At 43.7% G+C, this 72,089-nt stretch overlaps 1 protein-coding gene, 2 long non-coding RNA genes and 1 pseudogene across 3 annotated transcripts; 3 read left to right on the top strand and 1 right to left on the bottom strand.

The window, feature by feature from the left end:
* Window positions 1–3,734: 3,734 nt before the first annotated feature.
* Window positions 3,735–9,624, top strand: LOC136545871 (U-box domain-containing protein 33-like; annotated as a pseudogene).
* A 3,049-nt stretch (window positions 9,625–12,673) lies between these two features.
* LOC136545872 (uncharacterized) lies at window positions 12,674–15,129 on the top strand. The gene is made up of 3 exons (XR_010781176.1): window positions 12,674–13,031; window positions 13,562–13,707; window positions 14,874–15,129. It is a non-coding gene; the product is annotated as an uncharacterized lncRNA (long non-coding RNA).
* A 2,440-nt stretch (window positions 15,130–17,569) lies between these two features.
* On the bottom strand, window positions 17,570–19,267 carry LOC136545873 (uncharacterized). The gene is made up of 3 exons (XR_010781177.1): window positions 19,101–19,267; window positions 18,903–19,016; window positions 17,570–17,837 (listed from the first exon to the last, which is right to left on the bottom strand). It is a non-coding gene; the product is annotated as an uncharacterized lncRNA (long non-coding RNA).
* Window positions 19,268–33,653: 14,386 nt separating this feature from the next.
* LOC136543820 (uncharacterized mitochondrial protein AtMg00810-like) lies at window positions 33,654–34,178 on the top strand. Its single transcript, XM_066536164.1, has one exon. The coding sequence runs from the start codon at window positions 33,654–33,656 to the stop codon at window positions 34,176–34,178; it is 525 nt and encodes a 174-aa protein (XP_066392261.1).
* The last annotated feature ends 37,911 nt before the right edge of the window (window positions 34,179–72,089 follow it).

A 72,089-nucleotide genomic window follows, 5' to 3' on the forward strand; every position in this document is an offset into this window, starting at 1 on the left:
GACGGAGGCATGGTGATCCATGGCTCCAGTCTAAGTCAGGTTAGCGTTTGGCGCAAAGCAATTGCAAGTAGCAGTATGTGTGACGACGAAAGGAAGCACATATATACACACACTGTGTATATGATATGACACAGTACGGGCACAGCTATATATTCAGCCAACTAAAATATGTTAGCGATACCCATGGACCGACCGATGGGTCCAAGAAATAACAGATGTCAAACAAATGACGTGCGTAAAAGAAATAAATCGTCCTCATTGGTCGTTCGGTTGACCTGATCGACCCTGCAGAGAGATAGATCACTTAATTAATATTTATACACTATACTACGTACATGCTAGTCCATATGGCATGCAACATTGCAACAACCACTAATTGTAGTTGCAAGTTAGTTCCATATATATAATAAATCAAATCATGGCCTTGGCTACGCCGTGAGTGATGGTGATGTCGATAGCCTGAGATAGACACGTTCCGGGCGGCTGCATAAATTAATGTATGTATGTGTAGGGGCACACGGTGCTTCGGTTAATTTCAACACACACTCATCAACGACACACGCGTTATCATTCCGTGGAAACAAAAACAAAACACGATGAAGCAGGGCGAGGCATATGCATCGTCGTCGTTGTGGAATATCCCATCCATTATTCCTCCATATACCTAGCTTCCATGGATAATATAATGGCCGCATTATATATATTGCATAATTAGTGACTGACGATCATATATATAAGCATCGTATATTGCCAGCTTGTTCGTCCACGTAGAAATTTAAAATGCATTGCATAAACTATAGTATATATTATAAATATACTTGTAATAACGCGTCGTTGCAATTAATTGGAGAACAAACGTTGCAGCTCCAAGTGTTGGCCTGACCAAGCAGTAAGGGCAGTCCCAATGCTAGAAACTACGTATAGTTTCTATACCTATTAATTTTCATAGACACTATGTATAGAAACCATGGTTCCAATGGATAGTTTCTACAGAACAACTTTTTATCCAATCACATACACTCTCTCTCCATTCGCTACCAATCACATCCCTTCGTGTCTTGGTTCTCGTGTAGACATGGTTTATAACTTAGACCCGGTTTCTATGATTTTTGTTCTCTCTCTTCAATAACTACCTTGCCACATCAGCAAAATGCTTAGGTGACAGTACAATTAATGCCCATAAAAACTATAGTGGTTTCTGCATTGGGAGTGCCCTAAGCACCCATCCAGATCAGCCTCGGAATACGTGCATCACTACCAAGCCTCCAACGCAAGCAAGCGGCTGAGGTCGAGAGCAGAATCAATGACTAGATGCAGGTATATTCTCCCAGGCCAGCTTGGTTCCTGCAGGCACAAGAGAAACCAACTTGTACTGTTGTTGACCGGCAAGAAAAGTACAAAGACAGGAAACTTCCGCGAAATCGACCGAAGTTAAGACTGTTATATATTGGTGTCTTAATTCAATTTCCCACGACCAATAACCATATTTCTTTCTTTCTTTCTTAATTTGCAAAATAAAGCACACCCCAATTCTAAAATAGTATAAGGTATCCAGGTAATCTTAAGACATATTAAAATTCTAAATTTTTAGGGCATATTATACGGTAAGACAACACGCATATAACTCTTTCTAATTACCATATTTGGGTTGGTGATAGATATTAGTGATAGGTGTGTATGTGAATGATGTTTTTTGGGGTGTTTGTTCCCTTAAAATACCTTATATATTTGGTACAAATTTGGAACTCTCAATACCTTATATTTAAGGACAAAGGGAGTAGCATCTTCATTAGGTTTAATTCTCTCCTGATAGAATCCCTTTGTTTAGCACTAGCTAGTAATTAATGATACAATGATGCCAGGAATGATGTATGATGCACAGCCAGGAATGATGTATGACGCACAGCCGAAGCGATCTTTGTGGCAGTACGATGAATCCAAACACCAGGGCTAAGAGAAGCATGGAAACAACGTAACCCTAGCAGACGCACACATAGGACAGGAGTGGCCTTTTCGTTTGTTTCTTCATGGGCGTCTCTATCTGCTGCTTTAATTAATTCTCATGCCTTAGAATATTATTTTATTTTCTTGCCATGTCGTCATTTTTTCCCTATGTGGCGCCTCATTTATAATGAGGCCGCGTTTAGTTCCGGCCAGATTCGGCGCCGGCTGAATCCGTAGGCACTGTAGCTACACTGTAGCGTTTTATTTTTATTTGGTGATAATTGTCCAATTGTTGACTAATTAGGTTCAAAACGTTCGTCTCGTAAAGTACAATCAAACTGTGCAATTAATTTTTTATTTCGTCAACATTTAGTACTCCATGCATGTACCGTAAGTTTGATGTGACGGGAAATCTTCTTTTTGCATAGTGCCAAAGTTAGGAGTTTTGGTGAACCAAATAAGGGCTGAGCTTGAAACCTCTATGAAACCCTCATTAAAAATGGTCTCATAAATCTCTATAGAAACTTTGACTAAGTTTGTCTAAATCGAACTTCCTTAAATTTAAGCGGCCATATCTATTAAAAAAATATGTTACTTAATTAAAAATGATAAATGGATATCATAAAAATAGTTTTCGGTCTCATTTGATACATCTCTGTTTCACCGGTGAAGCTTTTTTTTTCTTGTTTCAGCTCCATGAGCAGCTTTACCAATGAAGCTGAAGCTATTTTCGTAAACCGTTTGACAAAGAGCTCATATGTGGAGCTCCTTTAAACATTTTCTCACAAAATCACATGCAGAGTTTACCAGAACGAGTTGTAAGAGCATGTTTCAAAGCGCCCTTAGGTGGAGCTGTTTTATTTTATTTTGTTTGGTATAAAACAACTCCAAACATCTTGTGAAGTCGGTGGAGGAGCTACGCCAAACAAGACCTTCACAATGAATTATAATCATTAAGCTTATGTTTTTTCTTTAATTAAATTTTGATAAACAATTGAAGTTAACAAAATTTAACTTAGCACAAACCTTGATAGAATTATGTTTGCGACTGGAGGGAGTAAACGATTATATATAGGGGGAATTCTTTGTGTGCCATTAAAAAAGATCGCAATGCTCTGTGTGCCTTGAAAAAGTTCAGCGGTCTTCAGCGCCACTGCTTCAACTTTTTTGTGCCCTCCATGCCATTGCCGTCAGTTTGGGCTCTAACGCCGTCAACTGTAGGTGTGAAAAGTCGAAAAAACCCTTATGTCTAAATATGTCATTAATTTTTTGAGCATCTTAACGACTTCAAATGAAAAAACTCAAAACTAGAAAGTTGTAGATCTCGTCGAGATTTATAATTCTTATATAAAAGTTATTTTTTATTTAATTCCACAAAAAAAATAATTTGATATGATTAATATATCTTAGAAAAATCATATCTTTTTTTTTGCGGAATTAAATAAAAATAATTTTTATATGAAAATTATAGATCTCGACGAGATCTATAACTTTCTAGTTTTAAGTTTTTTTATTTGAAGTCGTTAAGATGCTCAAAAAAATTAATGACATATTTAGACATAAGGGTATTTTTGACTTTTCACACCTTCAGTTTGACGGCGTTAGAGTCTAAACTGATGGTAGTGGCATGGGGACAAAAAAAGTTAGAGCAATGACACTGAAGATCGCTGAACTTTGTAGGGGCACCTAAGGTATTACGATCTTTTTTTTTTATGGCACGCTAGAAATTCCACCTTATATATACGCGTATAGCGCTTGCTTGCTTCTTCTCTAGTGCTAGCTGGATAATACTGTAGAGTAATAACGGCAAGTACTTGCGGCACATGGCAGTGGTCAGCGCCCGCGGCTCTCCCCATTCCATCCCCTCCCCACCGTTGCCACCGTCGCCTCAGCCTCGGCCGGACGCCGAGAGGATGTTCATGCGCGGAGGCGGAGGGAGCGGCCGCTCGTCAACCGGTACTAGCGGTAGCCTCAGGAGCGCCAGCCTCAGAGACATTGACGAGGAGGCTGCGGTGGTGGTGGCCGACGACGATGGAGGCGGCGGGAAGCTCTATGTGGCCGTCGGGAAGGACCTCAAGGATGGCAAGTCCAACCTCGGCGCCGCTCAGAGCCTTGGGTTCGTCGGCGGCGATCTCAAGCTCGTCCTGCTCCATGTCCACCAACCTGCCGACAGGATCATGAACGGTAAATAACAAACCATCAACTTTATTTAATTTGTTTGTTTAATTTCTAGCCCTTGTATCTTTTCCATAGCTTAGCTAGCTCAGCTAACATAGCCTGCAAAATAAGGCCTTGTTTAGATTGCAAATTTTTGCAATCTGAACATGATAGCATGTTCGTTGTATTTGACAAACTTGTCCGATCAGGACTAACTAGACTCAAAAGATTCGTCTCGTGATTTCAACCAAACTGTGCAATTAGTTATTTTTTTATTTATATTTAATGCTCCATGCATACGTCCAAAAATTGATGTGATGGAGAGAAAGTGAAAAAACTTGGAACTTTGAGGTCATCTAAACAAGGCCTAAGTAATGTTTCCTATTGCCCTGTCGCTTCACGCAAAAAATTGTAATCATAAATGGAGTTAACACCGATCTATGTTTTCTACTATGTTAATTTCTGTGTGTGTAGGACTAGGTTGCAAGGTTCTTGCAAGCCAGCTGGAAGAAAAGGAACTCAAAGCATTCAGGCAAATTGAACAAGATGAGATGAACACCCTTCTGAACACCTACGTGAACCACTGCAGGTCGTATCTCAAGGTCAGTAAATTATTTAATTTCCTTGAGCCATCTGTAAAGTTCAACTACTTCTCAGCATTTCTTTATTTGTACTGTATCCCTGCGCTCTGGTCAACCTACCATGCATCTATGTGTCATCAGGTCTAGTTGAACTTCGTGGGGAAAAAAATCAGAGTACATCATGAAAAAACCCTCAACTAGTAATAAGGAAGTTGCTAAGGCAGGATCCCCCCCCCCCCCCCCCCCCCCCAAAAAAAAAAAAAAGAAAAAAAGATGCCGTTCCTCATAAACTACAAACTAGGCAGTGCTTTTTTTTTCTCTCCTTTATATGCCAGTGCCATCCCACTAAAACTTCAACTTTTACAGGTCCAAGCTGAAACATTGATCATTGAGAAGAACAATGTCGCAAATGGCATTGTAGAGCTAATTAATCAGCATCGCATCACAAAGCTTGTCATGGGAATGTCTTCCTTCTCAACGTATGCAGACATACAATTATTCCAATGCTATGATGAGCTTTATCATAAATCATACATGAGTTTATCCTAAACTGCATAGATTATTATAGAGATATTAATACATCATCTTTCGTTTAGTGGAATATCAGAGCATCATCTGAGTTGTGAAAGTTGGGCTATATACATTCATGCGTGAACATAGAGGCCAGATTATTTTCCTTTATCTAAAAAGTCTTAGTTGTGAAAGTATTATGTTCAATTTGTTCATCGCCACATCTGTTGCTTTCCATGTTAATAAGTACAAGAAAGGCAACAGGATTGATAGCCAACAGAAAAGAGACTTCTTGCCAAAACAGAGTATCAGTAACAAAATCCAGTGCTTTTGTTTCTTGCATACTTGTTACATGGTACATGGCAATCACAAGGTGTGATTGAACTTCTTATAAGCAAAATATGATTTATTAGTTACCATCACCCTGTCTAAATTAGAGGTCAGCTCTGTTCTTTATGTTGTTGAATGTTGATTTCCATGAACAGGAAGAGGAAATTACCCAAGTCAAAAGTTGCAGCCATTGTGCATCAACAAGCCAAACCATTTTGCCAGATCTTCTTCATTTGCAAAGGGTCTCTTGGTTGCACTAGGTATTCACCCTTCGACCTTCATGCATCCCTGCTGCTCAAAAATTGTATAGCAATCCTGACTTGTGCAATGACTCACCATCATTTTTTTGGGCAACCTGGTAAAACAATGTTGTTGTCGATTCATCCTCAATTTCAGGGATGCCTAATCTGGACTGTACAAAAGCCGATTCACCTAGAAGCAGTTCTGCAAGCACTCTCTCAGATGAAACTGAGTTACCTACGAGATCGGTGTCACTGCCACCAGGGACATCCTGGTTACAGGGGCTCCCCTGATGAACCATTCCTACCTCGACGGTCACACTCAGTTAGTTACCCCTCGTCAGGATCGGTAGGAAACAATGTGGAAAGGATGTCGCCTATAGCACAGCAGTCGATACATGCGAAAACAACATATTGCTCTCCGAACTACAGCCTCCCTGAGCAATGAAGGGTCCTCCTCATCAAGTCTGAAGGATTCAGACAGTTTAGATGGGTCGCCAGTACTGGCCTCAGTTATCAGCTATGAAGAGCAACAAATGTCTATGGTAAGTCCAGAACTGAGTAGTGTTCACTAATAATGAGCTTTGCCAAAATAACTACTGGTATAGTGTTAAGCTGAAACCGTTTGCTATGCATTAAAACAAGGTCAATTGAAACCAATTGCTATGTGTTAAAAAAAAAATCAGGTACCAGGTACCCCTGTGCTTAAATGGTTCTCAAATACATAATTACTATGAGTTCTAAACTATACCTGATGACCTATTCATACACAAATAATTATTCTTCAATGTAGGAATCGCATGCAAAATTTCCATGTAATCATTGATCCATAGAGATTTTTATGATCAAAGGCATTAAACAAGATGTAGTTTCAACTCTCCTTTTTTTCTCTCCACGGTTCTAGAACAAATTAAAGCCTTTTGAAGTTTTGGGAATGGAAACTTAAAATGCTACTGATCATGTGGCATTGATGTCTATATGGTTGTAACTAAATGTAAATATGTGGGATGTAGATCTTTTATGCCAAGATTTAAAGAAAATGTAAATATGCGGGAGAGCTCCCTTGTTATGATTGATGGTGTTATCTGGTGTCAAAAAGGCTCACCATTTGTTGAGAACTTAGAATATGTTGCTTTACTCTATCATATATTTGCAAATTTGCAACATTCATGGAACATTTGGCTGATATTCTTGATTCTGCAAAAGATACTTAGTAGTAGTTGGATAGTGCTCTGTTATTTGTTGAACTCAAAGCAGATCTTAACCTTTTGTAGGTGGAAAATGGCATGCATAATGAAGTGTTTGAGCATCTACAGCAAGCCCGCACTGAGCTAGAACGATCAAGAAAGGAAGCATGTGAGGGCCGCCAAAAAGCAGAAAGGGACCTGTTTGAAGCTTCCATGAAGGTGACTTATGTGCTTTCGTAAACTAATTTCTTCTTGCTTAATCATAATGTTACAAGTTTACCCTTACCCTTATCTCTGAATAGAAGGAATCCTTTTTTTTTCTTTGAGAAAACAAAAGATCCAAATGCCAGCAAGGTAAACATGAGCAATTTTTTTCTTAAATGGTCAACTAATCTTTCGTGTATTCAAATAATTTTCTTGCAGTCCAAAGCACGGGAGAATTCACTCCGCAAAGAAAAAAAGGAGGTAGAGGAAAAACTGACCAAAGAAAAGTCTATTCTTGAAAAGGAGAAGTTGCAGATATACAATGAGCTACAGAAGGCAAATGAGCAAAGGGCACAACTGGAGAATAAGCTTCTCCAGACCAACTCTCTTTTGGAAGAGCTCCAGCAGCTGCAAGGAGAGCTGCAGCGTGAAAAAGAAGACGCTCTACAAGAAGTCGAAGAGATGCACAAACTATATAGCAACAGAAATTTTGCCTCTGCCGGTGAAGTTTCCTTGACAGAGTTTAGCTACAGTGAGATTGAAGAAGCAACCAACAACTTTGATGGCTCTAGGGAGATTGGACAAGGTGGATGTGCAAGCGTCTACAGGGGTTTTCTCCGTCAGACCACTGTGGCCATAAAGAAATTCAACCGAGAAGGTGCAGTAGGAGAGAAAGAATTCAACGTTGAGGTAATTTAATTTTCATCCACTTCAAATGTAGGCTTTATTTGCATGGGAGGAAACATGAATCTAAATCTGCGACTTTTGCAAATATTGCTTGCAGGTGGAGATTCTATGTAGGATGAGACATCCGAACCTTGTCACTCTCATTGGAGTGTGCAGAGATCCCAAGGTGCTGGTTTATGAATTCATGCCAAACGGAAGCCTAGAGGACCGTCTCCAGTGCAAGCTACACACTGAGCCACTCCCATGGAGAATGCGCGTCAGAATTGCTGCCGACATCTGCACAGCGCTCATCTTCCTCCACTCCAACAAACCGAAAAGCATCGCCCATGGTGATCTGAAGCCTGACAACGTGCTCCTTGATACTAACTTTGTAGGCAAGCTGGGGGACTTTGGAATTTCTCGCTCCTTAGACCTGACAAACACCACTGTCACCCCTTACCACAGAACGGACCACATAAAAGGCACATTGGGTTACATGGATCCAGGGTACATGGCTTCGGGGGAGCTTACAGCGCAGTATGATGTCTACTCCTTTGGAGTTGTGCTGCTGCGTTTGCTAACAGGCAAGAGTCCACTTGGCCTTCAGAGTGAGGTGGAGGCATCCATGAGCAGCGGTGCCTTGCATGAGATACTTGATGCCTCTGCAGGGGAATGGCCTCTTGAGCACGCCGAGGAGTTGGCAAGACTAGCTCTGAAATGTTGTCGGTTAAACAGAAAGGATCGCCCTGATCTTGCAAAAGAGGCATGGGGTATCCTGCAAGCTATGATGAATGAACCGCCACCTTCTTCAATGCATCCTCCGGAGGCAGAGGCACCATCATATTTCATCTGCCCAATGACACAGGTCAGTTGCAACTGAAGCTGACTAGTACTCAGCAGGACTGCAGGAGTAGCTAGCGTAGATGAAAAATAAATCTTCACCTAGTATCACAATCACATACACACCTAGTATAACAATCTTTTTTTTTTGCGATCTCCTAGTATCACAATCTCCTACCTATGAGCCTGACAGTAAATTTACCACACAGTAATTACATACAACTCTTAACAGTCAGCCACCAGATCCAGTAAAGTTTTAATTCCTTTCAACTAATATAATGTTGCATATACATTATTGCATTGTTTCAGGAGATTATGCGAGATCCACATATTGCCGCTGATGGATTCACATATGAAGGTGAGGCCATTAAAGATTGGATCCAAAGGGGGCATACAATGTCGCCCATGACCTACCTTAATTTGACGCACCACGAGTTAATTCCCAACAATGCCCTTCGCTTCGCTATACAAGAATGGCAAATGGGACAGCAGCAATGATTTTGAGTTTCTGATTGCTTGACCACACATTTGGTTTGCGCTGTGTCGTGTTTCTGAAGTGAGCAAAGTGGTGCCAACTTCCAAGGTGTACATACACATTCTAGGCAGCCTTTTGTCTCTTAATTACATCAAAAATTTTACCAAACTTTAGAGCTCAGGAAATAAAGTTTGATGTACATGCCACTCTTAGGGCTCACATGTTTGGGGTGATGAACTGATATGTAATACTCTCTCCATTCCAAATTATAAGATGTTTTAGCTTTTCTAGATATGTAGCATTTGCTATGCACTTAGGGTCTGTTTGGATGTATCCCTGAGTTAGTTGCCTGGGCATTTTACAAGCCTGTGACATGCCTGGCAGCGGTTGCAAAAATGCCTGATCAGGCAAGTCAAGAACCAGCTGAATTGTTTGGTTTAAGCCCTCGGTATGTGCCTGAGCGGGTGAAAGAGAGACCGGCAGTGTTTGGTTTGTTACTTGCCTAGGCCTGCACTCAGCTTTATTTAGGGAGTGTTTAGATCCGATGACTAAAATTTATAAGGTATCACGTGAGGGTGTCGTATGGGGTGTTCGGATACTAATAAAAAAACAAATTACAGAATCCGTCAGTACTCCACGAGACGAATTTATTAAGCCTAATTAATCCGGCATTAGCACATGTTTACTGTAGTACTATATTGTCAAATCATAGACTAATTAGACTTAAAAGATTCGTCTCGTAAATTAGTCGCAAGCTTTGTAATTAGTTTCATAATTAGTCTATGTTTAATACTCTATGCATGTGTCCAAACATCCGATGAGACAATGGCTAAAGTTTAGGAGGAGAAACCAAACACCCCTTTAGAAGAGCAGTACTCTCTCCGTCTCCCAAAAAAAGTTACTAGGATGCGCGCTGGTCAAACTTTTATAGGTTTATAGAAAATATTAATAGCATTTATATCTTCAAATAAATTTATTATGACAATATATTCAATGATTCATCTAACGATACTATTATGCACCATAAATATTAATATTATCGTACATATATTTGGTTAAAGTTAAAAATGATTTTCTTAGAAAGTGAGAATAACACTTTTTTTCTGAGACCAAGGAGTACGTGATTTTAGCCAGGCAACCTTGTTAGAAACTTCCGCGCTGTTCGGCGGATAAGCTGACTGAAACTATTTTGTTATGAGAAAAAAATACTGTAAATTCTAGCTGATAAGTCGGCTAATAAGTTCAAGCAAACAGGCCTTGGGCACTCGAATTCCTATGCCTGGCGCCCAACAACCAGGGTAGGCAATTATCACCACTCACCAAGCAATGAAACCCAGGGCTCAAACCAAATGAACTCCAGGCAACATACAGGTAGTGATCTAGCCCAGATAATTTTGGTCAGAGTTCTATCAAACACACTTTTAAATATACACTATGTTTAGATATATAGTAAAAGTAATATATCTAAAAAAATTAAAATATCTTATAATTTGAAAACGGAGGAGGGTAAACCCGGAAAGGGGCCGGATCAGAGCGCCCCTAAACCAAACACTGAGCTCGTCAGGTGGACACCACTCCCACTTCTTTTCCTGTCGATGTTGATGATCCCCTAGAGTTTCGCACCTCATGATGTTAGCTACACACGTCACATCTACTCCCTCTGTCCCATATTATTTGTCGTTTCCGGTTTTCGTACCACAAGTTTGACTCGATTTGTAGAAAATACGTACAACATTTATATCTCCAAATAAATTTATTAAAAAACTAGATTCAAAGATCTTTCCAATGATACTAATTATGTACCGTAAATATTAATATTTTTGTAATATATATTTTATCAAAGTTGTTTCTCGGGAAACGAAAGCGACAGATATTCTAGGACGGAGGAAGTACACATCATGGGGAGCAAACACCAGCAACGAGACAAACAACTACTCCCTCTGTCCCATATTATTTGTCGTTTCCGATTTTCGTGCCACAAGTTTAACTCGATTTGTAGAAAATACGTACAACATTTGTATCTCCAAATAAATTTATTAAAAAACTAGATTCAAATATATTTTCAATGATACTAATTATGTACCATAAATATTAATATTTTGTAATATATATTTTATCAAAGTTGTTTCTCGGGAAGCGAAAGCGACAGATATTCTAGGACGGAGGGAGTACATGTCACGTGTCAAACATCTATCCATACTCTCTCCGTTCCAAAATATCTATCGATTTCGTTTTTCGAAAAATAAATTTGACAAAATATATATTAAAAATATTAATATTTATAGTACATAATTGATATTATTAAAAAGATCTTTGAATCTAGTTTTTTTAATAAATTTATTAGGAGATACAAATATCGCACGTATTTTCTACAAATCAAGTCAAACTTGCGGCACGGAAATAAAAAACGACAAATAATTTACTACAGAGGGAGTATTTACTTATATATGTCAGTACTAGTATATATCTTGCGCACACCCATGCGTACGTAGTATCTTACCTGCATAGAATCATTGTGATTTATCTTATAATTTTTAGTATACATTAAAGAAATATGACCTACTCGGTCTAATTGTAGATCTGCAAATAAATAGGCACATTAAGGGAGACATGAGCTATTTACATGGTCTGTCCATGAGGGGATCTCGACCAACCAAAACATATAATTGCTTCAAAATATTATTCTCGTTTAAAGTCACAAATAGAGTTTTAAAATCTTAGCTAGAGAAACACTTTGTTTTCATTTCTTGTAAAGAAAAAAAAAACATCACCTCTCTCTCTCTCTCACTCTCCATGCATGCAATGCTACATATATGTAGATCTTGATCTATAAAGATCCTCGTTCATGGACAACCTCTTATAATCCAGTAATAAGCCAGAAATCTGGACAATATGACTAGAGAACCTGTAACATCCTAAAAATTCAAATCCTTAAAATCACTCGCTCAAAAATATTTTTAAAATCTAATTTTGCAAACTATTAATCAGTTGAGCCTCTATTATCTCTTTCCGACTCTTATGCACTCCATATATCTCCCGAAACTTATATCCTGCACCTGGTAGCACCAACGTCATCTGCCCGTCCCCACCTCTCTCTCGCTCCGTTTGCCCTCGCCCAGCAACGGCGCATGCGCCTGACCCCACCACCTCCGCCGCGGCATCGTCCACGCTCGGACCTCCCTCGCCGCCTGTGGTGCTCCACGACACGTTGGTCCCACCACCTCGCCTCGCCTGTTTGTGCCGTGGGACCCATTCTCCTCCCCCATCTCCCTCTCCCTTCTGTTGAACCAGCACGCAGCGCAAATATACATGCATTCCAGCAGCAGACACGCATGCAACACTAGCAGCAGCAGACACCACGCAGCGTGCGAATTCATTGCACTCGTACAAGCAGCCCAGCAAGCGGCAAGCACGCATCCAGGCAGCTGAGCTCGCCACCACGTGTTCACGTCCAGTTTCACCTTCCCCGTTACACGCCGCACAGCCCCTGCTCGCGTCGTCCCATCGCCCTGAACCGCGGAAGAGCAAGTTGGCTACACCATCGCCACCCGCTGCAGCAAGACAGGCACGCCGCCCTGCTCCACTCACCTCTTCCACGCCATCACTCCGCCTGCACGCTCCGTCGCCTCAGCGCCACCGTCATCGCGAGCAAGCGACGCTCGCAAGCCGACACGGGCCTGCAGTGCCGCCATTGAAGGCGAGTTGCTGTGCTCGCCATCCAACCACCCTCCTCCGGCCTATAAAATGGCAGCCCGAGCCGCTTCTCGCCACCGCCCCAAGCTGCCAAAGCCACCAGCGCCGCAGCTTCCTCCCTCGGTCCCTCTTCTTCTCCGACTCTCTGTTTCCCGAGCTCAAGCTCGCCCGGCCGATCTCCTCCCTCGAGCTGCAATAGACCAAGGTGGGTAGCCTCCATGCATCCCCAATCTCTCCTCGCCCTCCCCGTGTTCTCGAATTTGAGAACGGTGGCCAAAAGCACCCGCTAGCCGAGCTCCAGCAGCCAGCCATGGCGGCGAGACGGGGAGCACGAACGCCCGAAACGTTGTTCGCTGCTCTGCCTCTCTGCCCTGTCTCCCGTGTCTCTCTCCCTCTGTTATTTCTGACCCAAAATGCTAGCGCCACACTCAAGCAAGCCGCAGCCCAGTGGGCATGACGTGAAGCCCAAAACAGCCAATTACTCCGTATGTTCATTCATTATTTTCCTTCGATTTAATTAACGACCACCTCGCACAGTTAATATCTCCATCATATTGTTCGCAAAAAAAAAAAATCTCCACCATACCACCTCCGATTCATCACTTTTTCTTTCTAAATTCATCTAAAATCAAACTCTATCCATCCATGAAGTTTCATAATTTTTAGAGCTAATTTGAATTTATGTGAATATTATATGTGTTTGTTTGCCTGTTTTGGTTGTTTGCTCGTCGTTAGCTGATGGAGTGACCGAGGCGCTGATGGAGTGACCGAGGAAACGAACAACGATCTCGGAGGTCAGGATGAGTTTGGAGGCCAGTACCACGAGTTCGACGCCGAGGATCCAAACTGCCAGCAGGAATTTGCCGAGGACGCCGACGGAGGCAAGTCCAACCTATTCCGATGCATGTTGCTCCTATTTTTAACAAGCCATTTTAAATATTGCATATATGATTATACATACAAAGTATTTTCACTGCTTTGCTAAGACCCGTTTGGATAGCCATCTTGAATTGATATTAGCTGATAAATGCCTTGTTCAAACTTAGGAATAAATGTTACGCTACGGCGAAATATTGTTATTTAGTATGCTTAGGATTTGGAATTCATCATGGATACTCAACACTATATTTTTCTCAAATACAATATTTTAAATGGAAAACCGTGTGAATTGTGAGGATAAAATGTGCGTATTTTGAAAGGGTTAATGAATAAGTTGTAGATGGTGATTACCCTAGAGATCGATGTTCCTTTTGTGGGATGTCGCGGTGTTCTGGTTTGTACCTTTTGTGGTTAAGCGTGAAGATATCCATCTTGTCTTAATTAAGGACTGAGTTGATGATTTATCTTGTCTAACTCATTTTATCGTATAGCCACTCGATCTTGTATGTAGCAAGGCTTAGTCTAAATCCTCCTAGTTGGTATGACAATCATCTGGAGGCAGGTGTGTAGCGGGACACTAAGATATATATATGTGGAATTTGATGAATTATAAATGAAATGAGCTCTATTATTATACTATGAGGACCTTGGCTTAGTGTTCCTGTGCTGAACCTCAGTACTTAGCTATGGAGGGTAATGGCTTTGATGGATCTGTGCTTGATGACGGTGTTAAGTTATGGTATCCTACTTATGGTAAAAGTATACAACCTCTGCATAGTGTAAAATTTATCCGGATAGTCGTGTCCGTGGTCTCGGACATGTTATGGTTTGGTTTTAACAACTAGATGGGTTGGGATGAGTGGAAACATGAGAGTGGGTGTGATTTTAGAAATGAATGGTTGTCTACCATGTGTTGTGGAACAAAGGGTTCAGCAACACTTAAAATTGTGATCAACCCCTTTTTCATAAATACTATTATATATGGAAAATATATATCTTTTGCAAAGATATTTATAAAGTGAAACCTTGCATGTGTCAAAAAGATAGCTTTATGCAAATGAACCAAGCCTTATCCTTCATATGTCCATATGTATATATTGTTATCCCTTCCGTAGGGTAAGGTTGGATTTGCTAAGTACTTTGTATTCACCCTTGCTTTGTTGAACAGAGGAAGATTCAGATTTCATCCCTGAAGTGGCGTATGAATAAGGTCGTGTTTGCACCCAACTAAGCCTGTGACATTGGGGTTCGCCCAGATGTGTATTAGCGAACTTTGTTTCTGGGTTGCTGGACCTATGTTATGTTGTGGTTACTTCTCTTTGTGGCATGTCTTCATTGCCCACGCTTGTCGAGAGTACTGCGCTGCGCTGAGACTTATCTGATGTAATAAATGTGTTACTAGCCTCCTGGAACTAGTATTTGTATCACATTTGAGTTCCTGGATAACCGGACCCTACTCCATAAGTTTGGCAAAAAAAATTCGGCCTAAATTGATATGAAAAATGAAACTTAGCAATCCTTCCCTCTCTAGATGGAAACCCTAATTAAGCAACAAATGTACATAAATTTTTGAAAAGACATTAAGGATGGCCTAATCTTACCTCTTAGAGCCAACTCTTTCAAAGATTTCAAGGGGAAAACCTCTCTCCACTCTTTTTTGCAAATTTTTGCCTCCAAATGGGCTAAAAAATGGCACATCTACAGTAGTTTGTATAGATCGTGCAAGGAAGAAAATCGTTTTTTGCAAGGAGTATTTTAGAGGCAGCTCACTAATTCAATAGTCCCTATAAAAGGTTTTTTAGGGGTGGTTCCTTTAGTAAACCGCCTCTAAAATACATGTTTTCAATGGAAGATCTTAAGAGAACCATCCCTGAAAAACCACATTTTTAGGGTGGTTTTTTTAAAACAACCATCCCTAAAAATAGATATATTTCTAGGGACGGTTGTCCTAATTAAGAGAACCGATCCTAAAATAGATTTCCATAGGCAGTTTGCTAGCTACAATGCTTTTCGTCCGAGTTAGTGTTGGTTTCCTATGTGCACTATCCTTGAAAAGTAGTATTGACTTTAATTTCAAACTCATCAAACAATTCGCCAAAGGTTGTCTATATATATCTTCAATTTCTAGCTCATCTTCAAACTCTTAATAAAGTAAAGAATAGACGCATTCATTGGACTTCATCTTGTTATGAGGATTGAATACCCAGTGATAGATATACTTTGGTCACACATTACCCAAGTGTTTATAAAAGACACTACTACATAATGATTTTGTGGGACATTGGCCAAACATTAATGGAGAAGGACATATTAGGTGCCGTCTCCGTTAATGAACACCCTCCCACTGGCTGACCTAAGGCAACCACCTCAATTAATTCTCTATTAACGGAGATAGACGCTTTAAGCCGACCGTCTCCGTTAACTTCTTAACATAGCGGACATCGTTATAGGAACTACACCTCCGTTAATGACCCAAGTCGACCGTCTCCGTTAAATTAATGGAGGTACGGCCCTATTCGTTTTACTGAAATTTGGCTTATACTGATGCTTATGCTGATTTGTTGTGAGAAAAAATAATGTTCATTTGATGAAAAATACTACTGTACGGCCCTATTCGTTTTACTGAAATTTGGCTTATACTGATGCTTATGTTGATTTGTTGTGAGAAAAAATACTGTTCATTCGCTGAAAAGTACTACTAAACCACCTCTGGAAAGCGCGATTAACAGTGGCATTGAGCCGAAGACACGCCCTTCCCACCTCCGAAAAGCCAAAACGGACGCCTACGATAATGTGTACAGTAGTAGCAAGGGGCCGGTTCAGGTTCTAATACAAGTGACTCCATTTTTATTAAGAGAAAATTGATTTGGAGAGTTTAGCCCTTGTTTAGTTCCACCCTAAAATCCAAAAAGTTGCTACAGTACCTGTCACATCGAATGTTTACGGTCCGTGCATGGAGCATTAAATGTAGACGAAAAGAAAAACTAATTGCACAGTTTGGTGGGAAATTGCGAGACGAACGTTTTAAGCCTAATTAGTCAATGTTTGGACATTATTTGACAAATAAAAACGAAAGTACTACAGTAACCCAAAATCCAAATTTTGCGAACTAAACAAGGGCTTAGTCATCGTCGACCTTGGCAATATATGCATGGCATGAGATGTGCTCACTAGTTGCAGTGACTGTGTGACATGACCTGCGGCATGCTGCCGTCTGTATATGCGCGCACGAGTAGCCATGCACGGGAATTTCGCGTGCCTTTTTGGATTTTGCGCGGCCATTCACGGTGTGTTTTCGTGAAATTTGGGATTTTGACTACCGTAGCACTTTCGTTTTTATTTGGTAATTAATGTTCAATCATGAATTAATTAGGTTTAAAATGTTTGTCTCGTGATTTTCAACCAAACTGTGCAATTAGTTTTTTTTCGTCTATATTTAATGTTCTATGCACGTATCATAAAATTCGATGTGATAACTACTATAGCACTTTTTGGAAACTTTTAGGAACTAAACACAGCCTGATGTTATGTTCTGTCCGTCAATCTCCATGCGTTTTCTCGGTCCGGCGGAAGGAATACAGTAGACTTCTTCAATGGAAACAAAGGCAATCCGACAAAATATCAATCCCGGCCAGCCGCCGACGTTTGTGAGAGAAAATACTCGAATACTTGGCAACTAGTTTCCACGCAGTTCCTCGATCGGTGGTTTGCTTGCAGGAAACTCGAATACTTGGTCATAGCTTCCTTCCTTTCTACCTGGGTCTCAAATAATTTGCTAGCTACTCCTTCAGTTCCAAAAAAAAATGTTTTTTACTTTCAGACCTCTTATTTGACCGTACATCTTTGTGACACCCTAGAAAAAAAACACAACAATCCTCTATAAAATTACCACACTACACTACAACAACAGAATATGCAGAAGCAAAAACACGTCATCTAGATTAAGCATTAAATTAAGTCTCCTACAATAACATAAGAAGAGGCATCCTCAAACGTAACCAACAAACCTTAGACATTTGTTACAACATAAAAATGAGTCTACAACCAAGTTACAAAAATATGTGATTGTTTGAAGTGTACAACATCTGTGCATGCTACTCCCATCCCGCCAAGCATCCTTGAGCTTATGTACCTGAGATGAGGGAACAAGCGTAGGAGGTTTATGGAAAACCTCAACAAGCAAACTACCTTAACTAAGCTATTTAAATCACAGTTTGTTTAATCATCAAATTTAAATAGCAAAATAAAAGATACATCAATTGCTTCATAGAAATATAAATATACTTCAAAGTGTAAATGCAAATGCGAATGATGTAATGTAATGCATGACTTTACTTGTACCCACACGTCCCAAGAAGAGGGAGTGAGGGCTGCAACCACATTGCTCATCAACGTGCGTTGTTGTACTAGTACTTACCGCACCAATTTGGTCACAAGCCAACCTCAGTACTAACATCATCATACCAACATGTATAAACAACAAATAACACACTAGAACGTCCCCAAACCCGTCGTTCAAGCATCTACCATTTCACTACCGATCGTGACAGCAGCACTGTCTCTTCTCTTTTTTATATACATTAAACTAAACATTAAAAAATTCTCAAAATCTACCAGATGGTACAAAACTTCATTATATACAACTTTGGTATTATAATATTCGGCATAAGAGTTATCCAAGATAGCCTAAACATCCTCTTAACATGACTGAACTTTTCTAACAATCAGACCAGGACAGCGAGATTATAAAATTCATAACTGGAGATATACTTATCCTAAAATTGTGTTCTATAACAGCATAGAAAGATTAAGAAAAACCCTACAACTTCTATTTAGACAAAAATAACAAATTCATTCATTATGAGGGCCAAAAACTGAATGGATCTAAAACAATCCAGATTCTCGTCACTACAAAACAGCCTTATTAAAACCATCATATCTCCAAAACTACAGAGGCTATGAGGGTGATCGTGGTGTCAAAAGAAAGGTATTTAAGTCATCTAAAACTTTGTCCACAGTGGCAAAATTTGTTCATGCAATTAAGATACCCTAAAACGAGGATGAACAGGAACTGCACACTTTGATGGGATTTCAGATATGGACGAGATTAATTTCGGGCAATTAAACCCCTTCTAATTAGATGATTCAGATCCACAAAAGTTGATCCAAATAAGTGGGTTAGAATTCGGCATCTCACCTTGGGCAACCGCAGTGAGCACAATGACCAACCCCCGGCGATCTGCTCCTTCCTTCCGTTCTCTTATCCCCCTTACATCGATCTACGCCGCTAGGACCGGTTCTTCGTCCCGATCTACGTTGCACGTAGGGTAACCATCACGGACAGTGAGGGAACAAGAAATCGAGGGCAAAACTAAGAGAGGAGACGACGTCGAACCAGGTTTAGGGAAGAACGGCGCGATGAGCGACGACGACGGCGGCAGCAAGCCCTAATCCTCTCTTCTTCACTCTTCTCCTTTATTTTCTCCTCTTTCTTTCTCCTATGCCATGACCAGAAGAACAACATCTCGGGTAGGGGAGAGGTTGATCAGGAAGAAAAGGAAATAGGCGAGGTAGCAGCTGTTTGAATAAGCCCTGAGCATGCCGCACTTAGTTGATGCATAATCTTAGCTAGTTGCTGACTGCGCTCTGGCTCTTTGTGGCTGGCACGCAAGGCGCGCATGACGCGCTCTCTCCATGGCACGGCCCAGGGTGATGGGATGGCAGCGACCAAGCATGAGCATGCCGTGATCCTCTCGGTCATTCTTGGCCATGTAACATTCATAGAAAAAAAATAGTGGGCTAACGGCCAGAGAGCCTCAACGCTAAGCTATTTCTATTTATGCCGCTATGCCAACTTTAACCGCTATTGTGTGCTATAGCCCCGCTAATTGCATAGCTTTAGTGTTCAAATAGCGGCGCTATTTTAGATTTTGCCATCACTAATAGATTTTGATAATTTAATTTGTTATTTCCTACTTATCATTTGCTACTAATTTGGTATTTTGGATAATTAAACACTGGACTTTCATGAACCATGTTGTAATGTCATATTAGTAATGTTATCTAGACTTGTGGAACCTTAGAAACATATTTGTGTTCATCGAATTTCATATTTACCATGTTTTTTTCATCAATTATTGGTGTTTTTCATGTTTTCTTTATAAAAACGCTATCTGTTAGCCTTATAGCTATTGAAAAAAGTTACCTCTATTTTCAATAGCCTGCTATTTAAAACTATGGTAACACTGCATGTACTTAGTTTATATTCAAGTTCGATCAACAGAAAACGCTGCCGCTTTGCAGCACCAAATACTTGTGTCCACCTATGATCATGTGTGTTCTAATGCCTCTCTCTTCTGTCACCGGGATTCTGTTAATTGGTATCGAAGCCGAGGTTGCGCTGTCACCGTTTCCATGTCGCTATCGCCATCCAAGAAGGCGCTCACTGGTGATGGCTCTGGCGAGAAGAAGACCCTTGCGACATTGCGCTCGCCACCACGACGTCGCGGCCGCTCCAACAACCGCTGATCACGCACCCGGGACACCAGCCCGTGCGTCATCGAGCGCATCATCGAGAGGCCGTCCGCCAACGTCGCATGGCCGATGCTCACATGGACTAACTATCTGGAATGGGCATTGGTGATGATGGTGAATTTCCACACGCTCGGCGTCTGGGACGTCGTTTGCCACGACGCCAGGGAGAAGCACGACGACGCCGACGACCACTGTTGACGGTCACTAACACCCATTTTGACCATCAATATTTCACCCAAAAGTATGATAAAGTGAGGTAAATCATCATCATACATGTTGCATTTTGTTTATAATTCACCTAGTTTCACTTGTGCTTGTAGAATTATTTATATGCAGGAAATTATAGCAAAAATGGGCCAAAATGGCGACAAATATGAACATAGGGAGCAAGCGGATGTGGTAGGGGGCCTTGGGCCCACTTGGCCACGCTGCCTGGTCCCACAAGGGCAGCGCCCATCCCCACAAGTGGCCCTGCCATGTCACCAATCCATGGGAGCTGCTCCAGAAGCATTGTCAAGCGTTGATCCAAGTCGGTTTCAACCAATGGACAAGATTGAGTTGACGCGGATCCACCAGCCCACTGTCATAGGCTTGGAGGCCTCCAACCGACCTCCTGTCCAAATCTTCGCACATGCCACTCCTACAACCACCTTTGAGAGCCAACCAGCACCGTATGATGTAAAGGCGGTGCATCCTAGAAACGGCCGGCGCCCCTAGCCGCCGCCCAGCACCCTGGGGTGGCCACCGACCTCCTGGCTACCTACAAGTACCCTCCTCACTCTATACTATAAATAGAGGGTGTGGAGCTCGGTGGAGAAGTGCCCCCATTCATTTCCAAGCTCTCCAAGCTTCTCCAAGCTCTCTAGCTTAGCTTGGCTTTACAGTAGTAATCTAGTAGTGGAAGTAGAGCAAGAGCAGAGCTTCTCTCAGAGTCTGTTGGTATATTTAAGACGCACACAGATTAAAGTTTTGTAAGCGCACGGATACCGCTGTAGCTTTCACCCAGAAGTATTCCAAGTATCGTATCCATAGGGAAACGTGTGAGATTAACTACAGTCTAACTTAACTAGGGGTAGTAACAAGGTCAAGGATAAACATGAGCGTAGAGAGGATTACTAAGGTTCTCTAGTTCTGACTTGGGTAAGCTATGTCTTTTACTGTTCAACTGGGGACATTACTAAAGAAATACACCAGCAGAGGATGCTTTCCATAGTAACCGGGTCCTACTTGTCCTACAGATAGGAGGTGGACTACAAAGGACTTAACGAGAATGTCACACTCATGATCTATCACTGGTCTGGAATGCAGGGTGCATCCATGATTAACCCAAGTCTATGCACCACGCTTACACTTACGATTAATACTTTACTCCCCCTAGGAAGAGAATAAAGCACTCAAAAGAATCACGAACCTAATAAACAATATAAACACGATACTTACTTGAATCAGAAGTTGATTACTAGAGAAATCTTAGAGGCAAGCTGAAGTAGAACTTGATTCCACCAAGGTACAAGCCGTAGAGAGAGCACGGATAGGCCGACACCTCCTCCAAACTCTTCCCTCACTCTCTATCTCACTATTTCTATTTACAAGACTAGATCCTAACTTGGAGGACTAATCTTCTCTTGATTGCTGGCTCTAATCCTGATGATGAGGATATGAATTAGGGTTTTAGGATGGCTTTAGGGAGGGGGGTAAGGGCTGCTATATATAGGGGGAGCCATCAATTGTGAGCCCTCGGATCAAACCGACTTAAAAGAACAGTGTAGATATGATCTTTAAGGCGGTGGAGAACCGACGTCCGAAGGAGAGGCCGACATGTGGGGTCAGTAGGCCGGCCGGCCTATAGGTGGGGCCGGTTGGCCCCACATGTCATCTCCTCGAGGTATGCTTTGGTGGGTTGCCTTCTGGAGTGTTCTAGAGTCTTCCCAAGTCGGTACCGTCATGGATAAACATGATTTACTTTGATGAATAGGTCTCCCTTGACTATTTTCTGATTAAATCCTCCTACAAACACATATTCACTAAAACTCATGGAGTTTATTAGTTTAAACCCCTATTCCTATGTTTGGTGATGGAATTAAGTATATATGTAGAATATGTTGATGGTTTATGATTGATGTTAGTGACTGTCAACAAGCTCCCCCAAGCTTACCCTTTGCCACTCCCTAAGCAAAGCTAAACTTAGCAATGGATCAGGAGTTGCTATAATGCTTTCACGCCTCAAAAGTACACAGACGTTCAATCAAAAATTCTCCTCCGGATTAGAATAAACCGATCTGACTTTCGAAGTTACCCATATTACCTTCAACCCTGGGGCTTCTTCACCTTCACTTGGGTCTTGAGCAATAGAAAGACAAAATGATCAAGTCAAGCACTATGTCTCAAGTTCTTTGTTCGACTATTGTTTCGGAGTTTTTATAAGTTTTCAAAATAAAAGTCAGAGAATCCATTGTATGACACTCTCAAGTCTCTCAATATATATGGTATTTGTGGATCCTCACCATGGCATAACTTGTTGTGCCTTTTTCTTCCTACCACTAAGGCTTATGTGGAGTTCATAGGTAGGGAGAAGCTAGAGCATACTTGCAATGCATATATTGTAAAGTCAAACAACAAATCCAAAGAGAGATGCATCATACAATCAAATCCTGATGTGCATGTGTGTGGATATATGTGTTGGATATATGGTGGAATCCTAATTCTACTTTGCTCCTTGAAAACTTATCTCTCTTTTGAAACTTGGAAACATTTGCTAGAGAACAGGGACTATCTTATTCATCTCTTTCTTTTTTTTAGGTGGGCATCTAAGCACCCATTGTTTTCAATATCTTGGACACTTTTGTGTCCATTTTTTTTCAACTCTTTTTTTATGAATAACTTTTGCATAGCCCCATGTCTCTTCTACAACAAAACTTTGAGAGAGATATCAACAAGAACTTGGAGCAATTATTTGGTGGATGGAAAACCTATCAAGCATGTTTTTGTTCACTCCTAGTGTAGGAGTAGAACATTTTTGAGTAGACCTAGATGGAAGGCATGCTTTTGCGCCTACCCCCAGTGTAGGAGTAGTGCATATCTGGGTGGTGTGTACGTGATCTTGATTTTAAGAGCATGACAAATCTCTCATAGGGGTCACAAAGCTTGATAAAACTCAATGCAAAAGCAAGCAGCATATATGTGAAAGTTTTCCTAGCCTAAATAACATGTATAGCTCTAATGGGAATTCAAGCTTTGTCATACATGAACTCATCATGTAGCATTTTTATGTTTTTCAAAAGATAAATCTTTAGAACTTTAGTGTTATTTGGAACAAGATAAACAACACCTCAGACCTTCTCATATCATATCCGTCAATTACCTAAACTTAGATCAAGCACATGCTACCCATGAGTTTCAAGTTCAGAGTAAATCTTTATATCAAAACAATCTTATCCAAAACTCAGGAGAATTCAAAGCTGAAAACTAGGTACTTGAAAGGAATTACAATAGAGCAACTATTCATCATTTCCATTTTTAGAGATCATAGAGAGTCCTTTTTATTTTATTCAGCTCTTAAAAACAAATTAAAGCAAACTAGACACACCCTTTTTTATTTTGTTTTCATTTTTTATCACACATTACTACTAACTATAACTATTTATTTTGTTTTTAGTTTTGCAGTTTTTTTAAACATGTATATATAAAGCAAACTTAAAATAATAAAACAAAGGAAAGAAATACCTACCTAGATACATGGGGGTGCTGCTCCCCCAAACTGGCTCTTTCGATGAGGGTTTGGTGTTTTAAGTCCTTCGAACCGGACTCCTCCTTGTGAAGTTCGTTGATTGAGCACCTCGGTTCGCTCCGAAGACAAGGATTCTTGTGGTGGTGCCTCTAATGGTGATGACACCTTCTTTCACCAAACCTATCTTGGTTTTGAGTTTTGATTTTGGTTTAATAGATTTAGAACTTTTTCTTGTAGAAATTTAGGGAATCAACCGACTCTCCCATACTTTGCTTAAAGTGTGTCCTATTCATAAAGACAAGGTAGAGGTCAAGTGCATGGGCTCTGTCGGTGGGAAAACACCAACAGAACCAAAACTTTATTTATTCTTCTCTAACCTTAAGCACATTGAACAAGATGAAGTTGATATTATGTGCTTTGTTCAATTATAACATGGGTGATAAGATCAAAAGATTGAGCATGAATGTAGCATTTAAATACATTTGACAGAAAAGATTGAGTTGCTTAACCTACGGAAGAATTGTCTATCTCTACATAATATATCAATCTTTACATGATTATGACTATCATCTTCTAGAAATAAGATGTGCATTTTTAGCTCATTTGGTTAAGACCATGAGATCAAGAAAGTGGTGCTATGAACAAACTTTAAAGAGCAAGACATGTTGAGCTAGTCAGGTTGGATCAAGCAAGTTGTAACTCAAACATGTTCCTTTTTTACTTATGTGCATATCCAAATCAAGGAAAAGCTTTTTAAACAATGACCATTTACCTTAGGATGTTACCTTCGTCATTGATGCGTGATGACACCACATGACAGATGGTAGATGACTCGTGATAGTCCTTCCCATTTGCTTGAAGTTTTCCTTGTTTGGCTAGCCTCGTAGCTTGAGTTGTTCATGAGCTTCTTGTCTCCTAAATTGCATCCTTTCTTTCTCATCCTTTCGTCGTGCTATCTTTTTGCTCTTTGATCTTTGACACTTTGTTGAACCTGTTGATTAGTTCGTCCACTTCCTATGAGAGAGTGTTTTTATTGTAGATCTTGTTTTATGGCACTCGTCTTCTTCCTCTTTGTTCCATAGCTACAGTGGTGGCTGGGTTTGCAGATTTATGCCAAACCATGGACATGCATAGCTTATATTCATTCATCTAGTTCTTCATGAGCTGTGTCTTCTTTGCGTGATGTTATTGGAGTTCATCATGTGCCTTACTTCATCTCCGATTTTAATTCATCTCATGACTTACCAAAATTGAATTGAGAGTTTCTTGTAGAGGTTAGTCTAACAAAATATCCAGCATCTACTAAAGCATACTATCAGCTCAAAAATCAACCTAGACACCACGTCTAATTTGATTTAGGAAGGCATTTTAACCTAAGCACCATGCTTAATTTAAAAGCCTTTGGAAGTAAAATCATCACACCTTTTGGTTCAAGAATAAAAGTAGACACCTTGTCTAATTTAATTCAGGAAAATAGTTTAAACTAAGCACCATGCCTAATTTAAAAGGTATATAAAAATACTTTAAAACCTAAGCATATACTATAGCAAACAAAGGTAGCATGAAAGCATTATAGAGATTTACTCAAATGGAGATGAAAGAACATGATTGTTATTTAGCAAATTGAGCATGTCTTGAAGGTAGAGACAACCAAGATAATTTAGCAAAATGGCAAGAGATGTTTTTAGGGAAGTCTATCCCCCAGCTTGAATTTTGCAACAAAATCAAGTTTGGATGATAGAACTCTTATGTGTGAATGTGATTCAATGTTGCATGATGATTGGTTGGACATACTTCGCATCATCATCATTCATCCTTTTTGCTTCAAACCTAGAATGGTTAGTGACAAAAATACCAGAAGGGGTATTTTCATAATTATATTTCTATGCTCATTTCACAAGGGCATTACAGCAAAAGGCAAAAGCTCATGTTATCTCACAAAAGTGCTTGTTTAGGACAAAAAGCTCATCCTTGGGAAACCTTCAAATTGCACTTCAAGTTGGTGAAATGGTTTCCCCTCCAACACCAATCTTTATGTACCTATCTCAAGATCCATGCCAACACACAACGAGATCTGCAATATTTATGATAACCAAACATGTCTACAACCACCCTTTCAAAAAATTTATGAATAGGAAGTATGAGGGGTTGAAGATCTCATGTATGGCAACGTTGGGGAGACTAATTGATTTAGGAGTTTTCTCACGTGAGCATGGATTTGATGAGGTGTTCATAAAGTAGCTTCCTTGCTCATTGATGTCATCTTCCTTTTCAAGCTCCAGGGTTGATTCTTCATGAATGCCCATAGGCAAAAATAGTGTCTCCATCATTCTATGCCTATGACATTCATTGGACGTTTTATTATCCAAAATTTCCCATGGATTGGTGACTCTTGGGTTGATCTTGTCTAAGGCCTCCTCCAAACTTTGATGAGTCATGTTTATTAAGGAGATTGACTTAAGCTCACCCTTTGGATCAGGTTTGGGTTCTATCCTTAAGGTTTTAGCCTTGTCCATCCCTTCAATGGCATATGAATTCTTAACATTTTCCAGCCATTGTCGTTGCTCTTCTTGGTCATCCTTGTGGTCTTCATGACTCCTATGCTTTAGTTGTCTTAGTGGATTTCTAGGATCATCACGAGACTTAGGAGAAAGAGCATCAGGGGATTCATTGAGGTCAAGAATGGGTTTAGATGAGGCATCTAATGTGGGCATAGAAGGGGAGAGGATAGGAATGGCTTCTAGATGGCTTAGCTCCCCTTCAATGGTTTCACTAGAAATTCCATCCTTGGGTTTTTCTAGATGTTTCCCATAGGAATTGGATTTAGGACGCTTTCTAAAAGATCCCTTCTTGAGAGGATTTGAATTATATTCACTTGAAGGTCTCTTATGTAGCAGAAAGTTTAAACTTTTCCCAAAATTAGCATTAAAAAGATCATCCTTAATTTCAACAGGGATTTCCAAAGGTGAAATTTCTTCTTCCCTCGAAGGATTCTGTGGTATTGACGGTTCGAGATTGATAGCTAAATCTTGGGATTGGAATAGTTGTGATTTGGCTATCAAAACTTCCCCTTCTTGATCGGGAGATGACTTCTTATCTTCCTCGGAGAGTTCATCATGAATGCTAGTGTAGGGAATGCGTCCAAGAATTTTGTCAAGGATAGTCCTTGCCTTACTAGCAGGCAAATGAAGGAAAGCGCCTCTAGAGGCCATATCAAGGAAATTCATGGAATCCTTATTAAGCCCATGTAAAAATGTTGAAGAAATATAGGGTCTTGAATGACAAGGTCAGGGTCCGTGGTGATGAGGTCATTAAAATGAGTCCATGACGTGCCAAGAGATTCTTGTTCTTTTTGTTTAAAAGATAGAACCTCAAATCGAAGGCGGACAACTCTAGAGATGGGAAAGAAAGCTAAACAAAATTTAGAGCATAGCGTTTCCCAATTTCCTTGCATACTTCCTATGGTTTGTCTATACCGTCATTTAGCTCTTTCCATCAAAGAGAACGGAAACAACTTCCACCTCAAAGTTTTGTTCGACATGCCAGTGATATGCAAGCATGCATAGGTCTGCTCAAACTCTTATAGGTGTGAGTATGGGTTTTCATCGCCTTCTCCTAAAAAGGATTGTTCCCGAATCATTTTTATAAAACATAGGCACAACTCATAACAAGGTGCTAGGATAGGCTCTGTAGATTTTGGTGGCTCTAGGCTTGCGCTCGTGGGTTTAGCATATTGATATATAGGTGTGTTATCCATGCTAAAATAAAAATTAAATCAAAAGAAAAGATACAAAGTTAAGCTAGGTTCGTAGTTAATTCAGCAACCGTTTCCCCGGCGACGGCGCTAGAAAGCTTGTTGGTATATTTAAGATGCACACAGATTAAAGTTCTGCAAGTGCACGGATATCGCTGTAGCTTTCACCCGAAAGTATTCCAAGTATCGTATCCACAGGGGCAATAACAATGTTAAGGATAAACAGGAGCATAGACAGAATAACTAAGGTTCTCTAGTTCTGACTTGGGTAAGCTATGTCTTCTACTATTCAACTAGGGACATTACTAAGGAAAGACACCAGTAGAGGATGCTTTCCGTAATAACCGGGTCCTCCTTGACCTACAGACGGGAGGTTGACTATAAAGGACTCAACAAGAATGTCACACTCACAATCTACCACTGGTCCAGAATGCAGGCTGCATCCACGATTAACCCAAGTCTATGCACCATGCTTACACTTATGATTAATAGTTTACTCCCCCTAGGAAGAGAATAAAGTACGCAAAAGAATCATGAACCTGATAAACAATATAAACACGATACTTACTTGAATCAGAAGTTGATTACTAGAGAAATTTTAGAAGCAAGCTCAAGTAGAACTTGATTTCGCCAAGGTATAAACCGTAGAGAGAGCACCAATAGGCCGACACCTACTCCAAACTCTTCCCTCACTATTTCTATTTACAAGACTAGATCCTAACTTAGAGGACTAATCTTCTCTTGATTGCTGGCTCTGATCCTAATGACAAGGATATGAATTAGGGTTTTAGGATGGCCTTAGGGAGGGGGGTAGGGGCTGCTATATATATGGGGAGCCATCAATCCTGAACCCTCGGATCAAACTGACTTAAAAGAACGATGTAGATATGATCTTTAAGGCAGTGGAGAACTGACGTCCGAAGGAGAGGCTGACATGTGGGGTCAGTAGGCCGGCTGGCCCCATATGTTATCCCCTCGAGGTCTGCTTCAGTGGGTTGCCTTCTAGAGTGTTCAAGAGTCTTCCCAAGTCGGTACTATCGTGGATAAACATGATTTACTTTGATGAATAAGTCTTCCTTGATGGTTTTCTGATTAAATCCTCCTGCAAACACAGATTCATCAAAACTCATGAAATTTATTAGTTTAAACCCCTATTCCTATGTTTAGTGATGGAATTACGTATATATGTAGGATATATTGATGTTGGTGACCGTCAACAGAGTCTAGAAGAGTCTTCTAGGTCTGGTATAGCTCTTTTGTAATTCTTTTATTTAGCATTTACTTTATTCAGTACTTTATTTGTTGTACTTTATTCTAGTATTATTGCTTTGCTTTACTAAAGTACTTGTTCGTTATTGTTCATCATTAGTGAGCTTAGGTGCTTATTGTTTGACATTAGCAGCATATGTTATCTTATTATTAGTAGTCTTTCGTTAGTATTGGTTCCACCATCTAGTTAGGGTGCTTTGATCTCATTTCATCAGAGCTCGGATTGAAGTAGTAAGCCTATAGATTAAGTGAGGTGCTTAGGCTATAGATTACATGTGGATACGGCTAGGCCTCCGGATAGATTGTGGTAGGTGGCAAGTGGTGACAGCCTTGTCCATTCTCTGTATTCCACCACGTTAGGTCTAGTAATTAAATCGTAGGGCTCGTGGCAGACCTTGTCTATTTAACTATCCTAGTTGTTAGGCGGGTTGTGCCCTGAACTACTAGTGCATTTCTCCTAGTCATTTATTTATCCTTAGTCTCTGAAAGATAAATCGCTCGCTCTCCCACCTAGCTATCTCTAGTGTAGCTTGTTTAGTAGTTTAGTAGGTAGTTCATACACAACCCACTCATTATCGTTTACCTACCTAGGATACACTTAGGCTTTCCCTTAGCAATCCTACCAATAAATATAAGTTCTAGCCTTCTTCCTTCCTATGGAAAAAATATAAATTTAACACTCGGTACTCACCGAGCGAAATGCTACGCGATAGTTCTGTGTGCTTGTGGAATTCCTCCACTAGTCGTTAAGAAGTATCACCACCACGACAATCAACATGCGATGGCAGGTCTCCTACACTCGGTGCCCTCCGAGCTCTAGAGCACTCTTGCCAGGAAGGACATGGTGAAGGAGGCCTAGGACGCAGTCAAGAATATGTGGATCGGGGATGAACGCGCTCGTGAGGCCAGCGCGCAGCAGCTCCACTGGGACTTCAGCAACATCACCTTCAAGGAAGGTGAGTCTGTTGGAACCGGTGGTGACCACTGAGTTTACGATCTTAGAGCTGTCTTACAGCCAGCCCAGCTCCTTACCATGAGCCTGCACTCCCACAGGTCCCAGGTCCAACGGAGCTACAACATATAAGGCCTTTGGACCTTACTCAACCCAAAAGACTAGCCTGATAGGTGGGGGCTTCTTTCACCTTATATGTTGTGCTCCCCCACCATCGCTACACGATGTGGGACAAAACCCCAACAATCTCCCCCTTAGTCACACATCGGGGTGCCCCCGCCATATGTGTGATGCTCGAGATTTTTTTATCGGGTTTAGCTTTTTTTACCATGGGCTCATGATACCAATTGTTGGAACCGGTGGTGACCACCGAGTTCACGATCTTGGAGCTGGCTTACAGCCGGCCCAACTTGTTACCACGAGCTTGCGCTCCCACAGGTCCTAGGTCCACCGGAGCTACCACATATAAGGCCTTTGGGCCTTACTCAACCTAAAAGACTAGCCTGATAGGTGGGGGCTTCTTCCGCCTTATATGTTATGCTCCCCTGCCATCGCTACATGAGTCCCACATCATGTAGCGATGGTGGGGGAGCACAACATATAAGGCGGAAGAAGCCCCCACATATCAGGCTAGTCTTTTGGGTTGAGTAAGGCCCAAAGGCCTTATATGTTGTAGCTCCGGTGGACCTGTGACATGTGGGAGCGTAGGCTCGTGGTAACGAGCCGGGCCGGCTGTAAGCCAGCTCCAAGATCGTGAAGTCGGTGGTCACCTCCAGTTCCAACAGAGTCCATCGATGAGTTCGGCATCCGCATCAACACCCTCGCCAACAATCTTCGCTCCCTCGGCGACAACATCACCAACGTTGAGGTAGTAAAGAAGTTGCTACAGGTGGTCCCAATCGGCTGAATCAGGTAGCAGTCTCCCTCGAGATGTTCCTCGACTTGAACAACATCATAGTTGAGGAGGTGATTAGGAGGCTACGCGTCTTCGAGGAGCTAACCAAGCCAAAGTAGGTCACGGACGCCATGGGGCGCCTGATGCTCTGCGAGGAGGACTGGGACACCCACCATAAGGCATGCCATGAGCAGGAGAACTTCGGCGGGAGCATAGGCTCTAGCAACCACAGGAAGCATCGAGGGCGCAGATGCAGGTGTGGTAGTGTAGGATCCTCATTACATGATGTTCGCGATGGCCAGAACATGGGCGCCGGGAACGCTGGTGGCGGGAGGCCACCACCCAGTGATCACTACAAGAACTGCGGCAAAACTGTCCATTAGACCGAAGACTGCCATGGGAAGAAGAAGAACGTAACCCACATCACGTAGGCCGAAGAAGACGAAGGGGCGCTATATACATCACGGCGGAAACTGAGGTAACCACGTCGCCCAAGTCCCCTTCACTTCTAAGGCCGACGCCACCTGCCGTTGATCCGTAGACCCGGGTCCACCTCGATGAACACAACGTCCTCCTCCACCTCAACAACGAGGAAGAGAAGGAGGCCGTGGGACCTTGCCACTAGGTGCTCAACACCGGTGCAACGAACCACATGATGGGGTCGCAGAACATCTTCGCCAAGCTGAACACCGCCATCACTGGAACTATCAAGTTCAGTGATGGGTTGGTGGTCACCATTGAAGGGAAGGGCACTGTTCTCTTCGGCTGCAAGACCGATGAACATTGTCACCTTGATGGGGTCTACTACATCCCGTGCCTCACCACGAACATCATCAGCATTGGCCAGATGGATGAGGATGGGTTCAAGGTTGACATCAAATCTGGCATCCTGCACCTCTTCGACCTGCGGTGTCAACTCCTTGCGAAGGTGCACCGCTCACCGAGCCAGCTCTACTACCTCAACACAAACATCGCTGCCCCGGTGAGCCTCACCGCTCATGTCGGCAACATTGCCTGGCGCTAGCATGAATGGTATGGGCACCTCAACTTCCAGTCGCTGTGCAAGCTGGGACCCGAGGATCTTGTGAAGGGACTGCCGGTGATCGATCTCATCGAGCAAGTCTGCAAGGAGTGCGTCTTAGCAAAGCAGAAGCGGGCACCATTTCCCTAGGCTGTAAAGTACTAGGCTCAGGAGGAGCTTGAGCTGGTCCATGGTGACCTTTGCGGCCTGATCTTGCCACCAACCCTGGCCGGGAACGTCTACTTCCTGCTACTCATTAATGAGTGGCTCATGCTCCTATGCACGAAGGGAGATGCACCAGCGGCGATCATGGCGTTCCAGGCCCATGTCGAGCGCGAGACCGGCAAGAAGCTAAAAGTGCTCTACACTGATAATGGTGGTGAGTTCACCTCAGTCGAGTTTGGTGAACACTGTGCAGGAGAAGGAATCCAACATGACTTCTCGGCACCATACTCGCCACAACAAAATGGTGTTGTGGAATGCCAAAACCAAATGATTGTGGGGATGGCAAGAAGCATCCTATGCACGCGCGACATGCCTGGCCACTTCTGGGGTGAGGTGGTGCAGACCAATGTACTCCTCAACTGAGCACCCACCAGTGCGCTCGATGGGAAGACAATGTACCAGGCGTGGTATGGGAAGAAGCCGCTCGTTCACTTCCTTAAGGTGTTCGGGTGCGTCGCCTACATGAAGCACGTCCGCCCGCACCTGTCCAAGCTCAACAATCGCAGGGAGAAGGTCGTCTTCATCGTCTACGAAGCGGGATCCAAGGCATATCGTTTCTATGATCCCATTGCTGCCTACATCATCATCTCCTGAGATGCTGTGCTCGACGAGAATGCGCGCTGGGACTAGGGTACAGTGGTGCCTCCGCTGACGTCAACATGGAGCCGTTCACCATCGACCAAGAGTACGAGCTCCGGCACCAAGCTTCCACACCACCGCCATCAAGATCGACATCGCGTGCGCCTGTGACATCGTCCCTAGGCCCAACGTCGCCCGTACCAGCCTCACCGTCACCAACCTCTCTGATCGCCCCCACAGGGATGCCAGTCAAGTTCACGATGCCGCTCAGTGCCGACCCAAACCTTGATGCTGATGACGATGAGTAGGAGGAGCATAGGTACAGAACACTCGACAACATCCTTGGCACAGACGCCGTGCTCGGGCTGGCGCACCATGACATCAAGGAAGCCAAGCTGCATGCCTGGAGGAGCCCAAATTGCTGAAGGAAGCAGATGGTGACCCAAACTAGGCCGCTGCAATGGAGGAGGAGATGAAATCGATCCACGACAATGACACCTGGTCGCTAGTCGAGCTCCCGCGCGGACACCGCGCTATCGGCTTGAAGTAGGTGTACAAGGTCAAGCATGATGAGAATGCGGCATCATCAAGTACAAAGCCCGCCTCATCGCTAAGGGCTACATATAGACTCCTGGCATCGATTTCAAGGAGGTGTGTTCGCCCCGTTGCTCACCTAGAGTCAGTGCGGCTACTCCTCGCCGTCGCAGCACACTATGGCTGGTCCGTCCATCACATGGACATGAAGTCAACGTTCTTGAACGGTAAACTCTATGAGGAGGTGTATGTTCAACAGCTGCCCAGGTTCATCGACGGCAAACACAAGCACAAGGTGCTCCGACTTCAGAAGGCGCTATACGGTCTTCGTCAAGCTCCACGAGCGTGGAACCAGAAGCTCATCGCCTCACTAATGGTGCTCAGTTTCACTCACTACATCGACGAGCATGGGATGTACACCCATGGAAAAGGTGAAGAGCACCTGATCGTAGGCGTGTATGTCGACGATAATTATCACCGGTGGCGATGCAGGTGCTGTGACCAGATTCAAGACGCAGATGAAGAACACCTTCTGCATGAGTGACCTCGGGCTCCTCTCCTACTACCTCGGTCTGGAGGTCACGCAGGGAGCCCACGGGATCACACTCTGGCAAGGCGCCTACGCCACCAAGATCCTCGAGAAGGCGGGGCTAGCTGCATGCAATCCAAGCGCCACTCCCATGGAGATGAAGCTGAAGCTATTGAAGGAAGGCTCGACGCCGAGCGTGGATGCTACTGAGTACCGCAGCCTAATCGGCAGCCTTAGGTACTTGTGCAATTCCAGACCTAACCTGGCATATGCTGTGGGATACCTCGGTCGGTTCATGGAGGCGCCGTGTCAAGAGCATCTCGTAGCTGTCAAGCGTGTCCTCCGCTATGTGGCAGCCATGTTGCACTGGGGTGTGCACTACCATCCGGGAGGAAAGAACGGAGCTGCACTGAAGCTGCTGGGCTACTCCGACCAGTGTTATCATAAACGCTAAACGGTAAACAATCGGTCACCTGCCGTTTAGCCCATTATTCGAGCAAAACGGACGTTTAAACGGACAAAACAACTGTTTAAACGGTCAAAACAACCAATTAAACGGAAACGATGTACCATCGTGTAACGTTTAAACGGTGTGTAAACGGGCTAAACGGACATTTAGGCGAACAGTGACTCCGACAGCGACTTGGTAGGTGACGTCAATGATCGGAAAAGCATCAGTGGCCTCATCTTCTTCCTTGCCGGCAGGCCGATTGCGTGGCAGTCGGCGAAGCAAAGGGTGGTCACGCTGTCTACCTGCAAGGCAGAATACATCGCGGTCACTAGAGCTGCGTGCGAGGGAGTTTGGCTGGCTGAGCTCGTCGGAGCAGCAGTCCTTGTGCCCACGCTCAAGGTGGACAACAAGTCCGCCCTTGCACTGATGAAGAACCTTGTGCATGAAGACCGGAGTAAGCACATAGACAAAGTTCCACTTCATTCGAAAATGCTGCGACAGGAAGCTGATCGACATTGAGTTTGTCGGCACAGAGCTACAGCTGAGTGACATCCTCACCAAGGCGCTTGGTCGCGTTTGGTTCCAGGAGCTCCGTGGTGGGACCGGCATGAAAGATTTAGTGTAGATGCTCTGGGACTTAGGAAGAGATTGTTTGAATAAGCCCTGAGCGTGCCGCACTTAGTTGATGCCTAATCTTAGCTAGTTGCTGACTGCGCTCTAGCTCTTTGTGGCTGGCGCAAGGCGCGCATGACGTGCTCTCTCCACGGCACGGCCCAGGGCGCTGGATGGCAGCGACCAAGCACGAGCGTGCCGTGATCCTCTCGGACATTCTTGGCCATGTAACAATGCATGTACTTAGTTTATATTCAAGTTCGATCAACAGAAAATGCTGCCGCTTTGCAGCACCAAATACTTGTGTCCACCTGTGATCGCGTGTGTTCTAATCCGTCTCTCTTCCATCACCGGGATTCTATCAGCAGCCACGGTCACGGTTTAGCCACGTGGATCTCAGCCACAGTAACATGGAAAAGTATCGACCAAGCCCTGTATGTTACTGTAGCCACGGTACGGTGGCGTGCTGCTTTTTATTCTTATAGATCTTGAGATTAACATAACTCTATCATCTGATGTCTGATTAAAGTGTATTGGTGTCAACCCGAAAGCATTCGACGAGCTCTACGCATTGATGGTCTCCGCTCATCCATCTGAGCAATAGATCAAAAAGTCAAAGTTTTAGCCTTCCTTTAAAGCTGGTCAACCTTCGCTAAAAAACATGACCCATATAGAAAAACGAATTTATGCAAAGCGTTCTGGGGTATTACAGTCTTATTCAAAAAAATTATATAAATATCATCTATTTTGTTATGACCTATTTTATCATTAAAGATACTTTAATAATGGTTTATATATTTCATAATTTACATAAAAATTGAATAAGACGAACGGTCAAACAAGGTATCTGAAAGTAAAAAACATCACTTATTTTGGGACGGAGAGAGTATTGTAGTATATTGAGTACGTAGAGAATGTGGGGAAGCGAGAGTCACTATAACCGCGTGAATCGTTTCTTCTCGGTCTTATGTAATGATTTTGTGCAAGAAACATTTTTGCGGGATAGCCTATATTAAAACGAAGCTAACATAATTAGTTTCATAATTTTCCATCACTAAAGAATTAACTATGTATTTCACAAGCAAAAAGAAATTTTAATTCTAATAAATGTAAACATCATTTGTGGTGCAAACACATTTTTAAAAGGTTACGCGCCATGGGGACCGCTCGCGCCCCCTCCCACTTACCACATGCATCCCATGTGCAACATCCAATTTACTTTCGAAACATGCAGATTTAACACTTGCAACATACGTCTGAGAGACAGATGAAACACGTAAAACATGCGTTTGAAACACTTGCAAAAACACTTAAAAATCATTGCAAACATACGCAACGTCTAGATAAAACACTTGAACATATGTGTGAAACATATGTAACATCCAAATAAACACACTTGCAACATACGTCTGCAAAAACATATGAAACATGGGGGCAGACGCCTGCAACATACATGTACAACCATTGCAACATAAGCAACATCTCGATCTACTTTTGCAACATCCATATAAGACACTTGCAAGATACCTCTAAAACATCTAAAATATTTAAAATGTACACTTGCAACATGCATCGTATCCTGGTGCGGCCTCCTCCGCCATCTGCATGCCGCCGTAGCCGTAACAGGAGGCGAGGCTGGAGAGCTTCCGCGCTAGGGTCCAGCACTTCTCTTTGCGCTGGCGGTGCCTGTCGGCGTCGTCGTGTGGGGCGGGCGGTGGAGCAGGAGCAGTGGCAGGAGCAGCAGCACAGGCGCGTGGAACAGGAGTAGGAGCAATGGGGCGGGTGATGGAGCAGGAGCGGAGCAAGCAGGGTAGGCGTCCTGAGCAATGGAAGGAATGGACGCGGGAGGTTATTGGGATGGTCCATTGGCCTAGGATGCATGGGGCATCTAGACGGGTCGCACGCCCTGCACATAGCATTTTCATTTTTATCGTGGTCTCCTAGGTGATGGGGATGGGATTCCCGACCTTCTGTCACGTGGAGGTAACTATTGATTTAGTGAAGATGCGACACACTGATCCGGATTTAGATCACCCGAATCATGCAACCATAGCATATCTACAATTAAATTTGTTTTGGCTACGAATATGCTTAAGCGATTCATGCAAATTCTTTATACCGTAAATAATGTTGCCACATCTCTAATGGTCAAACAAGAGCATATAATTCTTTATCATACGTAGAATAATTCAAAACATGCTCATTCAATTTCTCGCTAAAGTAAGAAATGGGTTTAGCTTCTTATATCAAAACGTCACCAATTCCAACTCCATTAGCATCATGTTCAATCTCAAAAGTTTTATCAAATTAGAAAGTTGCAGCAATGGAGCATGAGTAAGCTTGACCCTTAAAAGAGTAAAGGACGCCCCATGTTCTTCTCCTTGATGGAACACAACGTCCTTCTTTGTCAGCTTGTTTAATCGGCCTACAATGGTACTAAAATTTTTAAAAAAGCTAAAAATAGGTGGGGGATGTTAACATTTCTTAGCATCACTCTTTACTAAGTTGTCATCCCTAGCATGATGCCAAAAATATGTGGTTGGTAATTATTAATGACACTTGTAAACTCTGAGGAAATTATATATGTTAAAGTAAAGTATCCGCAAGCGCACAGATAATATACATTGTAGCAGTTCACCCGGGAGTATACCGAGTATCGTTATTTATATTTTAACCACAGGGAGGAGCTATGGGTTTGTTGGCATAGAGATATTGACAAATATGTATACCTATGATAAAACCACTCTCATGCTATGGCAGGGGTAAGTTAATTGATAAATAAATGATAAGTGTAAAGCATTGATAATAATTCCAGAGATAGAAATAGATACTCATAAAATATAGTATGGCTAGGCAGGAGATTTGGTAAGAGCAAAAGATTCATAAGTCATTCCATATTTACTAAGTCTTTTGTACACCCAAGTATATACACTCTCATTTATAGCATAATTAACTCTGGATCTATGCATAAGGAATATTACTAAGAAAGATCAAGAACAAAGCATGTCTCCCTTCACAACCGTGTTCTACTTCCTCTACAAACAGGGAGTGGACTACAAAGTACTCAACGGGAGTGTCACATCCGCGATCTACCACATGACCTAGAGTGCAGAATGCATCCACAGGTAAACAATATCTAAGCACCATGCTTACATGATGTCGACCACTTAACCCACACGCGTCTTGGGCTAAGCGCTTTGTGAACATATGCATAAACTCATCATTAATCATAACTATATCAAGCATATATCTAGAGCAAACTAGGAACATAACAAATATCAACATAATAGTGAAGTAGCACAAAGTCATAAATAAAGAGATACAATGGCTATACTAGTCTCCAAACGGCGGATCCTGAATCCTGAGCAATAGCCCACACTCTACTTGAACCTTGCTAGCTAGCCTATACTTTTGAAGAATTGGAGCTCTATTCTCTTCTCTCTAGAAACCCTAGTTTCTGATTTGATATTGACTTATGGCAGCGTACTCTGGAGGGGGGCAGGGGCTAGTTATATAGGCCAGAGCGTTAATCCTGAGCCCTCGGATCAAACCGACTTGAATAAACGGCGTAGATGCAATCTAGGAGGCGGTGGAGGAACCGACGTTGAAGCGGAGGCTGACATGTGGGACTAGGGGGCTAGGCGGCCTACAGATGGGGCTAGCCGTCCCCACCTGTCATCCCCTCAGGGTCCGCCTCGGGGGGGATGCCTTCTGGAACCTTTTGGAGTATGTTTCGCCATGGATAAGCGCAGTTTTATTTGACGTTTTGATCCCCCTTGCCAGTTTTCTAGAATAACACTGCTGAAAACACAGATTCACCAAAACTTGTGGAAATTGTCAGTTTAAACCCCTAAGTCTATTTTAGTGATCTTTTTTATGCATTTGTTCAAGTTATGTTGACGGTTTATGATAGATGATAACTACCGTCAACAAACTCCCCTAAGCTTAACCTTTGCTCGTCCCTGAGTAAAGCTAAACTTAACAATGGATCAGGAGTTGTTGCGATATTTTCAATCCTCAATAGTACACATGCGTTCAACAAAGAATTCTCCTCCGGATTAAAATCTATCGATCTATCTTTCAAACTTACCCATATTATCTTCAACCATGGGGCTTTTTGAGCTTTCACTTGGGTCTTGAGCAATTGAAAGATAGAACAATCAAGTCAAGCACTATGTCTCAAGTTCTTTGTTGAACCATTGTTCTGGAGTTTTTATAAGTTTTCAAAATAAAACTTAGAGATTCTATTGTATGACACTCTCAAGTCTCTCATATATATATGGTATTTGTGGGTCCTTCCCAAGGCAATAGTGATGTTATGCCTTTTCTTCTCCTACTACTAAGGCTTATATGGAGTTCATAGGAGTGGTAAATGTATGAGAAAGCATACTTGCAATACATATATTGTAAAGTCAAATAATGGATCCAAAGAGATTTGAGTCATACAATCAAATCAAGATGTGCATGTGTGTGGAATATGGTGGATATATATGGTGGCTAGCCTAATTCTACTATGCTCCTTTAAAACATATCTCTTCTTTGGAACTTTGGAAACAATTGCAAGAAAACATGGGCTATCTTATTCATCTCACTTTTTTTCAGGCGGGCATCTAAGTACCCATTGTTTTAGATATCTCGGACACTTGTCTATTTTTTCAATTCTTTTTCTTTCTCTCTTCTTATTTTTTTATGAATAACTCTTGCATAGCCCATGGCTCTTTTTCTACAACAAAACTGTTGAGAGATAGCAACAAGAACTTAGAGCATTTATTTGGTGGAAAACCTATCAAGCATGTTTTTGACATTTTCTCCCAGTGTAGGAGTAAAACATTTTTGGGTGGATCTAAATGAAATGCATATTTTTGCGCCTACCCCCAGTGTAGGAGTAGTGTATATGTGGATGGTGTGTACGTGATCTTGATTTTAAGAGCATAACAAAACTCTCATAAGGCATCAATAAAGTTTGACCAAACTCAATGCAATGCAAGCAACATAAATGAGTGAAAGTTTTCCTAGTCTAAATATCATATTTGACTCTTGTAGGAATTCAAACTTTGTCATACAGGATCTCATCATGTTGTATTTTTATGTTTTTTAAAAGATAAATCTTCAGAATTCAAGTGTCACTTGGAACAAGATAAATAGCAGCTTAGACCTTCTCATATCATATCCATCAATTACCTAGACTTAGATCAAGCATATGCTACCCATGAGTTTCAAGTTCAGAGCAAATTCTCATGGCAAATCAATTTCATCTAAAACTTGGGAGAATTCAAGGCTGAAAACTAGGTACTTGAAAGAAATTATAACATAGCAACTATTCATCATTTCCATCATGTGAGATCATCTTCAAGTTCTTTTTATTTATCTAGCTCTTAAAAACAAGAAAGGAAACTAAAACACATCTTAACAAACATAATTAAACTTAAACTATATACACACTCTTTTTTACTTGGTTTTCATTTATTTATTTTAGATCACACTATAATAGTATATATATAAAAGACAAAGGCAAATTTTTATTTTGTTTTTGGGTTATGCATTGTGGGGGTATTAACCCCTATACCCTTATGGCTAAGCTTGGGCTGGCCTAGATCGACAGGTCCGGTCCACCCGAAAGACGACGTGCGGCCCAGCTAACCTGATCTGAGTCCCGCACAAGGAATCAAGATGGATTTGGCGATCAAGTAGGATCCTGGTCGGTTAGAATAGGAATCCTTATCCGGCCACATATGGCAATTGTAATTGACTAGGATTAGTTTCCAGATCTGTAACCCTACCCCCTGGACTATATAAGGCGGGCAGGGGACCCCTCTAAAAACATCTCTCATTGACATACATCAATACAAATCAGATGCAGAACGTAGGTATTACGCCTTCTTGACGGCCGAACCTAGATAAAACCTCATGTCTGTCTTGCGTCACCATCTTGTTTGGGGCTTGCGCATCTGTCTACCGATAATCTACTACCTTGGGCATACACCTAGGTAGACTGTCGACCATATTTTGTCGACAGTGGCACGCCAGGTAGGGGGTGTGTGTGCTGCTCTCCAAGCAAACAAGATGGTCATCATCTCTGGCTCCATGGCTACGCCGAACGGCCTCACGTTCACCGTCGGCCAGATCACCTGGACCACCGGCTCCGATGACTCCATCGCCATGACCACGGAGGAGGCGTGGATTCAGTCTGCGCCGACCACTACTTCACCTGCATCGGCTATGGCTCCGACCACGACGGATACGGCTCTGACCACTATGGATATGGCTCCGACCACGATGGATCTGGCTCCGACCATGGTACATCTGGCTCTGACCACGCCTACGTCACCTTCAGCCACGCCGAGAACTCGTCATCTGCTTCCCCGCTACAAAGGGAAGCAGATCGACAACACCGACCTGCTCGACTCCATCGATCGGGTCGGCACCAAACTCGCTAAAACCCTAGCTCTGGTAAGTACGATTCAAAGTCAACCTAACAAGCAGGTAACCACTCCCCACAACAGATCTACCCGACCAGCTCGAACCAGTCGTCCTACATGACTTGGAACAGATCTCGTGGTCATATCTACTCCTGAGGGGAGCTCCACTCGTCGCCAGCCGACCTTCGCAATGAGTCTCTGACTCTCCGAGTACAAAGCCTCGATGGAGAACCACCAGGTCTAGCCCTACGGCCTATAAAACGCTGCCTCCAGCTACGCGTACAACCTACAACACCGCTCGGATCTGTGTTTTATGCGCCGACCTCGGCCGAAGCCACGCAACTTTGTCAACATGATCTGGATTGAAGATTATCATGAAGGATCCGTCCACACGGTCCAAGAGGGTGACTCCAGCTCCTCGTCTAGCACCGCATCTAATGCCTCCGTCCACACCAAGCTCCAGCATCACGGAGATGAAGGCGTCGAATACGATCTGGATATCCTAGATCATGCCCCGGGGTTCCCGCAATTCCCATCTTTCCCGCCAAGGCGAGGGGGTTTGATCAACGTTGTTAGCAATGATGAACCACCGGCAGTTGACAAAACAGAACAAGAAAGAACTGCACGCGAAGCATGCAACATTGACCAGTTTAATCGCTGGCAAATTGAAGCCGAAGCAGACCAGGAGGCACGGCGCATAAGGGTCCAGCCACGTGACCTCAACGATGCTTTCGACAGGGTGGGAGACAAACAAGTCTTTAGGACTCCAAGTGCCAACGTAGCCGTCACCATGGCGACAATGCAATGGCTACCGAACACCCCAGAAACCCAAGCAGTTCGCGATGAAATACAAGCCTATCTGACGGCTACTATGGCCCAGACCGCGGAGATTGCAAACCAAGCTCGGGCTCCATCCGTATCAGTCGAGTCAAGCCACAGCTGCCAGCACCCAAGTCATTCATAGCCACTCAACCAACGTGGCTCGCGCAACAATGATGGCCATGATGGTGGCCAGAATGACAACCGCCGTCGGGACAATGACCGCCGGGACAACCACAACAATCGCCGCGATAACCACGGCCACAGGGCTAATCCAGATGGCAATCGAGATCGCTGTGATGGCAATAACGATCTCCGCCATTACCTCGGTGGACGCGATCTATGCGCTCGCATCAACCAGAGAGCTGACGATCGAGCATCCTATGAAAGCCATCACCGTATGGAGTATGACACCACCCACGGCCCACCGGGTCTGAAGAAGTTTACTCCACACCTTCGCCAAGTCATATGGCCCAAGAATTTCAAGCTCGAGAAACTTTAGAAGTACGACGGCAAGGAAAACCTCGAATTATGGGTCATGCTCTACGAAACTGCGTGCAGATCAGCCATGGCTGACGAGCACGTCATGTCTAACTACTTCCCAGTCGCTGTTGGTCATGCAGGTCACCAATGGCTGGTCAGCTTGCCGGCGAACTACTTTGATTCTTGGCAGGAGCTTAAGTAAGCCTTCATCGACAATTTCATCGCCACTTGTGAACAACCCTGATGAGGACATCAACACTGATCATACATCCACGCCGTCCACGCCGACACCTGCTGGTCCTATTACCCGTGCTCGTGCTCGAATACTTAATCATCAAGTGAGTTCCTTCTTGAGCTCTTGTCCATCCTGTTTAGATCTTGGAGACACGTGCACTCTTGTTTTGATTAGGAATCAAGGAGAAGACCGAAAGGGAAAAGGACTCGCGTAGGCTGGATTCGGACTGCAGCACACCTCCAACTTGCGACGGTCGCCACGGTTACATACAGAGTCGAATTGGGGTGATTCTAGACTTGTTGGAAAGCTAATAAAGTCTACTTTCATACGGATCTGACCTCATACTCATACCTGCTCATAAATGGCGTCAACAGCCCAAAAATCACTGAGAGGTCTATTCTGTCCAGGGTGCTGCGCCACCTTAAGTTAGCCCAATAGGCTTGTATCATTTAGAGTCCAGTAGGGACGCGTCCTAGGGTTGGAGTATGACCCAAACTCTCTTGTGGTCGTCCTCCACGCGTCATATACCCCTTAGCCGCCACCAGGAACACTTGGGTTTTGTTTAGATCAAGTTTAGCCTTTGCTACTTGCTTGTAGGCGCGTGTGCTGATCCAGCCGCCCGTCTCCTTGTCTTCAGAACCCCACTCAAAATAAGATTCAGTTTGAGGCTTTCAATTTCATCTTGCAAATTCAGTGCTTGTTTCCTTGTTCTTGCTAGTTCTTCGATTGCTTGTAGGACGGGAGCCCTAGTGGCTGGTTGTCGCGCTCCACAAGATCATGACGGCCTTTGGAGGTGGTGTATCGGTTGCTAAGGCACGGTCTTGGAAGGCTGTAGTCGGGCCGTGAACGTCATCTCCATCCACCAAATCGAGTGATCTCACGCCTCTCATCGAAAGATCGTCCATAAACCCTAGCGGGTTCATATCAATTGGTAATCAGAGCAAGGTTTATCGGTGAGAGACTTGTAATTCTTCGCTGTTTTTATTTTTCCTATAGTCCAAAAAAAGCCAAAAAAAATAGTAGATTAGTTTCCTACAATCCTATAGACCTTTGGGCCGTGGCTAGTGCTACCTAGTTAGGGCTTGTTGAGTCATCGGTTGCATCGGTTGTGTCAAGTTGCTGGTCTTAGTTTTAGTCCTTTAGAGTTTCGAGTTCTTGTCACGTTCTATCACAACACACGCTATCATATAGTCTCTCTGTTGGCCGAATCCAAGTAGGGTTTGAAGTTTGAATCGGACAAGGAATCGGCTGTTCCTCTCTGTTGGCCGAATCTAAGTAGGTTTTCAAGTTTGAGTCGGATCAAGGAATCGGGTATTCCTCGCTGTTGGCCAAGTCCGAGTAGAATTGGAAGTTCCAATTGGACGAGGAATCAGTTCACCCTGTGCTACAAATATCAAACGAACCACGCAGCAAGTATTCATATCTAAACGAGTGGCTTACTCTAGAGAGAGAGAGAGAGAGTGTGTGTGCTGAGTTACTCTTTGGGAGTGTTCTTGTTCATATAATCAGTTTTGAGTGCCCCCTGAAAAAAAAATATTCAAAAAAAAGAAAAAAAAGAAAAAAAAGAAAAAAGAAAGAAAAAAAGAGAAAGAAGCAAAAGAAAAGAAGAGAAAGGGGCTGATCTTAGAGATTTTTCGTTCACTTTGGGTGGTGTGTTGTGCTCTCCTTTGTGTCCAGGCTCGCGTCTCTAGCACGGTCTAGACTAGGACCAGCACAGTACCGCCGGTTGAACGATTATTCAGCTTGCTTTTTGTAACTAACGTGGTGCTAGTTCGTTCCTTGTTTCAGCCCACCTATAGCTCCACATATTCTATAGCTTGACAGGTCTCGTGCTGCGGCACCGATACACTTCATTCATTGCTGCAGACTTGTTGGTAGACGACCCCTCCTATCGAGCAAGGTAAGAACTGGTAAGAACTTGTGTAACAGGTGTAGAGTGAGCGACTTGCTGTAGCTACATCCTAGTAGTTGTAGGTCTTTTATTTCTTCACTTGCCTTCTTGTTGTCTTTGTCTTTGAACCATGCCAGGGTCTGACGAAGATAACCAAATTCCACATTCGCCTCGCACAAAGGGCATCATACAACATTTTGAAAGGAAAGTGAAGCTGCACACAGAGGGACTTGATAATGACTTGCAGGTGACAAATGACAAACTTGGGCAGTTGGAGGCTACGTAGATTGCCGCAAACAACAAGCTTGCAGGTTTGGAGCAGTCCATTGCTAGTGTGGACAAAAGCCTTGCTGCTCTGCTGAGGCGTTTTGATGACCTCCACAACAATGATAAAGACCAGCATAAAGAAGAAAAGAAGGAGGAAGATCGAGAGGATGGTAGTTATGATGAAGAATACACAGGTGATACTGAACATGATGATCAAGACACTCGTGATCGACGTCGCCTACGTCACAACTGTAGAGGTATGGGTGGCCGCCGCCGACGCGAGGTACACAATAATGATGATGCTTTCAGTAAGATTAAATTTAAAATACCTCCTTTTGATGGTAAATATGACCCTGATGCATACATTACTTGGGAGATTGCTGTTGATCAAAAGTTTGCATGCCATGAATTTCCTGAGAACACACGTGTTAGGGCTGCTACTAGTGAGTTCACAGATTTTGCTTCTGTTTGGTGGATCGAATATGGCAAGAAAAATCCTAATAATATACCTAAAACTTGGGATGCGCTGAAACGAGCCATGAGAGCTAGATTTGTTCCATCTTACTATGCCCGTGATATGATAAATAAGTTGCAGCAATTGAGACAAGGTTCTAAAAGTGTAGAAGAATACTATCAGGAATTACAAACGGGTATGTTGCGTTGTAAATTAGAGGAGGATGAGGAACCTGCTATGGCTAGATTTTTAGGTGGGTTAAATCAGGAAATTCAGGATATCCTCGCTTACAAAGAATACAATAACGTAACCAAACTGTTTCATCTTGCTTGTAAAGCTGAACGGGAAGTGCAGGGACGACGTGCTAGCGCAAGGACTAATGTTTCTGTAGGGAAAGCTAGTTCATGGCAGCCGCGCACGTCTACAACTCCGTCTACACGTACTCCTACGCCATCATCTAGTGATAAGACTCGAGCTGCCCCCACCAATTCAGTAGCGAAGACAGCGCAAAAGCCGGCTGCGAGTACTTCATCCGTGGCATTGACAGGTAGAACAAGCAACATACAATGTCATCGGTGCAAGGGATATGGCCATATGATGCGTGACTGCCCAAACAAGCGTGTTATGATTGTCAAAGATGATGGTGAGTGTTCATCCGCTAGTGATTTTGATGAAGATACACTTGCATTGCTTGCGGCTGACTATGCAGGTAGTGAGGAACACATAGAAGAACACATTAATGCGGGTGACGCGGAGCACTATGAGAGCTTGATTGTACAGCGAGTGCTTAGTGCACAAATGGAGAAGGCAGAGCAAAATCAGCGACACACTTTATTCCAAACAAAGTGTGTCATCAAGGAGCGTTCGTGCCGCATGATCATTGATGGAGGTAGCTGCAACAACTTGGCAAGTAGCGACATGGTACAGAAGCTCACCCTCACCACCAAACCACACCCCCATCCCTACTACATCCAATGGCTGAACAACAGTGGTAAGGCAAAGGTAACGAGACTGGTGCGAATCGATTTTGCCATCGGATCATACAAAGATATTGTTGAATGTGATGTTGTGCCTATGCAAGCTTGCAATATTCTGCTAGGTAGACCATGGCAATTTGATAGAGATTCGATGCATCATGGTAGATCAAATCAATATTTGTTTCTATACCATGATCGAAAAATTGTGTTGCATCCTATGTCTCCTGAAGCTATTATGCAATCTGATGTTACTAAGGCTGCAAAAGCAAAGAGCGAGAGTGACAAATCTGTTGTTGATGACAAAGATGAGATAAAATTGAAAGGACATTGTATGCTTGCTACAAAATCTGATATTAATGAGTTCAATGCATCCACCTCTGTTGCTTATGCTTTGGTATGCAAGGATGCTTTGATTTCATTTGAGGATATGCAACGTTCTTTACCCGCTGCTGTTGCTAACATTTTGCAGGAGTATTCTGATGTGTTCCCCATTGAGATACCAGCGGGGCTACCACCAATACGAGGGATTGAGCACCAAATTGATCTTATCCCTGGAGCATCTTTGCCAAACCGTGCGCCATACAGGACCAATCCAGAGGAAACGAAGGAAATTCAGCGACAAGTGCAAGAACTACTAGACAAAGGTTATGTGCGTGAGTCTCTTAGTCCTTGTGCTGTTCCAGTGATTTTAGTGCCTAAGAAAGATGGAACATGGCGCATGTGTGTTGATTGTAGGGCTATTAATAATATCACCATTCGATATCGACACCCTATTCCACGACTAGATGATATGCTTGATGAATTGAGTGGTGATGTTGTGTTTTCAAAGGTTGATTTGCGTAGTGGGTACCACCAGATTCGTATGAAATTGGGAGATGAATGGAAAACTGCTTTCAAAACCAAGTTCAGTCTATATGAGTGGTTAGTCATGCCTTTTGGGTTAACTAATGCACCTAGTACTTTCATGAGATTAATGAACGAGGTTTTGCGTGCTTTCATTGGGAAATTTGTTGTCGTCTACTTTGATGATATACTGATTTATAGCAAATCCATGGATGAACACCTTGATCACTTACGTGCTGTTTTCAATGCTCTACGTGATGCACATTTGTTTAGTAACCTTGAGAAGTGCACTTTTTGCATCGATCGAGTATCATTTCTTGGCTATGTTGTCACTCCATAGGGAATTGAGGTTGATAAAGCCAAGGTGGAAGCTATACAAGGATGGCCTATACCCACGACGGTCACACAAGTGCGGAGTTTCCTAGGACTTGCTGGTTTCTATCGCCGTTTTGTGAAGGACTTCAGCACCATTGCTGCACCATTGAATGAGCTTACAAAGAAGGGAGTGCCCTTTTCTTGGGGCAAAGCACAAGAGCACACCTTCCATGTGCTGAAAGATAAGTTAACACATGCATCTCTACTCCAACTCCCTGATTTTAATAAGACTTTCGAGCTTGAATGTGATGCGAGTGGAATTGGATTGGGTGGTGTTTTGTTACAAGCAGGAAAACCTGTTGCATACTTTAGTGAGAAATTGAGCGGGCCTATTCTTAATTATTCTACATATGATAAGGAATTATATGCTCTAGTGCGGACATTAGAAACATGGCAGCATTATTTGTGGCCCAAAGAATTTGTTATACATTCTGATCATGAATCTTTGAAGCATATTCATAGTCAAGGAAAACTGAATCGTAGACATGCAAAATGGGTTGAATTTATTGAATCTTTTCCTTATGTTATCAAACACAAGAAAGGGAAGGATAATATCATTGCAGATGCATTGTCTAGGAGATATACTTTGCTGAATCAACTTGATTACAAGATCTTTGGGTTAGATACAATTAAAGACCGATATGCTCATGATGCTGATTTTAAAGAAGTGCTGCTGCATTGTAAAGATGGGAAAACGTGGAACAAATTCATCCTCAATGATGGGTTTGTGTTTAGAGCTAACAAGCTATGCATTCCAGCTAGCTCCATTCGCTTGTTGTTGCTGCAGGAAGCGCATGGAGGTGGCTTGATGGGGTATTTTGGAGAGAAGAAGACGGAGGACATTCTTGCTGGTCATTTCTTTTGGCCAAAGATGCGACGAGACGTGGAGAGATTTGTTGCTCGCTGCACAACATGTCAAAAGGCTAAGTCCTGGTTGAAACCACACGGTTTGTATATGCCTCTTCCTGTTCCTAGTGCTCCTTGGGAGGATATTTCTATGGATTTTGTGTTGGGATTGCCACGGACTAGGAAAGGGCGAGATAGTGTTTTTGTGGTTGTGGATCGATTCTCTAAAATGGCACATTTCATACCATGTCATAAAACTGATGATGCTACAAATATTGCTGATTTGTTCTTTCGAGAAGTTGTTCGCTTGCATGGTGTGCCAAATACAATTGTTTCTGATCGTGATGCTAAATTTCTTAGCCATTTTTGGAGAACTTTATGGGCCAAATTGGGGACTAAGCTTTTATTTTCCACCACTTGTCACCCCCAAACTGATGGTCAAACTGAAGTTATGAATAGAACTTTGTCTACTATGTTAAGGACTGTTTTAAAGAAGAATATTAAGATGTGGGAAGATTGTTTGCCTCATATTGAGTTTGCTTATAATCATTCGCTGCATTCTACTACAAAGATGTGTCCCTTTGAGATTGTTTATGGCTTCTTACCACGTGCTCCTATTGATTTAATGCCATTGCCAAGTTCTGAAAAGTTGAATTTTGATGCTAAGCAACGTGCTGAATTGATGCTAAAACTACATGAAACCACTAAAGAAAACATAGAGCGCATGAATGCTAAGTACAAATTTGCTGGAGATAAAGGTAGAAGGGAATTGATTCTTGAACCTAGAGATTTGGTTTGGTTGCATTTGCGAAAGGATAGGTTTCCTGAATTAAGAAAATCTAAATTGATGCCTAGAGCGGATGGTCCTTTTAAAGTGATGCAACGAATAAATGAGAATGCATATAAGCTTGATCTTCCTGCAGATTTTGGGGTTAGTCCCACATTTAACATTGCAGATTTGAAGCCTTATTTGGGTGAGGAAGATGAGCTTGAGTCGAGGACGACTCAAATTCAAGAAAGGGAGGATGATGAGGACATCAACACCGATCATACATCCACGCCGTCCACGCCGACACCTGCTGGTCCTATTACCCGTGCTCGTGCTCGAACACTTAATCATCAAGTGAGTTCCTTCTTGAGCTCTTGTCCATCCTGTTTAGATCTTGGAGACACGTGCACTCTTGTTTTGATTAGGAATCAAGGAGAAGACCGAAAGGGAAAAGGACTCGCGTAGGCTAGATTCGGACTGCAGCACACCTCCAACTTGCGACGGTCGCCACGGTTACATACGGAGTTGAATTGGGGTGATTCTGGACTTGTTGGAAAGCTAATAAAGTCTACTTTCATACGGATCTAACCTCATACTCATACCTGCTCATAAACGGCGTCAACAGCCCAAAAATCACTGAGAGGTCTATTCTGTCCAGGGTGCTGCGCCACCTTAAGTTAGCCCAATGGGCTTGTATCGTTTAGAGTCCAGTAGGGACGCGTCCTAGGGTTGGAGCATGACCCAAACTCTCTTGTGGTCATCCTCCACACGTCATATACCCCTTAGCCGCCACCAGGAACACTTGGGTTTTGTTTAGATCAAGTTTAGCCTTTGCTACTTGCTTGTAGGCGCGCGTGCTGATCCAGCCGCCCGTCTCCTTGTCTTCAGAACCCCACTCAAAATAAGATTCAGTTTGAGGCTTTCAATTTCATCTTGCAAATTTAGTGCTTGTTTCCTTGTTCTTGCTAGTTCTTCGATTGCTTGCAGGACGGGAGCCCTAGTGGCTGGTTGTCGTGCTCCACAAGATCATGACGGCCTTTGGAGGTGGTGTATCGGTTGCTAAGGCGCGGTCTTGGAAGGCTGTAGTCGGGCCGTGACGTCATCTCCATCCACCAAATCGAGTGATCTCACGCCTCTCATCGAAAGATCGTCCATAAACCCTAGCGGGTTCATATCAAACCCGGCAACAAGTACGATCTGCAATGGATCCAAGATCGGAAAGACGAACCACTGCGTGAGTATGTTCGGCGTTTCTCGGAGATGCGCATCAAGGTCCCATCAATCTCTGACAACGAGGCAATCGAGGCTTTCATCACTGGCCTCCGCTTCCACGATGCCCTAAGAGATAAGCTCCTCTGGAAGAGACCTGAATCAGTCACAGCGCTCTTGGCCACCGCTAAGAAATATGCGGACGCCGACGACGCTAAAAAGATAATTGTTGAAGAAGCAGTAAGGGTTCCACGCTCTGACCACCCTCCACACCGTAACGATTACCGCGGCAATCGTGGTCGGAACAACAATTTTGACCGCCGCAACCAGCGCAATGACTCCTGCGACCACCGTGACCAATGTAATCAGCGGCGCAACCGCCGTGACGATTATAGGAGCAAGCGTGCTCGGGAAGACGACGGCGAGGTCAATACCGTGAAAAAGGGTGGTGGACGTCGTAACTACAAAGACGACTACGCCAGAGCATTGAAGGGGCCCTGCCAGCTCCATCCTAAGTCGAACCATACTATGGAGAATTGCCGCATCCTCAAGACTATCTACACGCGTCAACAGGCTCCGGATACGTTCGACAAGCCTAACGACGCAGGGGAACAGCGCAACGAAGATAACGACGATGATGATGCAGACCCTTGTCATAAATACGTCAAGCCAACTGATCACGTGCACACCATCATCGATGGCAAGGTGTCCATTGAGACCAAACGAGAACGCAAGCTGCTCGCCCGCGCTTGCTTGAACGTGGCAAACACCAACAACCTTCTCACCGATCCATGGCTCCCTCCGTGGTCTCACCGCGAAATCTACTTCAGCAGGAAGGACCAATGGGCCGCCATACCTGAGCCAAGGCGTTTTCCCCTGGTCCTCGACCCTTGTATCAACAAGGTTCAGTTCGACAGGGTACTGATCGACGGCGGCAGCTCCATTGATATACTGTTCAAGAACAGCCTGCCCGCCCTAAAAATAGCCCAGGCGGACCTGAAGCCGTACGAGGCACAGTTCTAGGGTGTTCTCCTCGGACAGAGCTCTACACCTCTCGGGCAGATCACGCTACCTGTGCAATTTGGGACTCCAGACCACTTCCGCACCGACTTGGTTCATGGCCGTCGCTCACCAAGTTCATGGCCATACCTCATTACAGGTATCTGGTGCTCAAGATGCCTACCAAGAAAGGAGTTCTAACCCTCAGGGGCAACATATACATAGCTTATACCTATGAGGATGATAGCTTCAAAATAGCAGAGGCCCACGACCTCTCTATTTGCATGGCCGAGACCATGCTCGATGCTAAGAAGACCTCAGCCGACCACCTGGAGATCCCAGAGCTCGAGGCTCCACGCAAGAACATCAGGTCTAAGGAGCACAAGGTGATCCAGCTAATCGATGGCGATCCCAGCAAAATGGCCCTTATCAGGGCCAACCTGGATCCCAAATAGGAAGACGCGCTCGTCAGGTTCTTGAGGAGCAACGTGGATGTGTTTGCATGGAAACCTTCTGACATGCCCGGTGTACCTCGGAACTTGATCGAGCACTCCTTAAATGTCAACAGCAAGGCCAAACCAATCAAGCAGAAGCTATGACGGTTCGCTCGCGACAAAAAGGAGGCGATTAGGGTAGAAGTTACACGGCTTTTGGCAGCCGGATCTATCAAAGAAGTGTATCATCTGGAGTGGTTAGCCAACCCGGTTCTTGTACGCAAAAAGAATAATGAATGGAGAATGTGCGTTGATTACACTAATCTCAACAAACACTGCCCTAAGGACCCCTTCGGCTTACCTCGCATAGACGAGGTCGTAGATTCAACTGCCGGTTGTGAGCTGCTTTCCTTTCTCGATTGCTACTCTGGTTATCACCAGATCGCTCTCAAAAAGGATGATCAGATCAAGACATCTTTCATCACGCCTTTCGGCGCCTATTGCTACACGACTATGTCATTCGGGCTCAAGAACGCCGAGGCTACCTACCAACACGCTATACAGGCCTGCCTCAACGACGAGATAAAAGACGGGCTCATCGAGGCTTATGTTGACGATGTAGTTGTCAAAACCAAGGAAGCACGTACCCTTGTTGACAACCTAGAACACACCTTCGTAGCCCTCAATACGTTCCAATGGAAATTAAACCCAAAGAAGTGCATCTTTGGCGTTCCTTCTGGCATACTGCTCGGCAACATCGTCAGTTACGATGGCATACGCCCTAACCCAGAGAAAGTCAAAGCTGTCTTAGACATGAAGCCCCCAAAAAAGGTGAAGGATGTCTAGAATCTTACTGGATGCATGGCTGCTCTAAGCCATTTCATATCAAGATTAGGAGAAAAAGGACTACCGTTCTTCAAACTGCTCAAAGCATCCGAGAAGTTTGAGTGGTCGGAGGAAGCAGACGCTGCCTTCATGCAGCTAAAACAATACCTCACATCACCTTTGGTCCTTACTGCTCCTAGAGAAGACGAAAATCTCCTACTTTACATTGCGGCAACCAATCAGGTGGTCTCCACTACCATGGTGGTCGAGCGCGACGAGCTGGGCCACGCCTATAAGGTATAGCGGCCAATTTATTTCATTAGTGAGGTACTCAATGAATCCAAGACCAGGTACCCATAGATTCAGAAACTGCTCTACGCCATACTGATAACATCCCGAAAGTTGAGACATTACTTCGATGGATATCGTGTGGTGGTCATGACCGAGTATCCTTTGGGGGACATCATTCGCAATAAGGATGCGAACGGGCGCATCGTCAAATGGGCAATGGAGCTATGCCCCTTCTCCTTGGAATTTGCAAGCCGTACTACAATCAAGTCTCAGGCACTCGTCGATTTCATCATCGAGTGGACAGACTTAAGCACGCCTGCCTCTCCGGGATCTGACAAATATTGGACAATGTACTTCGACGGCTCTCTCAACATTAACGGTGCGGGAGCAGGAGTTCTTTTCATGTCACCATCCAAGGAGCAGCTCCGGTACGTCCTCAGGATTTATTTCCCAACATCTAATAATGCCACCGAGTATGAAGCATGCCTGCATGGTTTACGCATTGTGGTTGAGCTTGGTGTCAAACGTCTCTATGTCTACGGAGACTCGGCTCTGGTCATCAACCAACTCAACAAGGACTGGGACACGACCAGCGAAAAGATGGACGCATACTGCAAATCGATAAGAAAGCTGAAAGGCATGTTCTATGGCATCGAGTACATACACGTGGTCTGGGACAAGAACCAAGCAGCGGATGTGCTGTCAAAGTTAGGATCATCCCGAGCCAAAATCCCACATGGTGTATTCGTCCAAGACCTGCTCACGCATTCCATCAAAGAGGAAAATTCCATGGTCGACAAAGCTCTGGACCAGCAATTGGTGGCTATGGTTCCGGCGCCGAGCACAACCGAGCCGCCTCTGACCACTCATGAGCCCAACTGGAGAGTACCTTTCATCAAGTACTTAACAGATGGCAGCGGTTATACTGATCGGACAGAAAACGAGCGCTTGATGCGTCGCAGTAAGCAGTATCTGCTCGTCGATGGCAAGTTATGGCGCAAAAACGCAAAGGAGGAAATCTTGATGAAGTGTATAACCTAGGAAGAGGGCGAACATCTCCTGGACCAAATCCACTCTGGCTCCTATGGCAACCACGCGGCCTCAAGAACACTGGTCGGTAAGGCTTTCCGAGCAGGGTTCTATTGGCCGTCAGCAGTAGCCGACGTAGAGAAGCTAGTCTGCCACTGTGATGGTTGTCAGTTCTTCGCCAAGAGAATCCACGTACCAGCACATGAGATCCAGACAATACCAGCCTCTTGGCTCTTCGCATGCTGGGGACTGGATATGATCGGGCCCTTTAGACCGGCTCCTGGGAAATTTACATGCGTCTTTGTGCTGATTGACAAATTTTCTAAGTGGATAGAATATATGCCTTTGGTACAGGCATCTTCAGAAAAGGCTATCACGTTCCTCGACCAGGTCATCCACCGTTTTGGCATACCCAACAGCATCATCACCGATCTGGGTACTCAGTTCACCGGGAACGCTTTTTGGGACTTCTACGATGAAAGGAGCATAGTAGTAAAATACGTCTCGGTGGCGCACCCTAGAGCTAATAGACAAGTTGAGCGGGCAAATGGCATGATCTTGGATGCATTGAAGAAGAGGATGTACAGAGAAAACAACAAAGCTCCCGGAAGATGGCTCAAGGAGTTACCAGCCGTGGTCTGGGAACTCCGAACTCAGCCCAGTCGTAACACCAGCGTCTCACCATACTTTATGGTTTACGGCGCTAAGGCAGTCCTCCCACCAGATATACCTTTCAGATCAGCATGGGTAGAGAACTTCGACGAGGGCAAGGTCAATGAAGTACGGGAGCTAGAAGTGAACAGTGCAGAAGAGAAAAGGCTCGATTCTTGTGTACGTATGGCCAAATACCTTGTTGTTTTGCGCAGGTACTACAACAAAAACATTAAAGAGCGGTTCTTCATGGTCGGGGACTTGGTCCTGAAGTGGAAGATGAACTAGGCTGGTGTACATAAACTCGCAACCCCATGGGAGGGACCCTTCATGATCAAGGAAGTCACACGACCAACGTCTTACAGGTTAGCTCACCTGGACGGTACGGACGTACCAAACTCGTGGCACATCGATAAGCTTAGACATTTCTATGCTTAACTACTGAGATATGTACTCCTCTTGTACTTTCGATTTAATTCAATAAAGCAATTATGATTTCTCCGACCACTCTAATGTGTCACTTCGAATTTTATGGTTATTCTAACTTAGCCAGTACAAGCCGACCACCACTCCTTCTACGATTTTTGGAGCAGGCCTTGTCTCCAATTCCTCCCAACATGTGCATGGGATCCGCTCTCTACGTTACAGGCAATCGGCAGGTCCCCCTTGGTTTAACTTGTCCGCGTCTACGTATGCACAGGTCACCGGACCTCACACTCCGACCACATGGAAAACTAGGGCCGCACAAACTTTTCGGGATGATGTGTCGAGCACAATGGTACAACTAAACAGAATGTTAACATGTTCTTACTTAGTTACACCAACATAAAGTATCAAGCTTAAATACGCTTCATACAAAGCAAACAAGCTTATAATAATATGCAGTTATGCTATTACAAGCTTGCCTGAAGAGGCTCAAGTTCACAATAACACAACTATGTCCTCCTTCTACAGCTCTAAGCCTATTACATTGGCTAGTCGGGGCGCATGGCACTTACTGCTCACCGCTTCCGATACCCTACTCGAGTCTCGGGGACTCTTGTGCTAGTCAAGCTGAAGGGGATGGCCCCGCTGGTGCCTGGCTGGTCGAGATCGCAGGCTTCGTTGGTTGGCTTACAGCTGATGGCATTTCCAGCTGACTTATCGATGGCGTACCCTATATAGGTGCTGTCCCACCTCCACACAGGTTAATGTCACCAATTATCTTTGATGACAAGTCCAGCTGGGCCGTCCGAAGCTCCTCTGCCTTGTCTGGGTCTACCTCCTTCGGGTACCCAGCCTCCAGGCGCTTGAGATCAATCAGGGGGTAGTGGGCACGCACCATGCTTAGTACATGGGCACCCATGTACTCACCCGCCTCCTTCACAAACTCTTGGAACCATCCCCATGCTTGTCTACATCTCTCAACCAGTCTGAGCTAGGGCGTCCTCGGCTCTTCCTCTGTGAGCATCGGGTCGATAAGGTCGAGGACGGGCACAATGCCAGTTGCCACTTCTTAGCACCGGTTCTTCCACACGTCCCGCTCCTCGGTGGCCTCGAGGCATCGTGCTTTCCAGCTGTCATGCTCTTTGATCATGGCCTCTAGATGCCTCTTGGCATTGACTTTTAAAACTGAACACCGTACAAGACATCAAAGGTAATGGCAAGACAAGACAAGGCGGGCAACAGAATGAGAAAAGTGGTCTAGAATACTTACTTTTTAGATCCTCCTTCATCTTGGTTGTGCGGTCCTAGAGTTCAGACTGGTCGCACGCCAGTTTCTTGTTGTCCTCCTTCAGGTGACCACACTCTGCGGTCACATGGCTATTCTCCCCTTGGAGGCGGGTCACTTCAGCTTCTAAATCTGCATTATAGCTGTTACTACCAAGAATGCAACAACACAAGTCCTGCACTTGCTATGATAAGATGAAAATTTACTTGTTTTCTCCTGCTCTTTGTTATTGAGCTGGCTGACTAGGTTTTGGTTCTGTGCTTCTCGCTCTGTCTTCTCCTGGTCGGTGGCTTCAAGTTGGCGGCGCAAGCGTTCCACTTCGGCCGTCAGTTCTTTATTAGTCGTCGTGATCCCTTCAATCTGGTCAAAGCACCTCTTTCGGTACTTTGTAGTTTTCATCAAGTCCTGCATATAGACAAGCTAAGTCAGACAGTTCGACTACATAACAGGGTCAAATGGCCAAACCAGACATACCTGGACTTCTGTCACCAGATGCTTTGCCACTCGTTCAACTTTTAGGGTCTCTTCGACCTCTAGGATTTCTTCGTGCATCACCCACTCGTCGTTCTGCCAGCACGACACATATACATGTTGTCGCTTATCTTGGGGATGGCCCAGGACTTCTTCCACTTCGTCCTCTTCAGCTTCCTGTTCAGGGGGCGGCGCTGGTCTAGAGTCTGTAGTCTCCGCGACCACCATGGCTTTCCCACAAGCCATTGCATCGGCAAGAGTGCTCTGTGCCGCCTCCGGCTGCTGCTCCTTGGCTTGGTCTATTTCCCTTGGCGCCAAGGTATCCACCTCAGCAGGATTAGTGCTCGGAGCACTTGTACTTGGCTTGGCTATCTTCTCGACCAGCTGCTCGGGGACTATCGTCGGGCTGCTCAGCTGCTGAGGTTCCAGTGGAGTTTCTTCTATAGGTCCCTCCACGGCTGGCTGTTGGGTAGTTTTTTCCACCATTGCTGGCAAAGTCGTGCCGCACCCAGCCAGCTAGTCGGGATTTTCGGTGGACGCCGACCTAATATGTCAGGGAAAAGTTCATCAAACAACAGTATTCAATGCAAATTATAAGCTTACATCAAAGTTACAGATACTTATAGCTTGGAAGCGTGGAATGATATGGCGAACGAGCGTCTCTTCGACCACCCCTGCTCCGCGTGCTCGGCAGTTTCCACCGGATCTTTTTCCACCACCGGTATAGGCGCCGGGATTTGCTGCTCGACTTTTCCCCCGGTTGTCCTCTGTGTTGCAGTGGTCGGTGATGCGGTCACTACTGGCACAGAGGAGCCTCCCTGCTCTACCGACACCATTTGTCTCCTCCTTTTTCGGGGGACAAGCCGGAAGATGTTCGCATCCTCTGCTTCGTCGTCTGAAAGGGGGAAGATGGCTTGGCGCCGTTTGTTGGCAGCTGGCCGCTTGCCAGCAGCTCTAGTCGATGCGTCTTCCACAACCTCGAGTGCCGCCTAGTGGATGTCTTCGGACCTGGCGCTGGTCTAGGTAGCTGGGCCAGCAATTTGCGGCCAATCCACACCAGGGGGCAGAGACACGAACACGGCTGCTCGGTCACGACCATTACACTGAGAAACATAGAGGAGACAATAGTCAATTTCTTGTTACAACATGATTCTACAGTTACAAGGAAGCATCATTTACCTTTGGGGGAGGTCGGGCTAGCTTGAAGGCGTGCTCGATGACGTTTAACCTGACATAGTTGGGATCGGCTAGGTTGAATAGTTCCCCAATCCTGGCTTTGACTTCTACCTTGTCGAGCGCCTCTTTCCTAGTCCTCGTTGGATCTATGCCTCCTTGGTATTCGAAGCCAGGATGAACCCTCTTCTGGCAGGGCTGGATCCTTCGGCTGATGAAGTTCCCGACCACGCTTGGGCCATCTAGCCTTCCCCATGGGATCATCCCGAGCAGTTCGGCGATCTGCTCCAAGTTCTTAGGCTTCTCCGACCAGCTATTCTTCTTCTCTAGAATCAGCCCCACGTCGCATAGGGTGATTGTGTTTGGCTCTTCATGGATGTAGAATCACTTCTTGTACCACTCGTCCAGTGAGGTGTTCTAGGGGTAGTGCAAGTATTGGGCTTTCATACTATCGCATAGATTAAGGTAGACGCCTCCGGCTATCTTTGAGCCTCCGCTCCCTTTCTTCCACAGACAGAACAGGTGGCGAAACAGGTCGAAATGGGGCTGGAAGCCACCATAGGCCTCGCAGAGATGGATGAAGGTGGAGACAAGAAGAATCGAGTTGGGATGCAGATTGCAAATCCCAATCTCGTAATACAAGCAGAGACCTTGAAGGAAAGGGTGCACTGGAATCCCAAAACCCTGCTTGAAGAAATTCTCGAAAACCACAATCTCACCTGGTTGTGGATCAGGGAAGCTTTCTCCTTCCGATGCACGCCATCCCACGAGTGCTTTGTTGTGGAGCACTCCCATGGCGACGAGGTCTTCGATGGTCTGCTCATTGCTTCGCGACTTCCACCACTCCTTCACCATGACTCCGCCTTTCTTCTGGGCATCTCTCTTCGCCATTAGTCTGTCCTTACTAAGGGGGTGGATGCGGTGGCGAGGGGATTGGTGATGATTTTCGAAGGAATAGGTTTCAGCAAGAGGAAGAAGAAGGTTGCGGCGGCGAATGACAATGGGGATCGGTAAAAGTAACTTACTAGATCTATGTTATAAATAACAAAGGGCTCCGTCGTTTCATCCGCCCGAGATTCTGGGGAGACGTGCGCACACGCCGTAGACGGTTGTTCACACAACCTTGAGATCTACGCCAATAAATGTGCCCCTTCGTTACTAGTGTACGCGCCTCTTCGTTGATAGTGTAAAAGGGCCCACACTGACGCACCTCCATACAGGTGCCAAGCGACTGTTTGCCAGAAAAGAGCAAAAAGACAGAGCGGCGTACTATACCTGTCTGCTTTTTTGACCAGACATGTCAGATTGGACTTGGCAGAGTAAAGAGACAAATAAATACACCAAATAATAGTACAAGCGGCACTCGTGATCATGGATTGCCCTGACCACTACAATGCTCAGGGACTGCCCAGACCACTACTGTGCTCGGGGATTGCCCAGACCACTCCCGTGCTCGGGGACTGCTCCGACCACTGCTGTTCTCGGGGACTGCTCCGACCATTAGCGTACTCGGGAACTGCTATGACCACTGCTGTGCTCGGGGACTCTTCCAACCACTTCTTGGAGATCGCTCTCCTCGGCTACATGTGATTTGTACTCACATATAGTTGAGAGACATTTATTTGGACCTTGCTACAAGGCTCATACTTTGCCTTCCAGCAAGCTCGGGGACTACGTCGGTACGATGCACTTGCCGGTGCATCTCGTTTTTCCTATACGGCAATTGGATTCTTAACTTCAGCGGAAATTCTTTTAGATCCTAGCACCATGTGCCTGCGTCACCTACTACCAGGCTCGGGGACTAAGTGGGCACACTTCACCTTGCGGTGAATGTGTTTGTTTAATCGACCCCTGTGCTTTGAATGATTGTAAGAATTATTAATGTGCTCGGGGACTGTCCCGACCACTGCTTGAATAATGGTTCTCCTTGGCTACATGTGGTTTATACTCACATACAGTTGAGAGACATTTCTTTAGACCTTGCTACAAGGCTCATACTTCGCCTTCCAGCAAGCTCGGGGACTACATCGGTACGATGCACCTACCGATGCATCTCGTTTTGCCTGTATGGTAATTGGGTTTTCAACTAAACTAGGAATTCTTTTTAGACCCTGGCACCACGTGCCTACGTCACCTACTACCAGGCTCGGGGACTAAGTGGGCACACTTCACCTTGTGGTGAATGTGTTTGTTTTTTGACCCCTACGCCTCTGATGTTCAAGGGCGCTATGCTTCAAGACCACTTATATTTCTTTTCAGAAATACAAGTGGGCACACTTCTCAGGACAGAAATCTTTTTCTTTTTTCTTAAGAGCACCATACATTCTTCGAACAACCTACTTCTCCGGTGACGACGGTGGTCAGAGGCATCAAGGACTCAAGCCTTACTTGTCGGAGAAGGTTAAAATGGCGTGTCACAGCATAATACATGATGCTCGGGGACTAGCTGTGGGGGTATTAACCCCTATACCCTTACGGCTAAGCTTGGGCTGGCCCGGATCGATGGGTCCGGTCCACCCGAAAGACGACGTGCGGCCCAGCTAACCTGATCGGAGTCCCGCACAAGGAATCAAGACGGATTTGGCGATCAAGCAGGATCCTAGTCGGTTAGAATAGGAATCCTTATCCGGCCACATATGGCAATTATAATTGACTAGGATTAGTTTCCAGATCTGTAACCCTGCCCCCTGGACTATATAAGGCGGGCAGGGGACCCCTCTAAAAACATCTCTCATTGACATACAACAATACAAATCAGATGCAGGATGTAGGTATTACGCCTTCTTGACGGCCGAACCTGGATAAAACCTCGTGTATGTCTTGCGTCACCGTCTTGTTTGGGGCTTACGCATCTGTCTGCCGATAATCTACTACCTTGGGCATACCCCTAGGTAGACTGCCGACCATATTTCGTTGACATGCATCCTTTTTTTAATAAATAGCAAACTCAAAAAATAAACTAAAAACTAATAAAATGATAGGAAGAGAAAACTTACCTTCGGTAAACGGGGCTCCTCCCCCAAGCTAGGTATTACTGCGATCTCTTAGAAAGGCGGGTCAATTTTGAGATCCTAGAATAGGTAGTGCCAATTCTCATTTGCCTGCTCCTGATGCTGCTGGATGGCGACGAGGCATTCTCCTGCCTCCGCTTGCCACTAGGTGTGCTGGTGAAGTGTGTTCTAGATGTCCTGCTACGTCTCTTCGATGGTCGTCATCCTGTTGTCGAAGCAAAAATGCTGCATCTGCTGGTCATGGTAGCCATAGCCAGAGAAAGACATATGTCTTCCCTGATGGCCACTAGAGACTTCTTCATATTGCTGCTACTGATAGTAGTCGAAGTTGCCATCCTACCATTGCACACTTGAGTCCTGATGCCAGGAGCTCTCAGCGTGCTGAGGAGCGGGCTTCTCCCAACCAGCATGCTTGGGCTGGTGCATGTGAGAAGATTCCCACCCAGCTTGCTTGAGCTGGTGCATGCGAGAAGAACCCAGATGGTCCCAGCCTGCATAGCTGGTAAAGGTAGGTCCTTCAGGAATTGGATCATCACCATGGTACCTAGGCTGCAGGTTGCGCGTGAGTCTTGCAGAGGCACTTCAACGAGGTGCTGCTTCCTTCACTTGTAAATCAAAGACAAAAGACTACACCGCATACAGACCAAGGCTTTGGTCTGGTAACGGGATTTTGTTTGTATAGTCCATATACATCTTGACAAGCTTCCTGTTTTTACCCTTTTTTAACATGTGTGCTTGGTTAAAATATTCATAATTGATAAGCCAATGGGGAATGTCATCGATGTAAGCAATAGAATCATTTTCCAAAAGACCCAAATTTCTAGCTATGCGGGTGACCAAAGAAGTACACCCAATATCTCCCTTAAGATCAGGAATTTCTTTCCATTGTTTCATCATAAATTGGACTCGTGAAACCTTTCTTCTTTTGACCATGGCATAGAGAATTTTAAGTTCATCATTTCTAACAGTGCGAAAATCTTGTCTAGGAAAAAGATAAAAACCTAGCCATTTGTGCATGAATCGCAAAGTAGGGTGATGAATTTTATTTGTGCAGGGACGGTAGCAAGTAAGTTCTTTAGATATTTCCCTCTAAAATTTCATTCTATCAAAGTATTGTATACTAGTGTCCACATCAATCACACATTATGCATGAAATCCTAAAAGGTCACTAAATTATTTCCATGGGATAGAAAAATCTTTTCTAAAATGTCTAAATGATACTTCCGAATTAGTGGGTTTCAGGGTGCATAGAAATTCAGCAATCAAAAGCTTAGACCCCGGCTCATTAATTTTCCAAACATCTTCCCATCCTACTACTTTAAAAATGAGTTCCAATTCAATGTTCATACCTATGGCTTGTAGTAGGGCTGGATCATAAGCGGGAGTGAGGACAAACCTCTAGGTCTTTAGCTTCTTGTAGAAGTCCTTCTCCGTATCGTCCTGGAGCTTGAGCTGCTTCGCTTGCAAGAGAACATTTCTCTCTGTGGGGGCTAAACAGGACTATGCTTCAACAGCGGGAGATGGAGGATCGACCTCCATGTCGGTGCTTGCACAAGACGACAAACTTCTCATTGAGCGGAACGACACCGCACGCTTGAGCTTTCCGACGATCTTGCTCATTTTCCTTCAAAAATAGACAAAAGACAACACAACTCGTGGAATGGTATTAGGAAAATAAAAATGTTAGCGGTTAGCCATCCAAAGTCAGTCGTCCAGAGGGTTAGTTGTCCAAGATAAATATTCTAATCAATATTTTGGCATGACTTTCATCCTAATTCTATTTAATTTTCTCTCTTGATTTGGACATCACTACCACTCTTAAACCCTATCTCTTTTGCTCAAATTTTAGCAGTACCTCTTGTAACATCTCAGGTGTTTATCATCAGTTAAGTAGTGGGCTTGAGCTCCAACATGACAAGTTAAGTGGCAATCAAGAGCTCTAGTTCAAACTAGTAAGTGGTGACAAAGGTGTTGAGATCAAATCTATGAAAATGAGCCCCAATTTAAACTTGGACAATACACTTTGCTTACATGTTGACCCTTTTCAAATGTAGGCTTGAGTAGTGTTTAACATGCCTCTTCCATGAGCATCACCTTAGCATCAAGCCATCTTGACAATTGGAAAAGTTTCATGAAGTTTGGAATAAAAAAGTCACATGAAATGATAAGTTATAACCTTTCTTGAATTGCTTCATCAGGTGAATGGGAACATGTGATTTCGACCAAACCTTGCTACCTTGCCCAAATGACTCTAATTGAACTCTACAATAAAAGTCATGAATGGTTCGTGTTGAGCAAATGTCAAGAAAATGCTTCAATGGACCAAAAAGCATAATTTAAAGCTTTATTGTGATACTGCTTTGACCAAAGTAAAGCAATAGTTTCTGTTCAACATAAAATGTTTGACCTTTAATAAAAGTGGTAATTTAGTTTGTGTGCTACAAACTTTGTTTTTGGATCAAGAGCCGAATTAGCTTGGAAATAAGTCAAACAGAGGCTCAAAGATTGAATCCGCTGCTATTTTCAGCCCCAGAAAATATTCTAAGTCTGAGATTAGTGGCAAGGATAGTTGGCATGTCGTGTTCTCATGTTTTCGTTAAGCAACTTGACTTGATCCCAAAATAAAAGTTGGAGTTTACATCTTGGAGAAGGACATACAAAAGGTTGAGATTAGTTTGACCATGTTTGGACTAAGTAATTGGAGCACAAGCAGAACAAGGCTTAAACCTCATCAAGTCGTTTACAATGTCAACTTGGGGCTTAATTAGCCGCTAATGGAGGACTCTAATTGCCATACACCCTCAATAGGGATGGAAGAGCAGCCAAAGAAGAGCAACTTTGCCTTAAGCCACCAGGCCCGAATATGCTTGGAACATCTAGAAAAATGGTATCCAAGTGGGGTAGTCTCACGCGTGCCTCGCCCTCCCATCCCCTTCCTCGCTCTCCCTCGCTCGCGTTGCTACTCGTGGCTGTGGATGCCGCCATAGCCGCCATGCAGAGCACCATGGCCACCCCCACTTCTCATTGCCTCATACCTCCACATGAACTATAGCCACCACTAGCAGCTCCGTGACCCTCTCCTCTCCCTCACGCACTCCCATTCGAGCTGGCATCGCCGTCGCCTGCAGCCACCGGAGTGGCTCTGGCCGTGACCCTCGACTGCCGTGGCTAGGGAGGCCATGGGCTGCAGCTGGCCGAGTCGTGGGCTAGGCGCGTCCATGGCCGAGCCTAGCCAGCCGTTCCCCGCCGCTGTCGGCCACAGCTCGCCAAAACCGACTAGCCCACCGGCCTCCTCTGCTCTGCTCGATGAGGAGAAGAAGAGGAGGGACCTCGCGCAAGAATTCATAGAAAGAGAAGGGCCTATCTACAAAGTCTGTGACTCATGTGAATAGTGACTAGAAGGACAGTTTCGTTGGTATCAGTATTTGAAGAAAGTTCTGGGTCTCCGATGCAAATGTGTTTCTCCTTTATTGCTTTTACTTTAGCTAAAACTTTGGAAAATCATAATAAATCATAGAAAATCATAAAATAGCACATAAAGACTTTTTGGAATCCTTGAGAGTAGATCTATGCAGTAGAGTCATAATACCTTATGTTTTAGTAGAAAGTTTTTACTGCACATAATTATCTTTGTAAATTAGGGTTTTCTAGGAATAATTTTATATCTAAAGTTGTGGTGCTCCAAATGATGTGACATTTTTATGGTAGGCTACTGATGCTATATGTGTGCTATGGTAAAATTTTTATTATCATTAGATGCAGTATGGTTGAGTTATTGATTTAACTTGATTAATGCTTGATAAATGGTTTTAAATGGTTTATAAATAATTTATATATGAAAAAATATGAAATGTGGTTCCTTTGCCTTTGCATGGTGATATTGTGGCCTGAGAAACCCTAACATGGCTCTGTGTTTATGGAAATTGTTGATCTTTAGATTTATCTTGCTCTCACATGTTTTCTTGCATTAGCAATTTATCTTTTTTGTAATAATTAAATTATAAAACTTGAGCATGTGAAATTTGTGCAGTAGCCATGTTTTGATAACATCTACTAGTCATAAAAGTATCATCCCCAAACTAGTTCTTCTCATATATCTCTAAAATAATATATATGTTTATTAGGAGAAAGGATTAATAAAAGCATGATTGTAGATAAAGCTTGTAATTGTATTTGGTGATGCTTTGAGTGCTTGGTGTTCGATAAAGTGTTTCTATGTATGTTAGTGGTGGTTGAAGTTCTTGAATGGCTCATGTGTTAATGCTCTTTGTTAGCAAAACAAGTGAAATATCAAATTGTTATATTCAGAAATGACTACATGTGCATTTTTTGTTGTGATGATAACTTAGTGGACCAAATGATGTTTTATGTAAATGTGGTGAATACTAAAGTTGTAGATAATTTCCTTATCTTCTTGTCCTAAAATTTCATGATTTTAGGCCTATTTGTGAAGGAGTTATAGATTTTACAATTTTGCTGTCAGCTTTTGCATGTCCTCTGAATAGATATGAATGATTGTATTGTTTGACTTATTTAAGCATAGAATTATGTCTTGGCGATAATAGGAGAGTTGTAGTTCTTTTCCTAAGCTTTCCAAAATGTTAGAGAACACCATTTATGGTGGTCTAGAACTCCAGTTATAGCAGTTCAAAGTGGAATGGCATATTTCTATCCAAATCTGGACAGAGATGCCTTCTTGGTGTTGTTTAACCTTGTTAACTATAGAATCATCTTAAGATGATAATAAGAAACTTATAGATAACTTAATAATATTTCCATAAAGTTAATAATCATGTTTGTTGAATGATTAGAACTCCAGTTATGCATTTCTAAAGTTCATGTTAGTTTTCTATCCTAGTTTGTGCAGATCTGCTTGTGGTATCTTTCAACCTTGTCAAACTTTGAATCAACTCTAGGTGTAAATAAAAAAGTTGTAGACAATTTCTTAAGCTTTCTAGAAAGTCTAGGATCACCTTTATTGGATGCTTATAACTCTAGTTATGGTTAAATTAAATGGCTGCTATGTTGTTGTCCAATTTTTGTGCATATACTTAAAGTTGATTGCTGATGCTTGATCTTGATTTTGTGATTGCTAGGAGTATCGGGTGCTAGATGGTTGCTTAAAGTAGCTTAACTTGAGTGCCTCATTGGTGAAATCTTGGTGTTATTTTTTCTTCTAGCTTACCATGATAGGTTTGTGCAATAATTAGTTAAATGACTTGCTCTCTAAGTGCATATGTCTTGAGGTGTCACCTTATACTTGTCTTGAACAATCTTATGTGATGCATCTCTTATTACCATTCTTCATATTCATGCACTTGCATCTTGCATCTCATCTAGGTGCGCTAGATGAACCACGTGAAGGATGTGATGTTGGAGCCTAACCCAAGGATGGTGTATGGTGGACCTATCCCGAAGATGGAAGGACTAAGCAAGTGCTAGGACCGGAGATGTCACCAAGACGGTGCGAGCTAACTGAACTAACTTGTGTTGGATCTAGGCAAGCCCCGAAGCATTTTATGCCTCCTATGTTTTTACAAATATCACTTGTGTCCTATAACACCCCAGGTGTTTAGCTTCCACATTTGCACTGCATTTCATGAACACGAGCATCATGCATCCATTCGTGAACTTATATTACATGAAACATGATTTCGAAACATTGCAACATGTTGTATATTTCATGTGTGTTGTTCTTTTATGAAATGTAAAGTGTGCAACACTTAAGTGCAACATGTGCCACTCACTTAGCGAAACAAGATTAGTTAATACTATGCAACAAGATCATGAAACATGTGAAACATGACTATGAAACATTTGCAACATTTCTTGTGTTTTTCATTGTTTCAGTACATACCTTGATTAATTCTTGTGTGACCAATGTATGGTATGGCTAGAAATGCTTGTAAGTGACTTAGTTACACATAGAATGTCATTTGGAACATTGTTCATGTTGATCATTTTGCCTAATTAGGGTTCCAAGTCATGGTTGACCAATTTGGACCCCTAGAGCTCCTGTGTTTGACTGTTTAAAAAGTGTGGCTTAGGATGTTTGCATGTCTGAGCAACCTAAAGCAAAGATGTAGAGAATTATGTAAGGAACAAAAGTTATTTTATGGCCATCTCATGAAAATGTGCACAACATGCCCAAAAAGGTCCCACAAGTCAGCTTTGAAGGTGGATTCAACACTTGAAATTATTTCTAAGTCCTAAGTGCAATTTCAGTTTCATGTACCCTTGTTTAGAGCTCTGTAGTTCGCAAACAAAGCCAAATCAGCTCAAGCTCCGATTGTAAGAATTATAGTTCACATGTAGACGTTCAACTTTGTTAATTACCTCTTGAGCTAGATCATCACGGTTTAGGAGATAATCATCGTTGAAATTCGCCTGTCAGTCGGGACTGTCGAAACTGAAATGAAATTTCAAACTCGCTACAGTGACCGACCGGCGTCAGGCCATCGCCGCCGCGTGTCCGCCACGCACTCGGCTCGCCCTGACCGCACCGCGCGCTGGCCGCCTTGAAGTGGAGCATGCCCGCACACCCTCTGCCCTCCCATTCACTCTCCTTCCTTCTCCGTCGTAGCCGCAGCAGCACAGCGCCGACGCCTTTGCCGGCTACTTGCTCCGTCACGCTCGAGCAGGCTCGCCGTGGCACCACCGTCAGCAAGTTCTCACCCACAGCTCCGCCGTGTACTCCTCTGCCTCGTCCACCTCACCGTGGAGCCGTAAAGTCAAGGTAGAGGCCGTTCTTCTTCTCCGTGGCCGTGCGCCATTTCCGGCAAGAGCTCCGTCGAGCTCTCTCGCGCTCGCCACCGCGTCGCGACTCACTCCATCTCGTCCACAGATTCCCCACCATCTCCTTTACCTCGTCCACCCTCTAGTGGAGCCTATCGAACGGAGTTGATGGCTCTTTCGCCGAATCCGCCGCCGCCATGACTCGACCTCACCGGAGATCGAGCTCACCGTGGCTGGAGCACTTGAGGCTTCCCCTTTCCCATTTTTCTTCTCGGATAGTTTCTCCATGTAACCGTGTAACTCATACCGTGCTTGGGTGGGGCAATGTAGGCTCGCCGTCGCCGGAGTTCCACCGCAGCCTCGTCGCCGTCCGCCGTGCACGTCGTCGCTGTAGGTAGAGGCCGGTAGAGACCGAACCCGAGGCACCCACGGGTGCGGCTCGTAGTGGTGAGCACGACGGTGGCTCTGGTTTCGCCGGAGACGTAGCCGCCGGTGAGCCACGCCATGCCCGCGCCGTCGCAGCCGCTGTGCTCTGTTTTCCTTTCACTTACATGCGGGCCCGGCTGACTGACGGACCCCGCTTGTCAGTGACTGAGTTAGAAAAGATAGTTCAAAAATTCCAGTTTTTAGTGCTATTTTGTAAATTTTGTATCTCCTGTTTTGTAGATCCAAATTGAGTAATTCCAATTTTGTTAGACTCACAGTTAGGTCTAGTATTTAAGAAAAATATGTCTTGAGCACTTTATGTAGAAATTTTGGTTGAATTAAATAGGAACTTGAAATGTGTTTTTGAATGCATGCAAACTTGTTTAAATCATATCTTGAGTTTCCTTGATCCAAAAATTGTGAAATTTTGTGGGTAAGCTAGTCTTGTATGTTAGAAGCTCTGGTTAAAATTTAAGAGTCATTGCATGTGTAGTTTTTGAGTTATAGATTTTCCTTTTATCATTGGTAGATACTTGGGTAAATTTTAGTAAATTAATTATGAATCCTATGGCCATGAAACTTGGTAGGTAGTATCTTGGTACCTGAAAGATGCTAGGAAAAATATGAAATCTGTTGCTTGACACTTTTCACTAAGGTTTCCTAATTATGCCATTTTAAGCCATTCTGCCTTACCATTTTTGTGTAGGCTGTTGTACTTACTAAAATGGTGTGAAATTTTTATGATAGTCTACTTAGAGCATGTAGTGTCTACTGTAATTTTTGTAGAATTAATGGGGTAGTTTTTATATATGTTTACTATTTCCACTAATTAATTAAATAAATTAAGAAAGGTATTAAAAGAAATGTTTTGGTGATGAACACTTTACTTTCTGGTGTTCTTATGATATGTGTGATGAGATAGTAAAGTTGGTTTTGTCTAATTATATGTGTACATCATAAGTTGCTAATTACTTGTTTGCATTATGTCCCTCTGGACAGATCTGGGGACTTTAGAAAGCTCCCCATGATAATTTGGTTTTCTGTGATTGTGATGAATACAAAAGTTGTATATAATGTATGTGTCTAGCTCCTATCAAAATTTGAGGGCAATTGGCCCAGTAGTTTAGAAACTACAGCTGTTTAAAGTTAGGTTGCAGTTTTTGCTGATTCTCTGCCTTGTGAGGACATGAGGAATTCGACCTGGTAAAGGTTTGAATCATACTTTGAGGTTTGAAAATGTATTGTAGACAATTTTATAAGTTTTCCAGATTGTCTTGTTGCATATCATTTGGATTTATAAATCTCTAGTTATGGCTAGTTTACTGCACCGCTGCATAGTATTCATCTTGCTGAAATGCAATTGCTTGAGTGTATGTGGTTGCAATGTTCTCGTTGATTGTTTAGGGGTTAGCCTAACTTGAGAATATGCTTAGGTGCAGGTGCTAGGTCATTAACGGAAGATGAGCAATTATACCTTAGGTTGTATAAACGTGGTAAGTGAAAGTGATTTGAATAGGGCTTAAGTTGGAATATGCAAACTACAGCGAACATGTGCATTCCCCGAGCATCCCCGACATTCGTACATGTGCATCCATGATATTTATCTTGCGCATTCATGCAATAGGTGTGCCGGAGGGAGTGACGTTGCTGGAGTTCGAGGGAGCCAACCAGGAGGAGGAACTCGAAGTGCAGGAAGCCGACGAAGCAGTCGTCGCGGAGGAATTGCCCGAGTGCCCTGACCACCAGCCTTCCTCGTTCCTGAAAGGCAAGCCCCGGAGCATATTAAGCCTCCTATGTTTTCACAAATACATTGAGTATCTTTTATTGTTGATGATGCATTAAGTATAGGAATTGGTTGGAACCAATTGCTGCATTATATATCCTTCCTTGTCCAGATATCGCACTGGAATCCCATTTAAGTCCAGGACGGGTTAAATGCTTAGCCATGCTTAGTGCGGTAGAAGTCAGGTGATTTCCTGTCACCTGCGAGCTTTAGGATGAGGTGGATCACGGTTGGCTATATTTGCTATCGTGGAAAAGAACCATGTAAATAATGAATTAAGACCGGGCGGGGTCTTGTGTAGGTTTGAACATAGTGACTCCGTTTGAGTCGTTTAAGGACCGATACGCTGTACGTCCTCATGTCATGTTGAACGCAGCCTAACACTTAGCTGGCCGGATAAGTCATTCTGACCGCGAAGCCTAGTAGCTCGATTCAGGCCGGGAACGCGAGCAGTGGCGGCACTCTGGAGGTAGTAAGGATGTGCGGAGAGCCATTGGCATAAGTCCAAGGCGGGTTAGAGTCCCGAACAACCTTGGCATAGTGGTTCTCTGAGAATGCCGATCTGTTCGGACCCGCGACTCCGGAATTGTACCAAAGGTGACTTGTTGTGACCCTGACGGGGGAAGCAGGGTTTGTGTTTAGGAATACCCCTCCAGCTGGATAGGAATCGATTCGAATCGCCGTCTCTCCCGGATAGTGAGAACTTGACTGAGCAGCGGCAACGTAGATTCAATTAATTTAACGATATGGTTAAATGGATGATGATAAGGTTGCCACAATGAATACCTGATATGGTTATTAATGTTTGCACCCTAATAAAATGATTACTTAGTACAGGTGCTAATATAGATGACAGGTTAATGGCTAAAAAGTTACTGCTAGTTCAGGTTAAGAGTTGATCATTATTACTTATGCTTTTCTGCAAAGAGAAAATGTCAGCCAGCTCCACTACTTTAAGCTATGCATAATCCTTGGTGTCATTTGTTTGGTTTTCGACGGGTAAGTCTAGCTGAGTACATTCCCGTACTCAGGGTTTATTCCCTCTTGTTGCAGATGACCTTCTATATCAGGGTTTCTGCAAGTATTGTCTCCACCCGGCGGGTGATGAGGACTAGATCATGGGCATGATCTCCTTTCTCTTATCTGAATGCTTTTGCGGTCTATGATCAGCGAACCAGTATGTGTATTTGAACTCGGTGTGTGAGTTAAACTAATTGCTTCCGCATGTTTTACAAGACTCGTTTTGTAATAACAATGACTCTGTGATGATGTAATCTATTTGCGAACATCTGTGAAATGTTGTAACGTACGATATGTTATGTTGGATTACTGTGATCTTGGTTGTATGCAAGTTGGTTTGAAATCCTTCAAGATTTCAGTTGACTACCGGGTTTATATGGGCTCAAGTTCGAGAATTTGATCGTTCCGGCGATTGTTTTTGTACTTGTGCTCTTATAAATTGGTCGGTTCCGTGACAGCTGGTATCAGAGCTAGATTCAACATTAAACATGTCTTATGGCTATTTAAAACAAAAGCTTTTGTTGTAAAAATGGTTTTCAAACTTATAATTATATATATAAGTATTCAAAAATCAAAATTTTTATGGTATACTGGTGATCACATCCCTTATAGCCCACTTAAGGACTTCTAGGTGGCTTATATATAATTACTGACTTGGGGGAATTGATTGTCTCTATTTCGTCGTCCATGCGGCGTGATATTGCATGGATGTCATTCATTTGAATGGTAATGTATGGATCAATTGCCTCTACGCTAAGGTAAGTGTGAGTTGCGAGAGCATGACCGTCCAACCGTCGGTCTAGGGGAGAGCTAGTTGTGGTTACTGGAGTAATTACATGTTGCATACATGTATATATGAAAGTACTTAATTGTGGGTACATTTCTTGGGTAGCTTGGATACCGAAGTATATATATCGGGGGATGTATATATGGAGAGTATCTTAGTATGACTTGTGTAATTAGCATTATATCTTGTTGGGTTGGGCTGCAATGCAGTTTTTCTGCAGGTACACTAACAACGCACCGTGTAGATCGACTAGTTACCGCTAATTGAGAGAACGTATGTATGCCACCGTATAGTCCGCTAAAGCTTAAATTTTCTTAGGTTTGGGAGGACGTACAGAACGAGCATGCATCATATTCACTCATGACATTC

The sequence above is a fragment of the Miscanthus floridulus genome, chromosome 3 (genome assembly GCF_019320115.1).
Source record: "Miscanthus floridulus cultivar M001 chromosome 3, ASM1932011v1, whole genome shotgun sequence".
NCBI lineage: Eukaryota > Viridiplantae > Streptophyta > Magnoliopsida > Poales > Poaceae > Miscanthus > Miscanthus floridulus.

Coding starts and splice junctions, on each gene's coding strand:
- LOC136543820 (XM_066536164.1), top strand. CDS start 33,654: ATGTCGACGATAATTATCACCGGTGGCGATGCAGGTGCTGTGACCAGA.